At 36.7% G+C, this 71,469-nt stretch overlaps 5 protein-coding genes across 12 annotated transcripts; 1 reads left to right on the forward strand and 4 right to left on the reverse strand.

Moving 5' to 3' along the window:
- Positions 1–8,408: 8,408 nt before the first annotated feature.
- On the reverse strand, positions 8,409–9,541 carry LOC145088050 (anaerobic nitrite reductase AHB2-like). Its single transcript, XM_079026244.1, has 4 exons — positions 9,259–9,541; positions 9,038–9,152; positions 8,807–8,923; positions 8,409–8,726 (listed from the first exon to the last, which is right to left on the reverse strand). Exons 1-4 carry the CDS (start codon positions 9,351–9,353, stop codon positions 8,568–8,570), a joined length of 486 nt encoding a protein of 161 aa, XP_078882370.1. The 5' UTR covers positions 9,354–9,541; the 3' UTR covers positions 8,409–8,567.
- Positions 9,542–10,853: 1,312 nt separating this feature from the next.
- On the reverse strand, positions 10,854–14,062 carry LOC145088052 (DNA binding protein). Of its 6 annotated transcripts, none has more exons than XM_079026248.1 (5): positions 13,908–14,062; positions 13,458–13,686; positions 12,942–13,127; positions 12,070–12,763; positions 10,854–11,432 (listed from the first exon to the last, which is right to left on the reverse strand). In XM_079026248.1, the coding sequence occupies exons 3-5, from the start codon at positions 13,073–13,075 to the stop codon at positions 11,286–11,288; spliced, it is 975 nt and encodes a 324-aa protein (XP_078882374.1). In that variant the 5' UTR covers positions 13,076–13,127; positions 13,458–13,686; positions 13,908–14,062; the 3' UTR covers positions 10,854–11,285. The 6 variants fall into 6 exon arrangements, with proteins under 6 accessions (XP_078882374.1, XP_078882373.1, XP_078882372.1 ...); XM_079026247.1 differs by having other exon boundaries at positions 13,598–13,756; XM_079026246.1 differs by having other exon boundaries at positions 13,458–13,756.
- A 2,137-nt stretch (positions 14,063–16,199) lies between these two features.
- Positions 16,200–19,704, reverse strand: LOC145088053 (phosphoglucan phosphatase DSP4, amyloplastic-like). 2 transcript variants are annotated; one of them, XM_079026252.1, is made up of 14 exons: positions 19,552–19,704; positions 19,394–19,466; positions 19,252–19,296; positions 18,420–18,519; positions 18,224–18,300; positions 18,073–18,149; positions 17,900–17,980; positions 17,468–17,598; positions 17,295–17,356; positions 17,161–17,217; positions 16,916–17,011; positions 16,736–16,795; positions 16,561–16,668; positions 16,200–16,467 (listed from the first exon to the last, which is right to left on the reverse strand). In XM_079026252.1, exons 1-14 carry the CDS (start codon positions 19,575–19,577, stop codon positions 16,342–16,344), a joined length of 1,119 nt encoding a protein of 372 aa, XP_078882378.1. In that variant the 5' UTR covers positions 19,578–19,704; the 3' UTR covers positions 16,200–16,341. The 2 variants fall into 2 exon arrangements, with proteins under 2 accessions (XP_078882378.1, XP_078882379.1); XM_079026253.1 differs by lacking the exons at positions 19,394–19,466; positions 19,552–19,704 and having other exon boundaries at positions 18,403–18,519.
- Positions 19,705–31,463: 11,759 nt separating this feature from the next.
- On the reverse strand, positions 31,464–35,386 carry LOC145088054 (ATPase GET3B-like). 2 transcript variants are annotated; one of them, XR_013700955.1, is made up of 12 exons: positions 35,056–35,386; positions 34,550–34,761; positions 34,376–34,438; positions 34,176–34,286; positions 33,656–33,730; positions 33,490–33,558; positions 33,328–33,393; positions 32,497–32,571; positions 32,254–32,352; positions 32,041–32,175; positions 31,771–31,963; positions 31,464–31,682 (listed from the first exon to the last, which is right to left on the reverse strand). XR_013700955.1 is itself a non-coding variant. In XM_079026254.1 (11 exons), the coding sequence occupies exons 1-11, from the start codon at positions 35,243–35,245 to the stop codon at positions 31,826–31,828; spliced, it is 1,233 nt and encodes a 410-aa protein (XP_078882380.1). In that variant the 5' UTR covers positions 35,246–35,386; the 3' UTR covers positions 31,464–31,825. The 2 variants fall into 2 exon arrangements, 1 of the variants encoding a protein (XP_078882380.1); XM_079026254.1 differs by having other exon boundaries at positions 31,464–31,963.
- A 29,819-nt stretch (positions 35,387–65,205) lies between these two features.
- Positions 65,206–68,283, forward strand: PHF1 (phosphate transporter traffic facilitator1). The gene is made up of 10 exons (XM_079026255.1): positions 65,206–65,449; positions 65,552–65,649; positions 66,389–66,521; positions 66,607–66,698; positions 66,827–66,926; positions 67,014–67,086; positions 67,167–67,287; positions 67,466–67,585; positions 67,733–67,803; positions 67,912–68,283. The coding sequence occupies exons 1-10, from the start codon at positions 65,276–65,278 to the stop codon at positions 68,103–68,105; spliced, it is 1,176 nt and encodes a 391-aa protein (XP_078882381.1). The 5' UTR covers positions 65,206–65,275; the 3' UTR covers positions 68,106–68,283.
- The last annotated feature ends 3,186 nt before the right edge of the window (positions 68,284–71,469 follow it).

Raw genomic sequence — 71,469 nt, forward strand, 5'->3', positions numbered from 1 at the left:
GGTTTTTACAGATTTTTCAAGATCAGAAGAACTTAAATTAAACTACCAAATTACCAACTAAGCAAGCAAATAAACACAAATTTACTTCAAGAATTAAAGAGTACTTTTGTTCAGTTCTGATTTCACTTCTTTTTATGGTTGATTTCTAGTGGATAGAATATATTGACTACCAAATTATTAACCAGCTATTATGATCAAATATCTAGACATACCAATTTATGAATTACCATGCAATGATAAGCACAAGTTAAACACCGAATTGATAATAAGCACAAATTAGACAATGAATGATAATAGTTACTTTCCTATGATCAAGTTACGTAACCAAGAACAAATTAAGATTAATTATGCTCTCTAACACAGTTAAAGTTACTAGCTTTGATTACTTTATCTAGTATATGATTAATCCTATCTTTAATTATTTAATGATCATAAACAATTAGGTGACAAATTCATACAATTAGAATGATCAACTATCACACAGAACTTGATTAGTAAGCAATATAAACTATAACTAAAACATGTTAGGGTTTTAATTATCAAACTCAAGTAACACCAACATATATCATTCAATAATCGAAATCAACACATGAGGATTAGGTTCATCTTCACCAAACAGAAGTAAAAGGTTTCTAGCCTCTCATGATAGCAGAAAAACACACAAAAGGCATGCAATAAAGATTAGACATGAGTATGATTAGCAAACCAAATAGTTATGTGTAGAATTCTTTTAAATCTTCTTCAACACTTAAGATCCAATTGCTTCTCGATCTTCTTCTAAGTTTCCAAAGGTTTTTGGTCGCAATTCTCCTTAGAAAGTCGGTCAGAAGTCTCTCCATTCAACCTAATGATCATATATATATATATATATATATATATATATATATATATATATATAGTTGCCTAAAATCCAATCACCACGTCATGGTTAACTGCCACCACGTCGTGGTCCTCGTGGATATCCCGTATTCTCCAAGTAAGCTTATTGGTCGAGAATCTTCCATTCGCCACATCATGGTGAAACATCACCACGTCGTGGTCTTCTATCTTTAAGCTTTATTTGTATTCCTTTTTTCCTTTAGCCCACATTTTCCTGCTTCCATCTTTTTTATCCCAAGTATGTCTTTGCTAATTCAAAACATATTTCAAACATAATAAGTACCTTTTATCCCAAATTAAAAATAATTGTACCTAAAAATATTAAGATGGTGTATGAAATATATGGTTAAATATGCATATATCAGTAACGTCCTAAAAATTACAAAGATATTTTTGATTCATAAAATAGGTTAACCAATAAAACCCTTGTTTCAAAAACCTTCGAGTGGAATTTATTTGATTAAAACCATACATTATCAAATTCAAATTAAAAACCGCGGAAACGAATATATTTGATGCGTATGTACAGTCCCGCCGAGCTCTTCCCATGAATAACCTGCAAAACATTTAATCCACAATTGTAAGCATAAATCTTAGTAAGCTCTCCAATATGACCCATATTTCACCATACATACAGTGTATACACATAAAGTCCTCGGCTCTAGCATCGACCTATCAACAAACATACACATACATATCAGTGTAGAATGTGTGAGTGTTGTGGTCCTCCCACGGTCTTATGTAGGATTACCATGGTCTTTCATACAGGTTTCATGATCCTCGCATGGTCTTTCATGTAATTGTCAGGGGCCAAATCCTGGCCTTTCATACATTTCATAAAGTCATACGTAGTTAGGGATCAAATAGACAGTCGAATAGATGACCCGCCTGAGAGCAAACAATTAGACAAGAACATCACAATAATGCATTAGACCAAGAGTTTTCATGTTATTCAACTTAAACTACATAGAACCCAAGATATAATTACCACATAATCATGTAACATAAACCAATAACATATAATAGCATATTACAAATCTTTGGCAACTAGCCTTCCTTAGTTACTCTGTCATTAACCACTACTCAGTTAAGTCCTTCGCTGGTCAATCATACATAATCCTGATAACTGGCCTTACCCAGTTAACCTAACCAAACATAACTCCTAATAGTATCATAAAATCAATAGGCAAGACCCTACCAGTCTGGCATACCAAGTCACCAAGTGTTCTAACCGCATATGCATAACGGAGTTATCCTAGTCAACTAGCATAAATGTACTTTAACAGTACCTTTATTCTACCATGCAAAGGATATAGAATAGGATACGTAGCATAGTGAGAAACTCACATGAACTGAAGAACCGGAGAAACACAACAACACTTTAACACCTTGCACTGCTCAATCCAATGAACAGACTAACATCGAAAGAGATAATCCTCCATCAAAACCCAAATCCTCAAGTTTGACCCCAAGTAAAATGGTCAAAAGTCAACTTCAACAAAATTCAACGGTCAAACAAGTCAACAGCCACCACGGCGTGGAGACCTCCTGTCGATATCATGGGCATGAAAGGACAAAATAGATTATATGCAGGACTTCGCCACATCGTGGACCCTCCTTGGCCATGTCGTGAGAATGCCAGGACAACTCAAATGCAAATCAACATTTCACCATGTCATGGACCCTCCTTGGCCACGTCGTGGTTGCTGGATAATTTTTCTTTCTTTATTAAGAACTTAATCCTTACATATCTAAGCCCAAAACTTCAGATCTAGTCCTTCTCAAAGACTTAAGTGATAAAATTTCCAACTTTATCCATTAGGAACTCACCACTAGCATACTTGTACTCTAAAGGTACCTCTATCCTACCATGCAAAGGATATAGAATGGGATACATGTCATAGTGAGAAACTCGCATGAACTGAAGAACTGGAGAAACAGATCAACACTCTAACACCTTGTAGTAATCAATTTAGAAAATAGACTAACATCAAAAGAGATAAATCCTCCATCAAAACCCAAATCCTCCAAGCTTGACCCCAAGTCAAACTTGTCAAAAGTCAATGGTCAACAATCAACAAAAGTCAACGGACAACCAAGTCAACAGCCACTACAATGTGGAGACCTCTTGGCCATATCGTGGGCATGAAAAGACAAAATAGACTACATGCATGACTTCGTTACATCGTGGACCCTCCTTGGACACGTCGTAGGAACACCAGGACAGCTCAAACATGAATCAACATTTCACCACATCATGGACCCTCCTTGGCCACGTCGTGGTTGCTGGTAAAACTTTCCTTTCTTTATTAAGAGCTTAATCCTTACAAATATAAGCCCAAAACTTTAGATATAGTCCTTCTCAAAGACTTAATAGATAAAGTTTCCAACTTTATCCATTAGGACCTCACCACAAGACAAAATCGATCTTAAACCCTAAGCCCATAAAGTCCTTAATATGACCTCAACTTGTGCATGGAGCGAAGGGGACCAAGACTTAACATTTTTTCCATTACCTAGGACCAAAAGATGTTCACCAAACAAGCCTAAGGTTCTGGAGTTATCCAAAATTCCAAGATCACTTCTTCAAGGGACTCATGGCTTAAAAGAAAAAAGAGAACAATAAAGGTGGAAGCTTTATACCTTCCGAAGATCCACAAGATGCGGGAGATGCAAGGTCTGAGGTAGATACACTCTTCTAACTAGCAAGCACACCTTCTTCATCTTCTAGTGTAAATTAAGACTTCAAACCTCAAGAACACCAAGAGTACAACAAGAATCATAAAAGAAAGGGAGGTTATGGTTGCGTTTAGGAAGTTTGGAGGCTGAAGAGGATGCCCTAATCTTGAAGTTAAAGGATTTAAATATGGAAGAATCCATAAAAGATCATGGGCTTGGGCGCGAAAACCTATATCATTTGACTCCTTCAGGTCACCAATTGGTCCATTCTGTAAAACTGGTGTTAGAGTCAAAGTAACCCAACTGGTTTGGTGCATCTTGTCCTGAACCGAAATACACTTTTTTAACTCCAAAAAATAAACATGTGGGCACCTATCTTTTAAAAGAACATACCTACCCATATATCATCCCAAAACAAAGATAAAGACCCTTTTTCTAACTCTTTTTTTTGCAAAAAGATAAAAGATCAATACATTTCTCCATAAGTTTTTGACCACTTTTAAAATATTCAATTGAGTCATTTTAGAATTAATAGAAACCACTAGACCTATACTGCTAGAATCGCAATCCTACACTGCCTTCCTAAGTACCTCATGTGTCACATCCAAGGTTCTAAACGGAGTGAAGCAGCTTGGCGGCAATGTTAAGCCTCAAATCATGGCGAGACATGGTGTTTTTCAAGGTGTGACAGTTTTATATACATTAAAAAAGATAAATCACATGATTATAGAATTTTTATAAAATATATCAAATTTTAAGAGTGTTATATTAACACTTAATATGAAAAGGTTAACAAAAACTTAATTACTTTAGGCCCGACCAAAAAAACTCGCACCTTGAAAAAGAACTCGTGTCATAACGCACTAAGGCACACCTTGACACGTTATTTGAGCGCTACACTTAACAAAGCCGTCTTGGACGTTTTCGTAATGGCTACATCATGTATCATGTCATGACACACATTGGCGTGCGCCTTGGCACGCCTTTTAGAACCATTGTCACATCACATTCAAGATCAACAAACTCACAAGGGAACTCCAACAACATAGCAGACTGTGGCTGATGTTTGAGCTAAAACGACTATAAGTACATAAAAAATTAATGTTTAATTATATTCAGAGATGAAATCCAAACCCCACCAACCAAGATGCCACAAATATCAAGATGACGTCTTTTTTTATTAAATACCGTAAAAATATCCAATATTTTCTTCCCCTTCAGTCGACTAATGAACTTTGGACTTTTATGCCAAATCCAAAGCATCAACAGGATCAAGATCTAAGATGGCTTTTAAAACTGTAACACAATATCAACTTCGAACTATTGGCCTATTCTGCATCAACTTCACTTTTAACATCGGCCAAGGATCTAAAAAGGTCCGACTTTTTTACTTTGATGCATGGTTCTTTGTTTATACTCCAAGCTCAAATATTACTTTTCAAAGCCTTTAAATTATATTTAAACGCAATCATGACATTTCTATCATCAACCATCAGACCTCCATGAGTCTTCCACAAGTTTACTAAAATCTGCATCAAGAAACCAGAAATGAAACACACGAAAAAGCATTGGACAGTAATCCACCTTAAGTTCATGACGATGATTGGATAACTTTCGATCAAGCACCATACCTAACAGATTTGGGATCGCCTCCAAAAGAAACTCAAAAGAACATGTCAAGTTTTCTAATTTTGGAAGCCCATTTGTTAGTCCAAAAAGTAGTTCTCAAGAACGTGTCAAGTTTTCTAATTTTGGAAGCCCATTTGTTAGTCCAACTATATAACCACCATGAGGAATGTCAACAGACCCCTCAACCTTCCTAATAAATAAAAATAATTTTGCATTTTCTTATTAACTTGGACACATGTGATCTTTTTGTATTTTTGAATAAATATTTTTTTCATTTGTCATTTTCTCATTTTTTTTTATCTTTTCTTAATTAACCCACCATATTTACATCTCAATTAATAATTGTCTTAATTGAAAATAACCAATAATTACAATATTACTCATATAGTAGTTAATATGTATCATTTAAAATCCAAATTTTAAAATTTAAATTTCAAATTTAAATAAATTTTTATTTAAACATTTATATTTAATTCTTTTTGTTTATCTAACCCGTATAAGATACGGGTCTTACAACTAGTTACTAATAAATTCATTAAAAGGATTGACAAGTTGAGGTTGGAACACCGAGCCAAAATGTTCAAATATGCCTATCATGAATATGTTGGATTAACCAAAACTCACCAAACATGCCTCTAATGACTATCATTATAGTTGTACTATTATGGGTATAAATTCAATAAAAGTATCCACCAAAACTCACCAAAGAGGCAAAGATACCTATCATGAGTGTCCTGGATCCTATCATTATACCCTTCTGGGCCTAACTATAATACTCATTGACTATATCCTTGGTCCACTTAACGTATTAGCATCACCTCTTGAAAGAGACTATAAAAGTCTCAGTAGTGACGATCAAGTCTAGAAACAACATGACTCCATAAATTAACACCAAGATCTTATCATATTTGAACATAATATGTAAGAACTTCCGACAAATAAAATATAAGGTTACGATGTTATGTCTCTCATCGATGCTTCCAATATCCCAAAGCCCATATCTACTTATTTCTTTTGTTGCTACAACTATCCGGTAGCTTCCAAGGTTTCTTATCTTTTTAAAAAAACATAGTATTATGTTTCAAATAGTACAAGTTATGTGTCCAATACTCTCTACATGGTAATAACCATCTCTACATAGACTAAAAAACTTGAAAATTCTTAATGAATTCCACCATAGTACATGGACATTGTGTACATTGATTTATCGTGTGGTTGAAGTCCCCCCACCCACCCACACACACACGTCCCCTTCAACCAACCAAAATGATTCGTTTTCTATTGTTCTTAACTATAAGCCTATCAACTCATAGGACCATATAACAATATTCATATGAATTCCCGAATAATAAACATGTCCGGTTTATAACAAATTAGGTGTGAGACCCGTGTATTACACGGGTTTATTAAAAATAAAAATTTAATATTAATATATAAATATGAAATATTTTATAATGTAATACTTTATATAACAAAACGTAATCTTTTGAAAATTTGCAAAATAAATTAATTTATTTGAAGTATTTATGAAAATTTATTACCAAACTAATAGGATGATTTTATTTCCTTATAAAACTCATTACAATTTTATGGGATTTTATTTTAAGAAAATAGAAATTCCTAAAAAATGACAAGTGGAAAATAAAATTTCTAAAATTCTTACAAAATGACAAGCGTCAAAATGAAGGAGAAGATGACATGTGGCAAAAAAACTTTCATTTATTAAAGAGGATTTAATCAACACCTTACTTGTATGAAAATTTTAAATACCACGATATATTGCAATTTATATTATGACAAGTAGAAGGTAACATTTAATTAATATGGACTAATTCAAAAAAAAAGCTGATTTTTCCAATGAATGTTTTGATATTTCCAAGGAATAATTAAGGTGTGGACTACTTTACCCTTTAACTGTTATATTTTATAATAATGAAGAGAGAGAGAAATATCTTTTAAAACTTACCCGTTTTTTACATGAGCTTTTTCAAAAAAAAAAACACCGCCTCCATCTAACACTGAAAATTCAAAACCAAGAGCTTCAATCTTCTTCTTCTAGTTTCGCGTCAAAATTCAAAACTTTGTTGAATCAACACATTATGATTTTATCCAATACAAACTCTACAAACATGAATCAAATTAACAAGAAATTAGCTACTAACTCTATTGGGATCTGGGTAAAATAATTTAACAGCATGCACTTGTTTATGGGTAGATGCCAAGAACTCCAAGTCAAAACAACCCAAAAAGCATCTTTGCAAAACAACAAAATCCAAAACACTCCACAATCAAAAAAATCCTAAGAACCGAAGAAAAAAAAAACAAAAGCATCGTCTTTGTTTCATCCTGGAATTAAAAGAACCCCAATTCCATATTGGTTAAATAATTCCTTTCGAGCTCCTCCGGCTCTGGTGACGTTTCTGTAATGTCGGGTGTTTCTCATTGTGGTCAGATGGCATGCAGTTGATGTTAACATCACCAACGAGGCAACGACTGAGGGAACGAGACTTCAGAAACTGCCATACAAGGCATGATCGGAAGGAACTGCAATGTGACCAACTGTTTTGAATACTTAAACATCATTTGTCCATCGGCATGGCGGTTGATGAGTAGGGTGGTGATGAACAGATGAATCATCTGCTTTAAAAAACTTCAATTCTAATAATGGTGATTATTTCTCAGATGAATCATCTGCTTTAAAAAACTTCAATTCTAATAATGGTGATTATTTCTCTCTCTGACGTGGTTTGGAGTTTCCAAATGTAGGATTTTCTTCACTTAATTAAAAAAAAATGGAGGGTATATTTGTCAATAAACTCTTTTTTCTGTGGATGAATTAAAAAGTATCGTGGATAAATCAGCACCCATTCAAAAAATTTAGAATTTTGACAATTAACTTTAGGTGTCTAAAAATATATTAATTGAGATCTTGATCAGATTCCACCGATATGCAAACTAAAATTATAATAATATTCCAATATTTAAATTTATGTCTAAAGAGACAAAAAAAGCGGGCATACCCCATTGCGATCTGGGCCATATGGTTGCAATCATTCTGGCCTTCAGCCAACTCCTCCGTTATTTTGTTAGACAACTAAAAATCTTAAATGACATTAACCTACAAAAAAATGGGTTAACCCAAACCCGATTTGTTCATGTCCCTTACCCGAGAACATAGAGTAGGTCTTATATCATAGATGACAGATGTAAATACATATATATAGACAAGAAGAAGGATAGATATTTTTATTGATTCAAGATGAAAAAGACAGTGTACAAATCAACATTTTATAGATCTTATATCACATATACGTACGAATAGCTCCCTATATAATTTTGCACTTTATTCGAAGACCATCAATAAATATATCTCTCAGTATTCAAAGTTGAGTTTGAATTTGTGCAGCCTCTTGCTTCATTTCAGTTTTAATGGCAGCAGCCAAGTGATCATAAGCTTCACACCAGGCACTCTTCATTTCCTCACTGCATTTTTCTCCCATTGCCTTCTCCACTGTTCTTATCAAAGCCTCCTTCACCACCTTTATTCATTCATTAAAAAATAAAAAACTTGGTTTTATTTAATCAAAACTCGCACTTCTTAAAACATTTAATAAATTACCTCAAAGTGAGGATCAACTATTCCTTTCTGAAGATGAACGGATCCCAAATACTTGAGTGAAGAACCAGAAACCACGACTTCACCTTTCTCCCTCAGTTGAATTGCTGACTCACATACCTTTCATCACACATTTACATATAATAAGCAATCGTAATACATGTATGTATAGAAAACAGGGGTAACAATGGAGAAAATATACATATAGATCGATGTAGTATAAGTATAACTCACCATCTTGAAAACTTTAACAGCATGGGATTTGAGCTTGGGGTTATTCTGGGGAATTTCATTCGTGTCTTTCAGAAATGAAAACAACCCTTTTGCTTCCGGGGCTATCTCCAATATCCTGTATGTTACGATTTTATCATTTTATTTCATACATACTTATATTAAAATATTACAAAATAGGAAAATTTTGTTGATGCAGATTTCATGAAAGCAATCAAACATACATCGCGTAAAGATGGAGACTAAGAGCAGGAATGTCTTCCTTCATCACCTCCCATGATTCCTTCACCAATGCTTCTTGCTTCTCACTAAAACCCATCTCTCTCTCTCTCTCTTTTCGCTTGTTGTATCACCCTCTAACACACACTGTATATGGTATATCTATCTATGATCTATCTTATGTATGTATATATACACATATACAAGATCTTACATTGTTGAGTATATGGCAATCATATCCTTAGGGATAACGATGTAAATTGATCTCAATGTGTAAAACATCAGGCGGCATGAGTGGTTTTACCCTTGGACTTCATTAAGGGGCGCTGTGGCTTAACAAGTGGTTGCATATATATGACCATATGTCAGTATAATATTTAATAAATGCAAATGGCGCTCTTCCAATAAAAAATGGTTATCCATTATACCATATTGATATTGCTTTAATTCTATAATTTGTGCGATTGAATGTTTGATATCGTTTCATCTTAATGTCAATGAGTAACTCGGTGAGTGGGTTGTTAGGAAAATATTACTACACCAATGATAAAAATATTTATCTTTTTTAACTTATCTATTCTAATAAATAAATAAAAAATTTGCTACATATCAACACTCTTATTACTCTTATTTGTTTTGTAATATGTCATTTTATGATTATTTTAAATTAATTTTTTTTCCACATATTATTTTATTAAATTCCATATAGTATTTAAATATAATGATAAATGTATATCAATTTTATTAATGCAACTTTCTGTTTCAATAATTCAAAATTCTTTTTCATTTTTCTATTTCAAAATTTCCAAATTAAAGCTCAATTATTATTTTTTTGTTTATTTATTTAAATTATTTCTTTAAATTTAAAAGATAAATGAACATTTCAATTTCAATAATTCAATAATTTTTTCATTTTTCTGATAAATTCAAACTCTTAAATGTTTAGACTTTCATACTATTTAACTTTTTTTAGAATAAATCCGTTTAGTGCCCGAGTGTCGCAACTAATCTACCTTAATAAATAAGAATGATTTTGCCACTTGTCATTCTCACATTCAATTGACCACATGTCATTTTGTCATAATTTTGAGATATATTTATTTTCCACTTGTCATTATTTCATTTTTCATTTCCAATATATCATTAATTTAGTTTCTATAAATTAAACCTACTATAATGACTATTAATTTCAAATTTCAAATTTTAAATTTTAATTTCAATTTCAAATAAATTTAAAGTTTAAACCTTTGTGTTTAACATTTTGTTATAATTTACCCATTTGGTATACAAATCTGATAACTAAACACATAATTTTAATTTATTTACTTTTTGCATGTTTTTTTCTCATATTAGTTATTTTAAATTTCAAATTCAAATAAAATTTTCATCTAATCGTTTATATTAACATTTTGTTTTAATTAACCCGTATAATATACGGGTCTCATAACTAGTAATTAATATTTGAGTTGTTCACTAAAACTACCTTGAAAGGTAGCCGTGTTTTGTTTTTTTTTTTTTAAACGAAAAGGTGGTCATGACTGGTGCACTTGTGGAAAACTACTTCTATCCGAAATTTAATAAAATGACCATTCTGTCCATAAATAGTAAATCGTGCATACGTTTCCATTACTTTTTTTTAAATAAAGCCAAACTGCTTACATTTTCATGCTAAGGACATCATTCGCAAGCCAAATAAGGATACTCTTTCTAACAAAAAAAAATCACGCTATATCTTCGCGAGTTTTTGGCACGAACAAACGAAACATTTCCAAATATTTTCAATAATAAACGGATGATGCCAAAGCCATTACAGGTTTTTCACAAAGAAAATAAATATTACAATACATATTTATGTTTCGCCCCGCAGCCAAAAATGGAAGTTTGCCTCCTGTCTTCTATTGCTAATACGCACATTAATAACCCAACTTTGAACCTTAATGACTTTCTTTGAAAGAAACATATCAAAATTATTTTCTTCCAACCCCAATTAATTAAATCCATATTATACAGGAGCAAACCTGAAGTTGAATATTTATTCAGACCATAACTTCATGAATGCAGCAAAGAACGTTTTGGTGAATGACACAATCGGATTAGTTTCTTGCCTCTCTGATTTCTTTATTCCTGCTGCTTCCCTTGATTCATTGCTTAAAGAACCATGATTAGGGATACTGGATGCCTGTCATAGTCCATAAATGTAATTTCATTTACTCCAAATTCAGAAATCACTAGTAAGAGGGCTAAATGCAAGAAAAAACAGTGTACTTTCATTTATGGTGTAGTTTATAGCATCCTACTTACATTTCTTTCTATTATTTACAGCACTATACTTCCAAAAAACATTCATATCACTCATTAAGACGTTGTACTTTTTAATTTCTACCAAATTATACATTCTACTACTTCCAATTTTTTTCATATTAAGACTTTGGACTTTCAAAAATCTACCCAATTATAGCATTGCACTTCCAAAAAAAATTTCCTTATTAGGACATTGTACTTTGAACAAGCTACCCAATTATAGCATTCTACTTTCATTTTTTTCTTATTCTGACATTATACTTTGAAAAGTCTGACCAATTATAGCAGTCATAATTGCTTTATATTTGGATGACATTGCTATAATTAGGTAGATTTTTCAAAGTACAATGCTGTAGTAAAGGGAAATAAAAGTAGAATGCTATAATAAACAAATCCAATTAAAGTACGTTATAATTACTTGCATTTAACCTTATGTTAAACTAGGACTACAAATTTATCATTAGTTTAAGATAAACCATTGATTAAGGAAATTAAGTGGTATAAAAAGAACTCACTTTGTCTTCAGCAGGCAATGTTTCCTCAAATTTAACATCTTTGATTTCATCCTGAACAAATCTTTCATCATTACCACCATCCAATACTTCTTTCTCACTAGTTTTCTCATCAATGTTATAAACCATGCTAGAAACAGGTCTCAATGGAAAAGTCTCTACCACTACATCTTCTGACAAATGACGTATTTGACCTTGATGCACTTCAACTTCTTCTGTTTCATCTTTTTGTCCTTCCATAGCCTGTTCCATTAGTAATTCTGTATGCACTGGTTCTTCAACTCCACTATCCAAACTTCCATTATTATATCCTGGATCTTCAAATTCTTCATTTTTCATTTTTGTATGAATACTCCCATTAATCATAATATCATCATCATCATCATCATCAAGATTCCATCTTTGCAGTTCAGAGATCTTTCTTGAACTCAAAACTTTTTCCCGTCTTAGCTCATACTCTTTAAGTAGGGTTTGGTTGTCTTTTGGATCAAATGAAATGGAACCCAATTGATAGTTTTCCAAGAAGCTATCTAGATTCTCCATGTTCTCCTCACTTGGAGGCAATTTAGGTGGGGCCAGGATTCGATTCTCCTGAATTAGCTCACGAAAAACTTCACGCACTGTGTAGTAGGACCCACCAACTTCCTTGCGTGTGAGACGCAGTGATGGGAAACTTCCATTATTTGACCCCTGATATCTGTAAGTTATCATATTGAAAACAATCATGAAAAATAAGAACTACATATCTTAAACAACATTAAAGAAAGAAATAATTAATTACTTCTGAAACTTGGAAGCAGATTGTGAAAGCAATAGCTCTGATGATATTTACTTAAAGACAGGGAAAAAAGGAGAATAAAATGGAATGAAATTACCTCTTTATAAAAGCCTCCACCATTTCTTTTCTTTCCTCTTTTGAGCGTCTTCTTGATCTTTTCCCTCCTGCAGAGTCATTGGATTTTGCTAGGGCAAAGGTTTGCCCAATGAAACCTCCTTTGATAACTTGCATTCGGGTGAGGGAAGAGTTCACCAACAATTACAGCTACTCAAAAAACTCTACACTAAACATGATTAACATAGAAAGGTGTTCAATATCATCTCATATCATTATATCTAAACAAAAAGGAGCATATTATTAAGTATGGCATGTAACCCTCAAAGTCAAACAAAGGAGCAAGAAGTTAGCCATGGTTTAGGGTGTAGATGTTAATTAAGTCTGAAACAACCCTAGCAAATTTAATTTCTTTTGATAGCACTACAATAGAGATATATCTCGACTCTTGCAAGTCCATTTGCAGAAATAGAACCCAAAAAATTGGCATGTATTTATTTGATTGGTAACCTATTGCTGATGTGATGCATATATAAATACTTGTAACAACCATCCTTACAGTTTTCAAAAGGTCAATAAGTTTGTATCAGGTTTCACAGTTAGGATTTCAAACAATCCAAAATATATCTCTTCACAACTAAAGGCGTCCAATTTCACTCAAACCAACTGAAAGTGTAGTTCAATCGTCGAAAATCAGACCGCTTTTAGCCTCGGTTTTATTTTCTCTTTTGAGCCAGGTTCTTAAGACAGGGCAGGAAATCGGCTTTGCTGAATGTCTCTTTTCCCGCCTATGTTGTATGCAAAATCACCAAGCGACATTCATTTTACATCATTAAGAATAAACAAGAACAGTCCAACCTAAGCAACTCCAAAAACAAGAAAGAATTTAAACGCCTCATCCAAGAAACTTACTCCTAATTAGGAGACGTACGTATGAGATTCAATGATTCAAGCAAAAAAAATAATCATCAGATCGATGTAAAATAGGAGAATGAAAATGCAAACGGACCTATATAGAAGTTGTATGTGAGGGGTTGGAAGTCGTAGATGAAAGGGTTTAAGCAATGTCAATGCCAATGCCAAGGAGGAATTGTGAAAACCTACACACCAGTTCCGAACAGTGGACTGTCTGAATAGTGTTTTGACTTTTGACTATAAATAGAAGGAAGGGACTGTTGGTTCACGTAGTGCTTTTAAACGATGAAATTGTTGAAGATATTGAAAATAAGTGTTGGTTCTATTAATAAAATATTTTTATCGAATGCGTTGTCATTCTTTATAGAAAGATAATATAAAAAATAAAAAATAAAAAATGAAGTATAGTTCGCAAAAATCAAATAAAATTGACATACACTTTCTAGATGTAACTTTAGAAATAAAATATAAATACTAACAATTATTAAAACTAATATCGATAGATTTTTATGATATTTTTTTCGGTTAATATATATCTCTAATAATAATAATAATAATAACAATAATAATAATAATAGCAACAAAAAATAAAAATAACTATAAATATTTATAATAATAATAAAAACAATACTAAAATAGTCATAAAGCTTGAGCCTTGACATTGCTAAGGCTTGGATCAATGTTTCACAAAAGCTGGAAATTAGCAAAGATCCTAGTTATTTTGGGAGCGGATTCTTGAAAGTTCAAAAAAAAATCCGACAATAGCTCGTTCAAAATGAATTTTTTCTCATACAACGACATGAGACACTTTGAAAGATCATCTGAAATGGGCATCATCCTTCTAATGGGTGATCTTGTCCAATCATCGAAAAGGACATAGACATCGGAATCAAACACATACACAATCTTTTCTGATGCTTAATTTCCGGTCAACCTTAACGAAGATGATGAGAGCTTTCACTTTGAAAAATAGGCGCAAAATGTAGGCGTTCAAAATGTAATTTCTTAACTTAGCAATTTTAGAAGATAAGATGTCGAGGACAAAAAACTGTAACGAAAAGAAGAAAAAAAGTTGTGCGCCACGAAGGAGGCAATAAAATGCATCATTGAGGAGAAGTTTTGCATGATGCAATAGGGTGTTCATAATTAGATATCCAATGTTTTTTTATAGAACCAATCCAATCAAATCATCTATTGGATATTGGATATTGCCAACCGATCCAATACAATTAACCTTGGTCAACCGATACAATTAAACATTGGACAATATTAGTTTTATCCATTGTACATTTACTTCAGTTAAGTTATCTGGTATATCCATTAGATCCATCCAATAGATATCCAACTTTTATCAAATTTTACATCCAATTATAACCAACCAAAAGCATAATAGATATTTTTAAAAAGAACATCCGCTTTAAAATATAAATTTCAAATATTCAATGCAAACCAAAATACGATAACAATCAATAGTATTAAAAATTAGTTCCAAGTTCCAACTAAAATACAACAACAATATGAAGTTAAGACGATAATTAGATTATAAGTGGATAATAGTTACATAATAGTTGGATGATAGTTAGATATATATGTATTAATAATTGGATAATAGTTGGATGATAATTGGATATATCAAATTGAATGATAATTGGATATCCAATCGGATAACAATTGGATTGAATTGATTCGGGTTGGGATTGGATCTAGATGGTCATCCAAGAACAGGCCGATCCAAATCCAATTTGGATGTTGAAAAATTCAAATCAATCCAATCCAATTTAGCCAATGAGGTCCTGACAGAGGCACACTCCAATTTTCCCCTCTTAGGGGTTTTTGGAGGGAATGGTGTCAAGTTCTATCTGTGTCCAAAGGAGTGAAGCCTTAATAAGAAAGTGAGTTGCTAAGGATGTTGTTGTTAACTTGTTATCTCTTCAGAGAAGGATCGACCCTAGGTTCGTTGGGTGTTATGGCATACTGTCCTATCGGATGTCACTACCGTACCCTGGGTTCGTTGGGTGTTATGGCATACTTTCCTATAGGATGTCACTGCCCGGTGCACGTTCAAAAAAAATCCAATCCAATTACAATTGGATATCCAATGTATGTTGGTCGGTTTGAACTGGATCGGTTTTTATATGTAAACCCCTAGATGCAAGGAAAAATGAATAGATAAAGATATGTAGTTATTTTTGAGTTGCACGATCATTTGATTAGAACGACGTTGAATATGGTACTAGGGTGAATAATCTCAACTGATTCACAAAAGGATGTAGCTGTTAGACGGACAAAGGAGAGAGGAAGGGAAAAAATAGTACTCTCCCGTGTGGAATGCATGTATGGCCTTACGGACTCTTTTTAACGCTGTCCAACTCAGGGACCAAGGATGTAATGAAACTATTCTTTAGGGACCACCAATGCAACAAAGCAAACATATGATATCACAATCTTACATATACATGTGATTATACAAAAAACAAGTAGGCAAACCATGAAGTGATTCACAATGCTACATGTAGATATACGGTTGGTTACTCATCATCGGGATACTCATCCAAAACCCTTTTTATCGTCTCTCGCTCACTGTCTGTTAGATCAAAATCATCATCCCCTAATCTTGTCCATAAATCTACACTCTCTGGATCATTACCCACTACCTGCATCAGTAGTAAAAATAATTGAAATAGTAATGAAGCTATCAGTATTTTATTGGTCTATAAATATACATATATATTATATATAGCTAGTACCTGGATATAGTTGTTGACATGGCCATCCTTGTTAACAGGAGTAAGCGATTCGTATTTATTGGTCATCCATTCACCATCAACTATGTACTTGTACTCATAACGCCCCTCCTATTCAATCATAAGTCATTTTTAGGCATCCAAATATGTATAATAAAGAAATGAGCTAGAGAATTACAAGCAAATCTCTATGAAGGATCCATGAACCATTTTTCTCCTCATATTTTAATGGAATTCTCTGCAATGAAACGATAAATCCATCGATATATATATATATATATATATATATATATATATATATATATATATATATATATATGTTGAAAATTTTTACAATATCTGACAATTTATGACCTACCTGACCCCATCCAACATCAAGTCCAGCTAGTTCTACTGAAGAACAATTATCACCGTTCCATGTCAGCGTGACTGATTTTGTTTTTAGGCCTGTAAGCTTTAAAAAATATATATATTCTCACTTTAAGAATAATTAAAGTAAAACACATCTTTTTATTCATGTAGTTGATTTTCATCAAGGGTGGCTTCACATTTGTATATACTTATTTACGAATTCACAAAGCAAATGATTGAAGAACTTCTCACAATGTCAGCGGTTGCACTTTTTATAGCATCCACATTTGGGAAACATTTACGTTTACTCTGCACAGAAAGGAGAAGAGTGACTTGCATAAGCATAAAAGTTTACAACAAAATGAAAATTATCAGTCATAAATTACCAGGAGTAAACTGAGTGCATCATTGAGCTTATACCCTTGAACCCAGAACATGTATGCCAATTGTCATATAAGTAGAAACCACATCAATAACTTCATCATTATAATTTATACATAATGCAGAAACAGGTAAAAGGGCATAAATGTAACTTAAGATAAGATTTTTCAGCATACAGCAGTTGCAGGAGCTCTTCCAAGTCCAGCTGTGCAATGTATGTAAGTTACTCCACCATTTTGATTAACAGCTTTGTACAATTTGCTCACCACAGCAGGAAGACGCAACCGCAAATCAGTGGCATCAAAATCTCTGTGCTCCATAATATAATATTTGTGGCTAGTGGTTACCCACTTAATCTAGACAGCTATATATGGTTGTTTCCTTTTGACTTAATTTGTTTTTGTAATGCAAGGGTAAAATGGTCATTTATTTTCATTTAGACAGTTTATTTGGTCTAAAAAAATAGACCTTATGTATACAAGACTTTACATCATTATCGATTCAGCCACTTTGCCCTTACAGAACTTAATGGGGTTAAAGAAAATCCCCTAACACATTAAGCTTAGAACACATGGAAATATAAGAGGCCAAACAGATTTATAGGAGTTACCTTATTTCAGCACGTAGGTGTTGAATGTCATCGAATGTGGTGGCATATTCACGAATGGCATTGATGTCCACACTAAAATATCTAGTGAACAGGTAAGATGGAAAACAGGGAAAGTTGTTAGTTTCTTTGTTTTCGTGTTTAAAGGATTAATGATTAAATGTTTTTATGGATACTCGAGATCTGAGTCTTGCTGCAAGCAGTATACAGTTTTGACTTTAATACTCCGAAGCTTGTCAACATCTGCAGGAGTCTGAATGTGTAAAGTACAGGTCAGAATTCTGAATGTGTAAAGTACATCTGCAGGTGTCTGAATGTGTAAATTACCTGTAGACATGACCCAACAATTAAGTCTGGACGAATGAAGCTGTAATTCATTCCAAGCTCATGCCTGTAAGTCAAAACTGAAAGTAATATATTAGCAACCTAGGCATTATAGAAATCAACAGATACCACTGGACCAAAGGGAAAGGCCACTTGGTATTGAGTTTAGATATAAAACTTACATAATCACTGTACTCACCAGCACCCATTGCTTCTGTCATGTTTGTACTGTAAACATCAGATTTCTCCTCTTTTTTGGCATCATCTATGTTGGTACTAGGTGTAGGACTAGAAGTTGCCTACACAATCAAACATAGTATATGACACATGATGATCACCATGTTTTCACTAGAAAACTAAATTTGTGAATAAGTAATTAAGTTATTGTGTGTATGAAATTACTCTTATGCAATTTGGTCCATAGAAATTACAGGTCTAGGTAATTTATATGGACAATCTATGGCAGCCACCAAAAAAATATAACCGTACTAGCCACAATTAGAGCAAATGTGAATTAATGCACATTCTCTCTTATTACAACACTCTTGTTAGAAAAGGAAAACTCGTAATTTGGTGGTAACTTTGATCCAATCTTATTCATAACATCATCTTTATGTTCCTAAGAAGCATGCAGCAGGATATCTTCAACGATATCAAATTCTAGCAGATAATTGCAGCTTTGAGTGACATGATATTTCCTTAATGATCAATGCGATGGTATGACAGGGAAAACAGAATCAGTGGTTTAGAAATTCATAATCATCGAAAGCATATCACACAAAAAATTTAGCATATAGAAACATCCCTCTACAGAACAAAAATCCAACTCTGCAACAGATGTCGGATCAATGTTAGAAAGATGAGATGTTATAAGAGACTAAGAGTTCAAAATCACAATCACGTGGGAGATGTTAGTTTTTTCAAGGCGCACTAAAGCAGTCAAGTCAGAGGTGGTCCTTAACTTTCCACAAGATTCAACATAAACAATAAACGCACAAATATAACAAAAAAATACGCAATAAATTAATTACCTTTACTAAACAACTTCCTCGAAGATCAATAGCGTTCACCAATCCCTGATCATGACGAAAAACACACACACGCACTCCAAATCACACGCTTTGAAACACATATATACACACATAATGCTCGCAATTGGATCAACGAGTTTACCTTCATATTGACAAAGCTCGGATAAATTGAAGCTTTACATTTGAAGCTACGTAAAGGCAAAGCTGAATAGGATCTGATAGAATTAAAACTCAATCGATCATGGTGAATTCAACACAAATTTAGCAAAACCTCGAGGAAAATGAGAAATTGAAACGAACCTTGAAAGATTTGTAAGGCAATTCATCTTCTTATTACGTATGAATCATAAACAACTGAATGTGATGAGAGATTCTTTCAGTTCGCTTGGAGGAGAGAGAACGATACTGTTGAGTTTATGCTTTTTAGATTTTATAGAGGTTGGATTCCTGGTACCAAAAAGGGGTCGCCTTTTCAAAGATTCTCCGAAATGCCATTCACTTTCCCTCTCTTATTCACCGATACACACGCGTTTTACGTGTTATGTCAAAATCGAACTGGTCCTTCATCCAACATAATACGAAAACCTTAGGAAATTTTAGTGAAAAAAAAAAAGTCGATTCGACATAAATTAATTTGGGTTGATACAAAGTTTAACTCGTTAGATCTGAAAATACATTTTGATAATTTTGAAAGTTAAAACTTAAAACTCTAATTTATTTGGGTCGTTTTTGGTAATCATTTTCTTTCTTTCTTTTGGAAAGAAACTTTCCTAACAAAGGCTTTCCGGCTAGTTTTTGTAACAGCCCGGAATTCCAGGTATTGTTATATTTACGATTTTGGGTGTTTTAAGAGGGGACTCGGTGAGTTGGAGCCTATACTCGCCGAGTAGGATCGCGGAACTGGTCGCGGGTTCGCGACTGGACTCGACGAGTCCGGATATGGACTCGGCGAGTCTGCGCTGTTAAGCGAAAACCCTAACCGTTTAGGGTTGGGACGTATAAGAGGGATCTTATGGCCGTCATTGTTCACCCTAGTCCTCTGAGAGAAACCCTAATTCGATTGTGAGCATCTGGAGCAAGGTAGAAGACCATTGTTGATTTTGGAAGTGTTGTTTTGCAAGGAAGAGGATGCTTGGTTAAGGGAACAACAAGGGAAGCCACGTTCTGAGGATTGGGGACACAGAGAGCACGTTATTCAGGTAATATTTCGAGTTGCATCCTTCTATGTTGATGTGTATATGGATTTAGGGTTTATTGAACCCTTTTGTGGCTAGATTGAGTGTTACCTTAGTCCCCCAAACGATTGGAACCCTGTATTGGGATCTTTAGAAGTCCAGAATGTCCCATGCCTGAGCATTTCGGGAATCAATGGAGGTTTTGGATTGGAATCCTTATGCCTTAAGACAAAATGTAAATTATGAGTCATGGGGTGTGTTATGAGCACCGAAATGAGGACCTTACGTGATGAATCAGTCTAGGAAGGCCAGACCTATGAATGGTCGGAGCAGTTCTGACCTTAGAAAGCAGTTTGAGCGGTTGCATGGCATGGACTCGCCGAGTCCGATGAACAGACTCGGCGAGTAGCTTGAAGATTAACTGGGACTCGTCGAGTTGTTCTTCAGACTCGGCGAGTTGAGTCGGGGTGGCCCTGCGATTCGTCCACGAGGAACCCGTCGAGCCAAGGGGGGATACTCGACGTGTAGAAAGAGAATCTTAGAGAATCGGTGAGTCAAGGGCGAGTGGACTCAGAGTTGTTGAACTCGGCGAGTCTTGGGGTGACTCGGCGAGTTGGATCGCGGGTTGAGTGAAGTTCTGTGTATGGGGACTCGGCGAGTCATAGGGTTGACTCGGCGAGTAGGGTCAATCAGGGGTTGACTTTGACCTTGTCCTTGACCAGGGATTGACCAGTGGTTCCAAGGGTATTTTGGTAATTGTTATTTATTGTTTGAGTTCAGTGCATTGGTGGCTGTCCAGAGGTGGAGATCGTATCAGTGATCGGAGCAGCTTGAGCTATCTGTTCAGTCGGCAGTTTTGAGGTGAGTTATCCTCACTATATCGCTAGGGTTCATGGCACCAAGGCCGACCCTTTTATCGGATGGAAATCCGGGTAGTTGTCATTACATGATATGGGCCGGAAGGCATTGCTATGTGGACCGGAAGGTCATGGCCTGGAAAGGCGTATGTATGCATTTAGTATGTTGACTGATTCGTAGGATAATGTTATGCTAGTGACCGGCTAGACCGGTATCTTGTTTAGAGTAATGCTATGATATGTGATCTGTTGATCGATTGTTGTCTGTGAATTGCTATATGATTATGTGTTATGATTGCTAGATATGGGGTGTGACCCGATATGTAGGGTCGATCTATGATTGTTATGTTATGTATGCATTTTATGCTATGGGCCGGAAGGCAATATATTATGGGCCGGAAGGCGATATGTTATGGGCCGGAAGGCAATATGTTATGGGCCGGAAGGCAATATGTTGTGTTGTGGACCGGAAGGTCGGCGTGGGTAGGACCGGAAGGTTTACCCAGCAGGGACGGAAGTCCCCTGAGACACATGGACCGGAAGGTCGTGGCCTGGAAGGGCGTATGTGTGGTTGGTATTTTGGGGGTATCTCACTAAGCTTTCGGGCTTACAGTTGTGGTTTTATGTTTCAGGTTCTCAAGAGTCTGTGGCAAGGCAAAGGCATGATCGTACCGTTCCTCGCGTTGATGTTTTATGATATGAACCTGGGAGAATACTCTGTTAAATAATGTATTGAAAACCTTTTTGTAACAACTTTATTAAAATGAGTGGTTTTTGAAAAGTTTTAATTGTTTTGAAATTTTGGACGTTACAAGTTGGTATCAGAGCCTTGGATTGAGTGAATTGGGGAAACATTCGTGTGACTCCAGTCTCAAATCGAGGAAGATTTTAAAAAGAGAAATTAAAATGGTTTTCAAATTTAATAAAAGGAGGACGCGGAGGTACGATCAGCCGGAGCCAGTAAGTAACCCCAAGATACCATACATGATATTTGTTTTATTGAGCTTGATAGCACAGCATGCTAGAGTTAGGCTAGGGATCTTCAGGAATTCATGATAATGTTGCCTGATTTGTGATGCCTGTAGCCTAGGGTTCCTTATGGGGTATTCTCAGTGTTCCTCTAGAGGTGAGGGTTGATAGTTGTTATGCATGTGCTCTAGGGTTTTGTGGTAGTACTTCATACAAATATGGGTAGGTGTGGAAGGTAGTATGGGCCCGTACTACTGAAAGCACAGGACCCATACGCGTATCAGGGAAACCATGATCTCTAGGAGTTGGGTTGCGAGAGTTGGATCCCAGGATTGTGGAAAGTGTCTGAGATTGGTATGGTGTCTTCAGTATGGAGATTTCGAGGCATGATGATAGTGGATCCGGATCAGAATCGGGAGCTGGAGAGCGAGTTCCGGGTGGATCGGTGCCGTCTGAGGTTATCGATTAGACGAGCCCGAGCGAGTTGGATGCGAGGATTCTCAAGATCCTGCGTGATGGGGTTGCTGCATTGTTTCGGACTGAGTTGCCGGAATTGCTTGGGTCGATCAAAACCGCCATGATTGAGTATTTTGATGAGCGATATACGGCTCTCGCAGAGACGGCTGCCGCGGTGGCTACAGCGGCTGTAGCAGCGGCAAGGGGAGGAGCTAGTCGGAGTTTTCAGTATCGGGACTTCTATTATACGAAGCCTCCCACATTCGATGGAGTTCAGGACCTGATTGCCGCCATGAGATGGTTATCAGACGTGGAGGGGTGTTTCTTCACGAGTTTATGCACTGTTGATCAGAGGGTGAGGTGTGCTCTGGACCTATTGGGGCACGGGGCGAAGGATTGGTGGAGATTAACCATGGAGTCATATTCCGATGCGCAGAGGGCTGCGGTTTCACGGGATCAGTTCAGAGAGATGTTCAGTACTCGCTATGTTCCGCGAGATGAGAGGGAGAGATTGGTTCGGGAGTTCCTTGAGTTGAAGCAGGATTCGGAGTCGGTGACTGAGATCACCAGGATGTTTATTGAGAGGGCGATGTTTTTCCCTGAGTTCGCTTCGGAGCAGGTTCAGATGTCCCGATATTTGAGTATGCTCAAGGGGGATATCAGACAGTTCGTGTCTGCGCAGAGGTGTGAGACCTTGTTGGTGTTGCAGGAGGCCGCCATGCGGCGTGAGTTAGAGGTTGAGTTGCAGTTGCGTGAGCTGAGGCAGGCTTCGATGCAGTCGCAGCTAGCGCCGAAACGGTCCAGTACCATTGATGTTAGAGTGGGGGATCGGAGCGGCCACACTTGTGGGGAGCATGGGAGGGGTCACACCGGAGTTTGCTGGTCCGGTGGTGCATGCCGCAAATGCGAAAAGGAGGGGCACTATGCGCGGGATTGTCGGCAGTCAGTGCCGGTTCGGGATTTGAGGATTTGTTATCATTGTCGGCGGGTTGGACATTTGAGGGTCAACTGTCCACAGCTTTCGGCAGGACCGGTGCAGGCTCTAGCACCAGCCATCTTGAGGAGTTCAGGAGGAGGACAGGATGGAGCGGAGCCCCAAGGGCTCAGGGTCGTGCTTATCAGCTTGCGGCGGAGAGAGACGGAGCAGTGCCGGAGGCAGCTGCGGGTATGATGCTTTCTTGATGTCTTGATTATCTTGCGTTGATTGTGGCGTATTGTTTGTGCTGGTATCTTGCGTGGATTTCGATGCGGTATTCGTTGTTTCGCGGGTTTGGAATGGTTATGGGTTGGTGTTTCAGGTTTTCGCTTTGGCATTCGTTGTTCCCTGATGGTTTGGTTATGGGTTATTGTTTGGGAATTCCGTTGGTTATCATTCGTGAGAGTTGATAGTGGAGATGCGGCACTGGTTTGGATGTCGGGTAGCATCTACAGTCGTGGAGTGGATAATTGAAAGACCGAATTCTCTTGAGTGAATTGATCAGGGAAGAGATGTGTTTTGTTGAGGGTTGCTTATGCTTGTGGGAAGCAGTCAGTGTGTAAGTGTTCTCTTTGTGCGGGGTTGTCCTGGAAGGTCGTTAATGGCGATCGGTGGCTGTTAGTCAGTGCTTTAAGTGGGGGAGAATTGGAGAATTCTCCGGGAGATCGATGAGTATGTGAGGGTGCTTAGCTGTTGGGATTCAGCAGTGTTTTGTCAACTCAGAGTATAGGCTGACAAGAGCGAGTGTCGGGTATGCGGGGCGGGATACAGACCTAGGGCATTTGATTGTGGAGGCCTGGGAGCAGGTCGGGATCAAGTTTGAGTAGGTAACCGGGGTTATGCGATCAGAGTATTTGTATGCTTGATGTACGTGATGGGTTGTACTGCATTAATCCCACGGGATTTATGCTGTGCATGTTTCTAGAATTGGAACCGGAAGGTTCCCGGAGTTAGAACCTGAGGGTTCACAGAGTTGGGTGTACGGACCCACAGAGATATAGCCTCGAGTGGCTAGTGTGTGTTATGAGAGTCAGTCCAGTCATACTGGGGACTCTGATGGTATTGTTGGATCAATTTGAGATTTTGGATTTTGTATGTTGCAGTGTGACTACATTGGAAGGTCTGGCCCCGGATTAGTGATTTTGTTTAGTTGAGGTAGTGAGTTGGTGGAGTGGAGAGAGTGCATGGGCTTGAGAACCCCTGCAATGAGAGCCAGAGTATGTGAATAGCGATTACGCAATAAGGGTGGTGTCGCTTGGGGCGAGCACCGTGGCACCGGTTGGGGTGGCATTATGGCCAAGAGAGTTCCTTGGAAAAGGAAAAGAGAAAGGTGTGTAACTTCGAAAGGGAGTGCAAGTTCACGAAAGTGAAAGCTGCAGAGCAGAGTTATGATTAGAGTATTTCGAGTATGGTTTTGAGCGTCGTGTTCGCGGCAGTGAAGTAGGAACCCATCCGGTTTGGGATGTCTGTCGAGACTCAGAAGGGATGCAGGAGGAGAGAGAATCTCGAATTCCCAGTGTGATTCTGATTAGGGTCGGGTGATTGTTGAGATTTAGAGCAGAATTGCATCTTGGGTAATTCTCGGTTACAGAGAGTGATGGGCAGCACAAAGATCGTGCTTCAGTAGACAGAGCAGATTCAGCAGGTTAGACAGAGGTTATTTACCGCCCAGAGCCGACAGAAGAGTTATGCAAACAGACGCCGATCCGAGCTTGAGTTTCAAGTCGGTGACTTCGTCCTCCTGAAGGTCTCTCCTTGGAAAGGAGTGATTCGATTCAGGAAGAGGGGCAAGTTGGGACCCCGATATGTTGGGCCATTTCGTGTGATTGCAAGGATAGGCCGGGTAGCCTATCGTTTGGAGTGGCCATCAGAGATCGGAAGATCAAGGTTCTGAGGAACAAGGAGGTACCTCTGGTGTTGGTTCAGTGGCAACACCAGAAGGGATCGGAAATGACTTGGAAGTCGGGGCGTGAGATGCGGGAACAGCATCCGGAGCTATTTTCAGAGTGAGACTTCGAGGACGAAGTCTAGTCCTAGTGGGGGAGAGTTGTAACAGCCCGGAATTCCAGGTATTGTTATATTTACGATTTTGGGTGTTTTAAGAGGGGACTCGGCGAGTTGGAGCCTAGACTTGCCGAGTAGGATCGTGGAACTGGTCGCGGGTTCGCGACTGGACTCGACGAGTCCGGATATGGACTCGGCGAGTCTGCGCTGTTAAGCGAAAACCCTAACCGTTTAGGGTTGGGACGTATAAGAGGGATCTTATGGCCGTCATTGTTCACCCTAGTCCTCTGAGAGAAACCCTAATTCGATTGTGAGCATCTGGAGCAAGGTAGAAGACCATTGTTGATTTTGGAAGTGTTGTTTTGCAAGGAAGAGGAGGCTTGGTTAAGGGAACAACAAGGGAAGCCACGTTCTGAGGATTGGGGACACAGAGAGCACGTTATTCAGGTAATATTTCGAGTTGCATCCTTCTATGTTGATGTGTATATGGATTTAGGGTTTATTGAACCCTTTTGTGGCTAGATTGAGTGTTACCTTAGTCCCCCAAACGATTGGAACCCTGTATTTGGATCTTTAGAAGTCCAGAATGTCCCATGCCTGAGCATTTCGGGAATCAATGGAGGTTTTGGATTGGAATCCTTATGCCTTAAGACAAAATGTAAATTATGAGTCATGGGGTGTGTTATGAGCACCGAAATGAGGACCTTACATGATGAATCAGTCTAGGAAGGCCAGACCTATGAATGGTCGGAGCAGTTCTGACCTTAGAAAGCAGTTTGAGCGGTTGCATGGCATGGACTCGCCGAGTCCGATGAACAGACTCGACGAGTAGCTTGAAGATTAACTGGGACTCGTCGAGTTGTTCTTCAGACTCGGCGAGTTGAGTCGGGGTGGCCCCGCGATTCGTCCACGAGGAACCCGTCGAGCCAAGGGGGGATACTCGACGTGTAGAAAGAGAATCTTAGAGAATCGGTGAGTCAAGGGCGAGTGGACTCAGAGTTGTTGAACTCGGCGAGTCTTGGGGTGACTCGGCGAGTTGGATCGCGGGTTGAGTGAAGTTCTGTGTATGGGGACTCGGTGAGTCATAGGGTTGACTCGGCGAGTAGGGTCAGTCAGGGGTTGACTTTGACCTTGTCCTTGACCAGGGATTGACCAGTGGTTCCAAGGGTATTTTGGTAATTGTTATTTATTGTTTGAGTTCAGTGCATTGGTGGCTGTCCAGAGGTGGAGATCGTATCAGTGATCGGAGCAGCTTGAGCTATCTGTTCAGTCGGCAGTTTTGAGGTGAGTTATCCTCACTATATCGCTAGGGTTCATGGCACCAAGGCCAACCCTTTTATCGGATGGAAATCCGGGTAGTTGTCATTACATGATATGGGCCGGAAGGCATTGCTATGTGGACCGGAAGGTCATGGCTTGGAAAGGCGTATGTATGCATTTAGTATGTTGACTGATTCGTAGGATAATGTTATGCTAGTGACCGGCTAGACCGGTATCTTGTTTAGAGTAATGTTATGATATGTGATCTGTTGATCGATTGTTGTCTGTGAATTGCTATATGATTATGTGTTATGATTGCTAGATCTGGGGTGTGACCCGATATGTAGGGTCGATCTATGATTGTTATGTTATGTATGCATTTTATGCTATGGGCCGGAAGGCAATATATTATGGGCCGGAAGGCGATATGTTATGGGCCGGAAGGCAATATGTTATGGGCCGGAAGGCAATATGTTGTGTTGTGGACCGGAAGGTCGGCGTGGGTAGGACCGGAAGGTTTACCAGCAGGGACGGAAGTCCCCTGAGACACATGGAACGGAAGGTCGTGGCCTGGAAGGGCGTATGTGTGGTTGGTATTTTGGGGGTATCTCACTAAGCTTTCGGGCTTACAGTTGTGGTTTTATGTTTCAGGTTCTCAAGAGTCTGTGGCAAGGCAAAGGCATGATCGTACCGTTCCTCGCGTTGATGTTTTATGATATGAACCTGGGAGAATACTCTGTTAAATAATGCATTGAAAACCTTTTTGTAACAACTTTATTAAAATGAGTGGTTTTTGAAAAGTTTTAATTGTTTTGAAATTTTGGACGTTACAGTTTTTTTTTTAAATGAATGTTTCTGCACCATCTTTCACACACCAACTAAGGGGGTGTTTGGGATATCTTTTTGAGAGGCAAAAGAACTTTTGGGAAAAGATACAGGAAAAAAGATGTTTGGGAAAGGCTTCTTGAAAGCTTCTTTTGGATTTTTCAAAGAGGAAAAACTGACTTTTTGGAAAAGTCAGGAAAACCTGACTTTTTTGAACTTTTCCCAAAAGTTCTTTTGCCCTTGAAAAGATACCCCAAACACCCTCTAACTCCTATTGTAGCGAACTTTCATGACAACATGGAGTTGTGGTAATAACAAATAGTACCAATAATCATTTTCCTTATGATGGTATCTATTGTTTTTCTCTTGTGGATGTATATATATAATGTTATCTATAGGGAGTGTCATGAGAATGTTAGACTAGCAAACTTTTGACAGTTTAATACATAGCCTTCAGTACAGCTGTTTCTTTATGTTATGTTGGGAAAATGGTGATTTAGGATGTGTTGATGATGAAAAGAACGATTTTGCTTGGATAATTATCATATCGTGATTTCACGTTCTTTGAAAACTATTTGCACCGGTTCAACAAATATTTTCATATGATTATCTAATAACAAATTACTTTTTGTTTCTAAGGGAGGAGGGAGTCGTTCCCATTGAACCCACCGAACCCAATGAACCTACTGCCACATCAACTTTTCTCTTTGATTTTTCTTCATCTTTTCGAACTCACAACACACGGAAATCCTATCTTTCTCAACCTACTCAACTCACTTAATTAAAAAAAATATACAAAATAATCAAGATAAAATCTTAATTAGCAATAGAGTTACCGCCGGTACCACTCCCTCTTTGGCGAGTTGTTTAATTGGTTTCACGAACCCACTTCATCCTCTCTCTCTACTTTCTCTCCCTCATTTTCTCTTGTACCATATGTTTTAAGACTTGTACCTTAGTTGTTTAGTATTTTTTTTTTAATTGAGTGGGTTGAAAAAGATAAGATTTCCGTGTGTCGTGGGTTCGGAAAGATGAAGAAAAATCAAAAAGAAAAGCTGATGTGGCAGTGGGTTCAGTGGAAACGACTCCCTCCTCCTTTATGAATCGTTATTCAATCCATGAGAGCCAAAAAAAATGGAATATCACATACAACAAAATATTCACCATCAAACTCACTTTATATAAGCGTGGATTCTGTTCCACTGAACTTGCTTCAAAACACACTTTGATCCCCTTCGTATACATATAAATACCAAATACACCAAAAATGACAAATGACATTAAAATCACCCAACATGTTACCACATAGATATCGTATAACAAATTTGTTGGAGCCACACATCAGATAGCTAGAGAGTGTCTCATTCACATTTAATATATGCTTAAATGTAGACTAAAACGCACAAATGGTCCCTGTGGTTTGTCGAAAATTGTCACTTTGGTCCAAAAATGTTTGGACTAACATTAAAGGTCCAAACTTTTCATTTTGCTGCGAGTTTGGTCCAATTTGCTATAAACTTTTTCATAATGACGAATTTGCCCTTATTTTTTTCATTTTCAGTTTTTTTATTATTATTTAATGATATTTCTGATTAAAAGAAAATTTTCCTTTTATATTTTAGTTTTATAATTTTTTATAACTAAAAAAAATGAAAATGTTCTCTCTCTCTCTCTCTCTCTCTCTCTCTCTCTCTCTCTCTCTCTCTTATCTAACCCGATCTATTAAAGAACGGTGGTGGATCTTCATAGCATAGATGGTTTCACAGTGGATCATCACAACCTCGACGGCGAGGGATTTCAGATTGAAGCTCCCACAACAAAAACCTAACCCTAAAGTTTCAGGCGGCGACACATTGATCGAAGTTAGGATTTGTAGCGGTGGCAGCGACAACTTTGTCAATCTCCTTTTCGTTCTCTCTCTCACACACAAATCTAAGGTGGAACACCACCTCTCTCGCTATCTCTTTTACAGAATGGGTTTCAGATTAATTAAAGAACCTATGCAATGATTTTTCGTTTTGATTTTGGGGATTTTGCTTCAATTGAATGTGGACTCACGGATTTGGTTTGACCCCTTTTCACTTCTGTCACCGACCCTTTCATTTTTGGTGTATCATCTGGCTTAGATGTCGATAAATGGAATAATATTGGAATTTTGGTGTCTGAACAAGACAAGGGTGAGGATTGAAAGCAAGGTTTCGTCGATGATAGGGGTTGGGGACCAGGTGGCCTGAATGATAGCAGCCTTTGAGGCAAAGTTTTCGGACTTATGGTTTCAGCAGGTAGTGATGACAATGGCAGTGTTGGGGCGGTGGTGGTGCCATTGAAATGGTGAAGACGTTTACTGTGGTAGGGCTCTCCTGGTGGTCGAAATGGCAGCTTTGGAGTAGAGGTTTTCATCGTGGTAGAGGAATTCACGATGGTACGTGGTGGTAGTTGCAGGTTTGAAAGATAAAGACTAAAGGAGAAAAACATATCCTCCTTCAGATTAAAACCCATCTCATTTTTCTGTTTGTAGGTATAAGAACATGGGATGAAGAGGATGAAGTTTGTTTAACAAAGATCCAATCAATACATTTTCTAGATTGGGATTCACTGTAGAAAAATCAAGAAATGATAGGAAAGACAATGGCAGGAGAGAGAGAGAGAGAGAGAGAGAGAGAGAGAGAGAGAGAGAGAGAGAGAGAGAGTATGTATGTGTGTTTGTGTGTGTGAGAGTTTGCATTTTCATTTTCTATTTCTTCTGTTATAAAAAATTATAAAATTAAATATAAAAAGGAATTTTTTTAATTTTTATGTTAATCAGAAAAATCTTTAGATAATAAAAAAAGTGAAAAAGAAAAAGTATGGGCAAATTAGTCATTATGAAAAAGTTTATAGCAAATTGGACCAAACTCGTAACAAAATGAAAAGTTTGGACTTCTGGTGCTAATCCAAACATTTTTGGACTAAAGTGACAATTTTCGACAAACCACGGAGACCATTTGTGTAGTTTAGTCTTAAATGTACCGTCTCCCCTCAACAACTCTTTTAGAAACAAAATCTAGAATTTCACATTTCTTATACCAGTCTATTTTACCGATTTAACTAACAAAAAAGCTCGATATCGCACATATGGTAACATAGTAACATGTGTAAAAAAAGCTATCGTCTTATCTTTTCAAGGTTTTTTTTTTGCCACTTGTCAAGTTCTCAAGAGTTTTGTCACATGTAATTTTGTGGAAGTTTTAAAATTATTATTTTCCACTTGTCATTTTTTGGGAATTTCTATTTTTTAAAAATAAAATTTCATATAAAAAAGAGAATCATTCTATTAATTTGAAAATAAAATCTCATAAATGCTCTAAAGAATATTTGATTTCTTTTATAAATGTTCCAAAAGATTAAATTATGTTATATAAAAAGTATTATTTTATAAAATATTTAATGTTTAAATATTTATATTAAATTTTTATTTTTAATAAACCCGTGTATTTTTATAACAAAATTGATTGATTTAATATTCCATATTCCAAAGGTTTCTTGCATAGTGATATTAACATGCACCCTTTGGGGTAACTTTAGACCATTATCTCCACAAAAAGGCTATCCGGCCAACAGGTTGAACTAATCAAAGCAAGCCGGGTTAAGTACATGGAAGGAAGATGAAATTGGTCAATACTACTTGGTGCATACTAAAGAGCCTAAATGTGAGTACAAAAATAAATATACATCAACTAAGTAACAACAGCAATTTAATAGAGTAAATTTCAGTCTAAATATACTATTTACCACCGTTGCAGTGTATTTAATACTTTGAAAAAAAAAACGCCATAGTCACTAATTCTTCCTTTTCTATATATGTGTCTTGCCTTGTAACCAAAAATGTGACTTAAAACTCATCTTCCACAAGACTCACCAAAAGGGTCTCTGATATATCTTGTAGCAGTCAGTTGTTGCCATGAGTTACAATTTACATGATATGATAAGAAATGAGGATGGGACCCACCAAATTTACCTTATCATGCTGATGAGGCTTGATGATAGATAGATATATATAGATATATGTAGTTTCATTTCCAAATCATGTCCCCTAAGAATTGAAGAGCTGGGACACCTCTAATTTCAACATCAACAAGAGGCGCCTGTACCAGAAGCAAACTAGACAGCTCTGGATCACTTCTGATCATGTCAATTGCACGTGTCTGGTCCTGAAATATCAAATATATATTTACAAAATGAAATTATAATATTCACACGAAAAGAGAATATGAAAAAAATATCTTACCTTCCTTTTCATAGCACAAAACTTGCAGTCAGAAGCAGATGGGGGAAGAATTTGATTAACAATAAGTCTTTTAACAGGAACATTTTCCTTTGTAAGTGAAGCACGCAGTCTCGATGACTCATTGATTGCCATCACCTTAAATAAATAAAATATATATCTTGTATTAAAATTTAAAGAAAAACAAAATTTGTAGATGTTTCTAGAAGGTATTACCGTTGGAATCGTGACTATAACAAATTCTGTTGAGTTGGTGTCACGAAAAAGCTCGCGTACTTTAACCATTCTTTCACGTAGTTTCTCCAGTTTATCAGACTACATGAGAGAGAGAGAGAGAGAGAGAGAGAGAGAGAGAGAGAGAGAAAAACAGAAAAATGGCTGTTTATCAACGCTCTAGTCTAATTAAATACACATTTCATTACAAATCTTATTATATTATTTAATATTTATAGTGCTTACAGCATCTTGACGAGTTTCTTCTTGCCCAAATACATTTTTGATGGCTGAAGTAGCTGATGATATTTTTTGTCTAAGCTGCAAGTAACATGGAAAATTAAACATAAAAGTTATTGCCAGGTTATACTATATGAAAGTATAAAAGCTACAGATTTTGAAGTAAAGAAGTGGATAAAATTGCAACAATTTCCTTTTTCAGGATGGGCTAAAAAGTTGCAACTACTTTCTTGAAATTTTGAGAGTTAAAAGAGCAACAATATTGTTTTATTTTGTTGATTTTTAACGAATATATTGTGCAAATGGTTTAGTATTGGTCTATTAAACTAAAATGTTGACAAGACTGACTGAAGAAAGTGAAAATGCTTTTAACTTAGATGACTTAAGAGGGATACTTTTTTAAACTATAGCAACTAGTCTAGGTATCTTTTAAATAAGTTAATATAATGATTTGGCTACATTGGGTTTCTTTATTCAAATAATCAAACTATTGCCTTTATATAACAAGTCAAAAGTTGCATCATTTGATTGAATACATAGTTTTAGGAGGGTGGTTTGACTATTTATCAAATGTCAACAATACGCATTATTATATGGAGAAAACAGAATCTTGTAAAATGAAGTCAATGGCATGGATCCTTTCAGTGATGAGAAAGAGTAAATATAATCCATACTTGTAACTTGAGAAAATTTCAGTAATGGAAATCAATGCAGTTTTCATGACATAATCTTTTAAATTGTCCGATTCTTGGTTAAAAGATCTCATAATTACTAAACATAAAAGTTCCTTGCAATGATATAATAGAAAATCCAAATTTTCCAAGTTAAGAACTTTACCTTCAATATCTTCCCAATTGATGCATCCAAAAAATCAGGCAATGACAAAAGCCGAAGAGTATGACCCTGTTACCACATCTTATTATGTTCAGAAAATTACCCTCAACACAAAAAATAATAATAATAATTAAAAAAATTAAAAAGTACAATTGTCTTCCTTACCGTGGGTGCAGTATCAAAAACTATACGTGTAAACATGTTATATTCTTGTGATTCAAGAAACTGAATAACCTGCCAAAAAATTTACACAATCAACAAGACATTTTAAAAAAGGGAGAATATATTTGCTACAAAGTAAAAATATACAAACCCTAATATTAATTATTACCTTGGAAATAGCAATAGCTTCATCTAAACCAGGAGGAGGTGTATCCAATAGCTCCCCTAGCTTCAGCTCTCCTAACTTTGTTGATCAACAATCATAAAATATATAACACAAATAATCAAATACTTTGAAAAAATAAGTACTCCAAAACAAAGTATGCACAAAAAGAGGCTCAAAACAAACGACAGGGACAATGTAACTCAAAAATAGAGATGACAATTCAAACTATTTATGTGAAAATGTGTCAATTTGTTGCTAATGGCTCTAATGGGTAAACTTTCAAAGTATAGTGTCCTGAATCCTGATATGAAAAAAAAAATGAAAGTACAATAATAACTAGATAGATTTTCGAAGGCATAATGCTTTAGTAAGAAAAAAAAATACATTGTTGTAAATTTGTAATAGAAAGAAGTGTAAGTAAGATGATATAATAGAAAAAGAAAAGAAAGTGGGTTGCTATTTCTTGCAATTGAACCTTAACTAAACAATGGAAGCTTAAAAAAGATTTGGTTAGGTGTTTTACTTGGTCAGCAAGCATTCCAAGACCCATGCCATCCATGAAGTCTTTGACTCCAGTTCCACCATTCTTCTTGCTTACATCACGAAACTCTTCTCTTGCTTTTTCAGGATTTATCTGCCACAAGTTTACAACTATCAATAAAAGGCATAAAAATCAATATGAAATAAGAAGAAATGTCAAAGCAAATGACTTTCTCATCAAACCTCAAGGGCAAAGAGAGGAGAAAGGGGTCCTTCAACAGGTACAAGTGTCCCACCAGTCAGATCCTATAAACCACATATAATTAGAAAATCAAAATGTGTTGTTTTACTTTTACCATAAGAGAAAACAGATTGTTTTAGTTAAACAATTGGAAACAGAAGAAGACAAAGGATTGCCTGAGCGAAGGAATCACTTAAAGAATGTGCAGGATCTGTTGAAACTACGAGGGTTGGATGACCATTATTTGCGAATTTTACTGCAAGTGAAGCAGCACAACTCGTTTTACCAACACCACCTTTCCCGCCTAACATGTAATACTTTCTTTGAGTCCCAGAAACCATTTCATCAAACTCGGCTGTGGTTTCAACAGGAGCTACAGCTGATTTAACTGCAATGAATCAAAGATGTTCGCATTTTTAACTTTAGTAACTAGCCCGAAACCACTCCGATTCACATATAAATTCTAGACTACAAAGATTCATCCAGGTTCAAGAGGATCGAAAACCCTCATAAGAGAGAGTGAGGAGATAATCTTAAAATTGACACAAATGCGAAACCATCGAAACACAATACCCGAAAAAAATAATCAAAATTACCCTCGAATTGGAAAACCAAACCAAAATTAACGAAGGAACAGATGAAATTGGCAAGACAAACGCATATGGTCTCAACTAAAACGCACCTTTCAGTTTTCTTGGTTGTCTTCGTTTCGAAGAAAGGGAGAGAAGACTAGAACTGAAGATTGCGTCGAGTTTATATGGATTGAAAGGGGTTGGATAAGAGATAACCCCGGTTCTTGATACCGATGCAAAGCGGTTCGTTGAAGGATAAGAAGACATTGAAGTAGTCGCAAAATAAGATGTTGCTGCCATTTTTGCTTCGTTTCTTGTGGGAAATCTTGAAGGGAGTTGAAGTAGGTATGGTTTTTATACGAGAATTTGGCAGAGTGAATGCACTGCTAGATAATTTGCAGCCTTGCAGGGTTGGACGCTTGGAGCCTTGGAAGTAACCCAATAGGTATTTTGGTCAGTCCGGTTGACAGATGTAATAAAAGAAATCTTTTAAGATTTGTAGCTCATAATTAAAATGATGTTATAAAAAAGTATTAAGATTCCTAGAAAATGTCGGTTTTATTTTTTGACAAATTTTTGGTTCGTTTATATCGCAAACTTGTCATTTTTTTTATTGGTTTTGTCATTTTATCTGTAATAGCAGGTTTCCAAGTTACCATAAATTATTTTTTGCGAAAAAACCTTTAAGTTTACAAATATTTTATAAAATAACTCTTAAGATTATAAAAATATAAAATATAAATATATATTCAAAATTTGATTAAACTAAATGGTTTTTAAAAATTTAATTGTCAAAAGTTTATATCAAACTAATATAAGTTTTATTTTATTTATATTATGAAACCAAAACTGTAACATATTTTTAGATTTACACACAGTAAATTTTACTTTGGTTCGATATAAACTTTTTATATTTAAATTTTAAAAAAGTTACCTAGTTTTATCAAAATTTAAATATATTTATTAATTAATACTTAAACTTTTCAAAGCAAAATTAAAAAACGTCTGTTAGCTAATAATTAATTATGCTAAAATAGTTAAACATATCCATATGTCATTAATTAAATTCAATTAATTTTTTTAAAAGGAAAAATAAAAATATTTTATATGTTTAAAATGTTTGTATTTCATAAATAATAATGTATCATATTATTCATATGTTTAACTATTTAGCATAATTAATTATTAGCTAACAGACGTTTTTTAATTTTGCTTTGAAAAGTTTAAGTATTAATTAAGGAATATATCGAACCAAGCTAGAATTTATTGTACGTAAAGCTAAAAATATGTTTCAATTTTGGTTTCATAATATAAGTAAAATAAAACTTATATTAATTCGATATAAACTTTTGGCAAAAATTTCTAAAAACCATTTAGTTTTATCAAATTTTAAATATATATTTATATTTTATACTTTTATAATCTTAAGGTTTTTTTGCAAAATATTTGTAAACTTAAGGGTTTTTTCACAAAAAAATATTTTATGGCAACCTGGAACCCTACTATTACAGGTAAAAATGGCAAAATCAACAAAAAAAATGACAAGTTTGCGATATAAACGAACCAAAAATCTGTCGAATGGGTAAAACCGACTTTTTCTGCCAAACTTAAGGTTTTTTATGACATTATACCATCATAATTATATCAATTATTATCATCCATAAATAAATAACTTAATGTAACATAATAGTTGACAATAACAGTTGAAGTAAAAATATTTCTATATCATAAGAAAAATAAAAAATTTAAATAATATGTTGTAACTTACTTAAATGTCTTCACCATCTTGTAAAGTAGAGATAGAGAGATGCATGTTACAAATATAATCTTTAGTATTATCATGACCAATCTATTTGTAAATATTGATCACAATAATAAGAAACATACCAAAAAATATAATCTAACTTTATAGAAATAATATAAATTAACCCATACATTCTAGGTTGTTATCGGAAGTTGGTATTGCATTGGATTCTGCTTGGGTGGGTAAGTTATATCTCGGGTTGATTCTCTACTATTTTGTGGGTTATTGAGGGTCCTTACATGCCTTTTTGCATGTCGAAAGTCTTCAGTAAATCTTCAAAGGGTTGTAACTTGTTGAGTGGTTTCAGCGTGCTCCGTTGTTGTTTCGGGTGCTTGTCGGGATCAATTCGGGAATATTGTTTGGAGTACCTTTGTTCAAGGCTAACAGGCTGGCTATCCAGTGAAGTTAATATTCAGTGGTTTTATCATCTGTTTGGGCATGATTGGCGGTTGCCCATGGAAGAACTTTTGAGTTCCAGCACCATCGTTGCTCAGAGAGGAACGGTAGCAGGAAGATGGTGGTGTCAACTGCATGAATTGTTTAATCATTGGATGTGTCAAGGGAATTGTATATTCACATGGACTGAAGTCGGTTAGAGTTCAGTGATTCCTTGAGGATAGAAATTAGAATGGAGGTTCATCAGTGTATGGCAAGGGTTATGGTTCTTAGTCGCAGGCATAAGATCTCAAGGAATTGGTATGATATCATGGGAGGTGATTTGGATCATCAGACTGGTTAAGGTCTCAAGGGTATTCTTCCGGATTCCACGAATTGGGCAAATCGTTGAGATTGGTTGGTAATGGAAGCTAGTTTTGGCAAGCGCAAGTCATAGGCATTTCATGTTATATGAGGTTGATGGGTTGGGAACCCATCAGATTTAAGGGATGAGAGCTTTGTCGAATCCAAGTGGGGGAGAATCGATCGGGTTTTACGGAAGGCGGTAAGGGTGTGAACTGGGGCAAGTTTCACATCCTGGCCAGGAGGAGATACGAATCGAGTGGTCATTTATATTGAGGTGGTGTAAGCGAGAGTTCAGGAAACTTCTAACCGTTGTTCGGCGTCTTCCTTATTATGTGTAACGCCCGCAGATCCGGTCTAGTCAAATTAGAGGCAATAAGTGTCGAAAATGACTTTTCGGCAAAATATTGTTTAGAATAAATAATCTTAACCAAGTTGAAGTATATGTTACAAGGTTTCCGTACATATAAAGAACGCTGAAATCTGAGTTATAACGAAGAAGTTATGACCCGTCGAAGTTTCGCGACGGAATCGACACGATACCGGGAAACGTAAATAGTGAATTTACGATAGAGCAAGATTTAGCCTTAGCAATCTAAACGAAAGTCGTATAATACATTAAACCAAGAGCTTCCATAAAAAGAACACCCAAATCTGACTTCGTATGAGGAAGTTATGATTTTTCGAAGTTTCGGATTAGCAGTGTACAGACCGAAAATCGAATAATAGATCGAGCGGTTTTTAGCCGACACGACCTAAACGAGAATCGAATATCTCGTTAAGATTAGCGTAATGAGAAAAAGATGGGCGAAAACGGACGTCGGATGAAGAAGTTATGAGGATTTAACGGACCAATCCTGTCCCGGCCTGTTAATAATGTAACTTTTAAAATAAAGTCAAAATTAGCCAACAGAGTCTAAACGAAAGTTGTAGAGTACATTCCCGTCTTCGCGTGGATATAAAGAACGTCGAAAACGGAGCTCGTATGTGAAAGTTACGAATTTTTAAAGTTTAAACTCGAATTTGCGAAGCTGTTGCTAGATGCGATGACGTGGCCAAGTCTCAACCGTCGCTTGCTGATCACACCTCGCTTCGGATGGGTGACACCTATACTCGCATACGCCCCGCATAATCTGAAGATGCCCAGCGTCCGAGTACACCTCGCGTGCGAAGTCCCTACGCTCCGCGTTCTAGCCTTCCTCGGTCCACATGCAGCCACGTCGCACCAAGCCTGTTCGGACACGAGCCTTACGCCCAGCGTACCTCAGCTACACCCAGCGTAGTCCGAGGCCTCGTAGGGTATAAAAAGGGGGCGAGGGTCTCCAACTTTTTCACACCATTTTCCTTCTCTCTCTAGATTTCTTTCTCTCTCTAAGGGTTTTAACCCTCCCCTAAGCCTAGGTGATCCCCTAACACCCTAAGGAAGCCCCGAGGCTCCTGGAGTCCCGAGAAAAAGGGGTCTTTCGGTTTCGGAAACGCTGCTCCGAGCAAAGCCAGATTTTCTTTAAAATCCTCTGTAAGTGAGCTACGCTTACGCAATTTTTAATATAGCTTCCAAATGATTATAGTAATGTTATTAGGTCCTTAAAATAATTACTTGGGCTATTATTATGAGTTATATTGAGTGTTATTTAACGCTTATATAATAATAATAATAGTCAGACTATTAATTTGTCGCGGTTATCGTTAGACTAAACCCTAGTGGTATTGATACTAGGTTTTATCGAAGGAAATTGTTTTGAGAGTATCGAAGCGTTGCCCGAGTGCTGAGTCACCACCTTTCAGGTGAGTGCATGGTCCCTTTCATCTTACACATAGATATGAAGTATTCTATATAAATTATGTGTTATGTGTGCATATTATCTGAGTACTTGTTGTTTATGCTAGTTGAATGATTTTATACACATTTTAAAGGATTTAAACTGTATATGTATTTTATATCTACAAAAATGTTGGGGTAAAACATGGGTATATGTAATAGATGGAAAATAAGTTGGACGATGAGATGAGAGGTGTTATAGACCACGAGGTAAGGGTGAAAGGTGAACGATGTGAGAAGCCTTTTCCCAAACGATGGCCCCGTCATTTAGCAGAGTATGGATGACAACCACGGACTATTCTAGACAGTCTTGTGGAACACTAGCAGACTCGCAACCTGTAAGTGTTGTGAACGATGTGTTCACTCGGTGTACTCTAAACCCTGGTGATCATGCAGACTTAGTGCCAAAACCCTGGCGACTATGCAGACTTAGTGCCTGATGTATAAATTTTGGCAACTATGCAGACTTAGTGCCTAAACCCCAGTGATGATGGACTTCGTGCCGATTCCTTAGGATGATCCTTAGGAATGTATGAACGAGGAACAATTGATTCTTAGGGTAGATGTAACATCTCGGAATAGCAAGAGTATAGTTGAAGGGCTAAAAGAGTAAAATGGGAAAGAGCGACTCGGCGAGTCCACGAGTGGACTCGGCAAGTAGGGTCGCGACTTTGGTCGCGTGTTAAGTGGCCGACTCGGCGAGTAGGCGCTGAGTGGAGAAAACCCTAAATCCGGAGGATGAGCCCTATATAAAGAACATTATGCCCTCTCCCCAGCCTCCTTACCCTCTGTTAAAGTCCAAATAGCCCTAAGACGTGATTGTGAGGGATTAGAATGCAATTGGAGCTTGGAGAAGTGGTTGTTGAAGAAATCTTGAAGGAGAAGAGACTTGGATCAAAGGGCTTTGCAAGGATCCGGATTAATCTTCTCTTGGAGCTTCCTTTTGAGGTATTATTTCATTGTTTGAGCTGCTATTATCTTGATTCATCATTTTGGAGGTGTTAGAGATCATATCTTTTTATGTATTGGAGTTTGGAGGTTAGATCTGCGGTTGCTACCTCAGATCTGGAATGGAAAAGGGTTAGAATGCATAAAAGTCCCTGTTTATGAGTGATTGAAGGAACTATCTTGTCCTAAACCCAAACCCTAGAGTGAACATGCCTAGATCTCCTTGGATTCACGTAAAGTTTGTCACTTTACGTGATGGATGGCCTTAGGAAGGGTAGATCTATGGTTTGAATCATCTGCATGGCTTGGAAAGCCTCTGTATGGATTCAGACCCGGAGGTACTCGGCGAGTCACATGGGTGGACTCGGCGAGTTGCTTGAAGATAGGTTGGAACTCGACGAGTTGGAAGAACAACTCGGCGAGTTGGATGAAGATGGCATGGAACTCGACGAGTTGGAATAACAACTTGGCGAGTAGGTTGAAGATAGCCTTAGACTCGACGAGTCTGTTCTTGGACTCGGCGAGTCTTGTCGAAGAGTCCCAATCTTTTCTAGTTGAGCCGTGAATCGGTGAGTCAAGGGATGACTCGGTGAGTTGTGTGTGAGTGGACTCAGAGATGTTGGACTCGGCGAGTCTCAGGGTGACTCGACGAGTTGAGTCGCGGATTGGGGAATTTCTGAGCATGGGGACTCGGCGAGTCATCGGGTTGACTCGGCGACTAGAGTCAGTCAGGGGTTGACTTTGACCTCGTCTTTGACCAAGGGTTAACCAATGATTTCCAGGGGCATTTTGGTAATTGTTGGATATTAATTTGAGTTCAGTGCTTTGGTGGTTGTCCAGTGGTGGAGACCGTATCAGTGATCGGAGCAGCTTGGAATATCTGCTCAGTCGTCAGTTTCGAGGTGAGTTATCCTCACTATATCAACAGGGTCTAAGGCACCAAGTCCGGCCCTTTATCGGATTGAGATCCGGATACTTGTTGTATGTTATTGCTTTGATATGTTGCATCCTGATAGCTAGGATGGTATATGTTAGAGACTTGGTTGAGATCGGTATCCTGAGATGTAGGGTGATGCTATGCTAGTGACCTGTTAGGTCGGTATCCTGGTTAGGATGGTGATATGCTATGTGATCTGTTTGATCGGTTTGTTGACTATGAATGCTTATATGATTGTATGTTTATGTGCACATGGCTGTTTGGACTGGAGTTGGGTTGAGGTGGGCCCTGCTTTGTGTTGTAGGCCAAGATACCCAGGGCGGACCGGTTGTCCCGAAGGCCCAGCGAGCAGTCCGGATAGGTTGTAGGCCCCAAGAGGGCGGACCAGACGTGCCGAGGCTCGGATAGTGGACCAGGCTGACTGAAGGCCCGGTGCGGGCGGACTAGTCATACTGTAGACTCAGAGAGTGGACCAGGTGGATTGAAGGCCCAGTGCGGGCGGACCAATCACACTGCAGACTCGATGTATGTGGCTAGATTCGGAGAGTGGACCAGGTGGATTGAAGGCCCGGTGCGGGCGGACCAATCACACTGCAGACTCGATGTGTATGGCTAGACTCGGAGGGTGGACCAGGTGGACTGTTTGTGACATCCCCAAAATCTCGGCCAGAAAAGACCGATTTTCATTTATGCTTTTAAAATAATTTCAGATTAAATCCTTTTGATTTGAAAGAGTTGCGGAATTTGTTCCCAAAAACAAAACATGATAAAACAATGTTTACCAAAACATTTCATAAAAGAAATGTATTTTCATTATATAATCAAAACTCGGGGTGTCATGTTCCGATACAGACCAATAAGCATAAACGATAACATTACAAGTCATTCAACAAATATATACATATACAGACTTGTAAACAAAACAACTTGATGGTTCATCCATCTTATTCCCTCGCGCCACTTCCTGTAATACAAATAAAACTGAGTGGGTCAGGCTTGGGAGCCTGGTGAGCATATAGGGTTTTCAACCCACAATAAATAATCATATTTAATTTCCACCAACCAACAATAACCCAATTACCCATTCCCGTTATTCTCACTTTATGTCCCTAAAAAAACTAACATAAGGGACCTAGTCTAAGAATATTTCATTGGGGCGACAACACATGCTTCGGGGGTTCCTCAACAATATAAGTCAAATAAGGCAACCATGAGGGGGATGGAGTACAACGAATGAACACCCAAGTTCATTAACACCTACAGGTGGCGAACCTGCTAATGTTTCCACAAGACTATCTAGAAAAGTCTGTGGTCGTCATCTAAACTCCGCTAGATGACTAAATCAAACAACAACGAGGTCTCTCATCTGTTTTATTACACACTAACTATCTACCCATGTTCTACCCAACATATTAGTAGATAAAATATACATTTTTATACATAGTTTTGAAAACCTGTATAGCATGCTTTAATCAATACATATTCCACATAACAGATGAGGCACACACACACATAACACGTATTTCATAGAGAATAAATCATATCTATGAGATAGAAGAAAGTGAATACACATTCACACATATAAACAACAATATACTTAATACACTCAAACCATACTTGTATTATTATCGTGTTTATGAAAGGTAGTATACACTCACTTGATCAGAAGATGATCCGACAGCACTACGACTTGCAGAAGTAGTAATCCTCAACAGATCTGGAAGATCTTCACAAAAATCGAACTTCTCGCGGGCAGAGCTTCGGCTCGGGAACCGCACTTCTCGGGATCTTCGGGATCTCGGGACTTGCCTCGGGGCTCGAGAATAATACCGGGGCTTCAGAGTATTTCTAGCACGCAAATCGATGCAAAACGGGAGAGAGAAGAGAGAAAATAACAAAAGAACTCGGCTGCCCTCGCATCCTATTTATAGGAGGCTGGAGCCTCGGAGTACGCGGGGCGTACTGGTCTGAATTCGTCACTGCGTTCGTCATCCGAAGCCACTTGCTGCGAGTTTCGACATCTTCGGTGTACGCGGGGCGTACTTCGGATCGGATCGCTGACTCCCCTTCGGATAATGCCGGATTTTCCAATTAAAATTAAATACAAATTATTTAATAAACTTCGGAAATTCATATCTTCTTCATACGGACTCCGTTTCGACGTTCTTTATATCCACGCGAAGGTGAGACTACGCTCTACAACTTTCGTTTAGACTCCGTCGGCTAATTTTAACTTTATTTTTATTATTTATTTTTAATAGGCCGGGACAGAAAAACTTCGTTATAAATTCATAACTTCTTCGTTTGACGTCCGTTCTCGCCTAACTTTTCATCGCTTCGATACCAACAACGAGACCTTCGATCCTCGTTTAGATTGTTTCGACTAAAAACCGCTCGATCTCAAATCGAGTATTTCAAGCTGCACACCGCTAAGTCGAAACTTCAATAAATCATAACTTCCTCATACGAAGTCAGATTTGGGCGTTCTATATATATTCGGAAACCTCGTTTCAACTACTACAACATTAACCAAAGATATCAAGTTTATTTTACACTTAAATTTTGACGCTTATTTTTATTTTTAATTAATCAAACCACATAATTAAGCAATTAAGCACAAAACACATAATACTCAAATAATACACTTCTATTATTTCAAAACGGGTTACAAAGGTTAACCTAGACTATTACATTGCTAAAAATGGCAAGCCCGGAAACACAGACGTTACAATTCTCTCCACCTTAGAATGATTCCGTCCCCGGAATCACACATCAACAAACAAATGCGGATAGCGACCCATCATGTCACTCTCCGTCTCCCAGGTGAGATTCGGCCCATTCGTGTGTTTCCATCGGACAAGCACTAACCCAACCATTTTGCGTCGCAACTTCTTAGTCTTTCGGTCAACAATTGCCTCATGTTCTTCAATCAACCTTTTGTTCTCATCAATTCTCAATTCAGAAATTGGAATTATGTCGGGAACTTCTCCCGTGAACTTCCTCAAATAACACACATGAAAAGTGTTGTGAATTCCATTCAGTTCTTCGGGTAATTCGAGCTTGTAAGCTTGGTTCCCAATTCTCTGAAGAACTTTAAACGGTCCAATAAACCTTGGACTCAACTTTCCCCTTTTACCAAATCTTATAAGTCCCTTCCACGACGAGACTTTAACCAAAACCGAATCTCCAATTTCAAAAGTCATCGGTCTTCGCTTCTTTTCAGCATAGCTCTTTTGACGATCTTGAGCTGCTAACATTCTTTCTCTAATTATTTTCAACTTTTCAGCAGTTTGATGAACCATTTCCGGTCCTATAAACTGCTTTTCCCCAGCCTCAAGCCAACAAGACGGTGTACGACACTTCTGTCCGTACAAAGCTTGATAAGGTGCCATCTTAATGCTTGAGTGAAAACTATTATTATAGGAAAATTCTACCAAAGGTAAATGTTCATCCCAATTACCTAGGAATTCCAGAGTACATGCTCTCAGCATATCTTCAAGTGTTTGTATTGTTCTTTCACTCTGACCATCAGTCTGCGGATGGTAAGTTGTACTTAAACATAACTTGGTACCCATTTCCTCTTGTAGACTTTTCCAAAACCTTGAGGTGAAACGGCTATCACGATCCGATACAATCGTTAACGTAACACCGTGAAGCCTCACAATTTCCTTCACGTAAGAATTCACAAGCTTCTCCATAGACTATTTCTCCTTGGCTGCTATGAAATGCGCACTCTTAGTGAATCGATCAACGACCACCCAAATCATGTCGTGACCATTCTTTGTTCGGGGTAGTTTAGTGACAAAATCCATAGCAATGTCTTCCCACTTACCCATAGGCACAAGCAATGGTTCTAAACTCCCGTACGGTTTCTGATGTTGTGTCTTGACTCTCGCACAAGTCACACACTCGGCCACATACTTTGCAACATCAAGCTTCATCGTCGGCCACCAGTAGTAGGGTTTCAGGTCCCTATACATTTTAGTGCTACCGGGATGAATCGAGTACATGGTCTTGTGAGCTTCTTCCATCAGAAGATCTCTGACTCCTCTTGTCTTAGGTATCCAAATCCGATCTTGGAACACCTTCAGTCCATGACTGTTTACACCGAACACCAACGTTTTGCCCAAACGTTCCTCCTTTCGGTCATTCTTTTCAGAAGCTTCGCTTTGAGCTTTCTTTATACTTTCCAAAATAGTCGAGACAACTTCAATTCTCAACGCTCTTGGCCTTTTCCTTTCAAGATTGACTTTCTGACTGAGAGCATCAGCAACAACATTAGCTTTACCGGGGTGGTAAAGTATCTCGCAGACGTAGTCTTTAAGTAACTCTAGCCAGCGTCGTTGCCTCATATTCAATTCTTTCTGATTAAAGAGATATTGGAGACTCTTATTATCAGTGAAAAGTTTGCACTTCGTGCCATAGAGGTAATGCCTCCATATTTTCAGAGCGAAAACTACCGCTGCCAACTCCAAATCATGAGTCGGGTAATTCTTTTCATGCTCCTTCAGTTGTCGAGACGCATATGCTATCACCTTTTCTCTTTGGGTCAAAACACAACCCAATCCAACCCCAGACGCATCGCTATAAACAGCGAAGTCTTCAACTCCATCGGGTAAAGAAAGTATCGGTGCCTCGCATAGCTTCTTCTTTAGCTTCTCGAATGCCTCTTTATGCTTATCACTCCAAGCATAAGTAGCTCCTTTGTGGGTCAAAGCTGTTAATGGAGTAGCAATCGAAGAAAAGCCTTGGATAAACCTTCGGTAATATCCGGCTAATCCTAAAAAGCTTCGAATCTCCGTGGGACTTTTCGGTTGTTCCCATTTCATCACAGCTTCGATCTTCGCTGGATCAACCATTATCCCTTCTTGGTTGACCACGTGACCCAAGAATTGGACTTCACAAATCCAAAAATCACATTTGGAGAACTTTGCATACAACTTCTCCTGCTTCAAAACTTCTAACACTTCTCGCAAGTGTCTGCCATGCTCCTCCTGGCTTTTCGAGTAAATCAGAATGTCGTCTATGAACACTATCACGGATTTATCAAGGAATGGATTACAAACCCTATTCATTAAATCCATGAATGCTGCTGGAGCATTGGTTAGTCCAAACGACATAACCAAGAACTCGTAGTGTCCATATCTAGTTCTGAATGCAGTCTTCTCGATATCTTGCTCTCTTACTTTTAGCTGATGATATCCTGACCTTAGATCGATCTTCGAGAAATAGCTCGAACCTTGCAATTGATCAAATAGGTCATCAATCCTCGGCAATGGATATCTATTCTTTATTGTTGCCTTGTTCAGCTCTCTGTAATCGATGCACATTCTCATACTTCCATCTTTCTTCTTCACAAATAACACCGGAGCTCCCCAGGGTGATGAACTAGGTCTAATGAAACCTTTGTCCAATAACTCCTGAAGTTGCATCATCAGCTCCTTCATCTCCGTCGGTGCTAATCGATAAGGTGCTTTTGCTATTGGCGTGGTTCCTGGTAACAAGTCTATTCTGAACTCCACTTGTCTATCAAGTGGTAATCCAGGAAGATCTTCGGGAAATACTTCCGGATAATCACACACCACTGGAATACTCTGCATCACCTTCTTTTCCTTCTTAGCATCGATCATGAATGCTAAATATGATGTACATCCCTTGGTCAAACACTTTCTGGCTTTCATTAGAGAAATGATTCCAAAATTTACTCTGCGTTTGTCCCCATACACCATAAATGAATCCTTCCCAGGCGGGTTTACTTTAACTATCTTCTTCTTGCACAAAATTTCGGCATCATTGGCGCTAAGCCAATCCATTCCCAACACGATGTCGAAACCATTAAGCTCGATAAGCAATAATTCTTCGTGAAACTTATTCCCATTAAGGTCGATTAAGATGTCTTTCATACGATGGCTAACAGGTACAAACTTGCCACTAGCAACTTCGACTAATAAAACATTATCTAGTCTATCAACAGGCAAAGCTAGCTTTCTACCAAACTCATGCGAAATAAAGGAGTAGTTGGCTCCAGAATCAAACAAAATTTGAGCAGGTAATTCGTTAACAAGAAAGGTACCTGAAGCGACATCAGCTTCATCTTTCACAGCCTCAAGTGTCATCTGGAAGGCTCTCGCATTCGGCTTTGGTGGAATGTTGGGCCTAGCTGCCTCCTTCTTCTTCGGACAGTCTTTCAAAATATGCCCCTCTTCATTGCAACCAAAACACATCCTTTTGTTGTTCGTACACTCATTGGCAAAATGTCCAACCTTTCCACACTTGTAGCAGGTTACATCCTCGCTACATTTCCCAAAGTGCTTCTTCTTACACTTATCACACCACTTCGCTTCGCCTCCCTTTCCTCCAAACTTTTTCGAATCAGATTTCGAAAATTTGCCCTTCTTACCGGAACCAGATGTTCCCTCAAACTTTCTTTTCTCACCAACCTCAACCTTGTCGGTGGTTCTCCCATTAATCATGTTCTCAACAAACTTGGCAGCCCAGATAGCTGCCTCTAGAGTATGTGCCTGACGTACTGGCACCTCATACTCCCATGGGAGTCCCTTCGCATACCGGTCCACCTTTGTCAGCTCATCTGGAACGATACGCAAGGCAAACTCCATCTTATCGGTGAAGTTATTGGTGTATTCATCAACTGACATGATGCCCTTCGTCAATGTCAGAAACTTGTTCTCCAATTCCAATAAATTTTGAGTCGAACAGAACTTGCGCTTGAACTGCACCAAGAACTTTGCCCATGTCAATTGTAGTGGCTCATTAGGGTTTAACGTCTTCCCTAGAGTGTTCCACCAACGAACGGCTCCACCTCGAAACTGACGCACTGCATAGATAGTCTGCAACTTGCCTCTGCAGCCACATGTCATGAAGGCTAACTCCATTTCGGAGATCTAATCCATAACTCCAATCGGATCCTCCTTTCCATTGAAGGTCGATGGTTTGCAAGTTAGAAAGTCCTTGTACTTGCATCCCATTCCATCATTCCTTCCATCACGGTTATTTTGCCTAACTATCGGTGGGTTGGCTTGACCAACAGACCCACTGAAGTTTCCACCTTCCGAGTGCCCTTCATTTAATTCAGGCTCCTCCACACGAATTGACAGTTCTTCACGATTCTGTTGAAGCAACCATCTAGTTTCATCCATCTAACAATCCAACATCGTCTGAATCATCATTTGCACACCAACCATGGTTATTGGCTCAGGTGCTGCTGCTACGACAGGTACTTGTTCAATCACTGGTGGTTGATTCTTGTTTTCGTCAGCATTTCCAACTCCACTTCTTGTTCTCACCATTTTGATCTACACACCGAATAAGGTGAAATTAGATCCTCAATCACGATAGATATTCAAATCATCCTTATCACTCCGAAACGTTTACATGCTAGTTCTAATATCGTAGACGTACGCTTAGAATCCTACACACATAAGGTTTCTAGATCCGGTCGGCAACAGACCATAGATCCGAACAAATAATATCATATATGGCAACATATAACATTTAGCACATAAAGCATTTTAGGCAACTTTCCAAAAATAAACTAGTGCTCGTGTCTAAAACATAACAGACACACATCTTAAAATTTCACTTAGCATTTTAAGTTTAAGTCTAGAAATCCTACAAATTCCTAGTTCGCTTAAACTAATGCTCTGATACCAACTGTGACATCCCTAAAATCTCGGCCAGAAAAGACCGATTTTCATTTATGCTTTTAAAATAATTTCAGATTAAATCCTTTTGATTTGAAAGAGTTGCGGAATTTGTTCCCAAAAACAAAACATGATAAAACAATGTTTACCAAAACATTTCATAAAAGAAATGTATTTTCATTATATAATCAAAACTCGGGGTGTCATGTTCCGATACAGACCAATAAGCATAAACGATAACATTACAAGTCATTCAACAAATATATACATATACAGACTTGTAAACAAAACAACTTGATGGTTCATCCATCTTATTCCCTCGCGCCACTTCCTGTAATACAAATAAAACTGAGTGGGTCAGGCTTGGGAGCCTGGTGAGCATATAGGGTTTTCAACCCACAATAAATAATCATATTTAATTTCCACCAACCAACAATAACCCAATTACCCATTCCCGTTATTCTCACTTTATGTCCCTAAAAAAACTAACATAAGGGACCTAGTCTAAGAATATTTCATTGGGGCGACAACACATGCTTCGGGGGTTCCTCAACAATATAAGTCAAATAAGGCAACCATGAGGGGGATGGAGTACAACGAATGAACACCCAAGTTCATTAACACCTACAGGTGGCGAACCTGCTAATGTTTCCACAAGACTATCTAGAAAAGTCTGTGGTCGTCATCTAAACTCCGCTAGATGACTAAATCAAACAACAACGAGGTCTCTCATCTGTTTTATTACACACTAACTATCTACCCATGTTCTACCCAACATATTAGTAGATAAAATATACATTTTTATACATAGTTTTGAAAACCTGTATAGCATGCTTTAATCAATACATATTCCACATAACAGATGAGGCACACACACACATAACACGTATTTCATAGAGAATAAATCATATCTATGAGATAGAAGAAAGTGAATACACATTCACACATATAAACAACAATATACTTAATACACTCAAACCATACTTGTATTATTATCGTGTTTATGAAAGGTAGTATACACTCACTTGATCAGAAGATGATCCGACAGCACTACGACTTGCAGAAGTAGTAATCCTCAACAGATCTGGAAGATCTTCACAAAAATCGAACTTCTCGCGGGCAGAGCTTCGGCTCGGGAACCGCACTTCTCGGGATCTTCGGGATCTCGGGACTTGCCTCGGGGCTCGAGAATAATACCGGGGCTTCAGAGTATTTCTAGCACGCAAATCGATGCAAAACGGGAGAGAGAAGAGAGAAAATAACAAAAGAACTCGGCTGCCCTCGCATCCTATTTATAGGAGGCTGGAGCCTCGGAGTACGCGGGGCGTACTGGTCTGAATTCGTCACTGCGTTCGTCATCCGAAGCCACTTGCTGCGAGTTTCGACATCTTCGGTGTACGCGGGGCGTACTTCGGATCGGATCGCTGACTCCCCTTCGGATAATGCCGGATTTTCCAATTAAAATTAAATACAAATTATTTAATAAACTTCGGAAATTCATATCTTCTTCATACGGACTCCGTTTCGACGTTCTTTATATCCACGCGAAGGTGAGACTACGCTCTACAACTTTCGTTTAGACTCCGTCGGCTAATTTTAACTTTATTTTTATTATTTATTTTTAATAGGCCGGGACAGAAAAACTTCGTTATAAATTCATAACTTCTTCGTTTGACGTCCGTTCTCGCCTAACTTTTCATCGCTTCGATACCAACAACGAGACCTTCGATCCTCGTTTAGATTGTTTCGACTAAAAACCGCTCGATCTCAAATCGAGTATTTCAAGCTGCACACCGCTAAGTCGAAACTTCAATAAATCATAACTTCCTCATACGAAGTCAGATTTAGGCGTTCTATATATATTCGGAAACCTCGTTTCAACTACTACAACATTAACCAAAGATATCAAGTTTATTTTACACTTAAATTTTGACGCTTATTTTTATTTTTAATTAATCAAACCACATAATTAAGCAATTAAGCACAAAACACATAATACTCAAATAATACACTTCTATTATTTCAAAACGGGTTACAAAGGTTAACCTAGACTATTACATTGCTAAAAATGGCAAGCCCGGAAACACAGGTGTTACACTGTTGGCCGGTGCGGCGGACCAGTCACACAGTAGACCCGAAGTGCATGGCTGTTCTGTGATCGGATATGTTATGGCATGTTATGCGTGTATGGTTTATGTGGTTGGTATTTTGGGGTTATCTCACTAAGCTTTCGGGCTTACAGTTGTGGTTTAATGTTTTTTCAGGTTCTTCGGGAGACCGTGGCAAGGCGAAGGCGTGATCGTACCGCTCCTCGTGTTTATGTTGTGATGAGATTCTGGGAATACTTTAAATAAATTATATTGAAAACCTTTTTGTAATAACTTTAATGGAATCGGGTTGTTTTTAAAATTTTAAATTGGTTGAAATTTTTGGTCGTTATAAGTTGGTATTAGAGCCTTGGTTTGAGTGAATTGGAGGAACACTCGTGTGACTCCAGTCTCAAATCGAGGAGAGTTTTCAAAAGAGAATTTAAAATGGTTTTCAAAATGAGTAAAGGAGGACGCGGAGGTACGATCAGCCGGAGCCAGTAAGTAACCCCAAAATACCATACATGATGTTTGTTTTTGAGCTTTGATAGAACAACATGCTAGTGCTAGGCTAGGGATCTTCAGGATTTCATGATAATGTTGCCTGATTTGTGATGCCTATAGCCTAGGGTTTCCTTGTGAGAGATTTCCAGTGTTCCTCTAGTAGTGAGGGTTGAGCGTTGCTATGCATGTTTTTGTTGGATTAGTGTCTAAGTCCATAACTATTTTGGTATGTACTTGACCCGATGGTGCATGGTCCTTTTGGGTTGCCTTCACCAAAGCAACTTGATTGGAGAAATAAATAGAAATAGAGGTTATTATGATTTATTAATATGTTATAAGGATAATATATTAAAGGAGAAATCATATTTGTTTAATTAATATTGGTCAATAATTAATTAAGAATTAATTTTGTGATCAAGTGTAATTAATTAAACTAGAGGGGCTAATTTGTAATTATGTGATAGTTACAAAATAAGGTAAGGATTATCTTATAAGTATGGTGGACGAATTGAAGGTTGGAAAGCCTTAGAATTCAAGTATGATAAGGATTCAAGGATTATCTTATTGGTTGCTTAATGGATAATCAACTAGATAAGGATAATGACTTAAACCCTATCTTTACACCTATATAAACACCCCTAAGGCCATGAATTCGGATATCCCTTCCCAAGAAGTCCCAAATACGAATTCTAACCTCCCTCCTCTATCTTTATACCTTCTCCACTTGCTTATGGTGTTTGTAAGCCATTAGAGGAGTGACACTTGTGACTCTCTGCTTTCCAAGGTCAATTCAAGGAGGAATTGGATTGTTATTGCTATATAACAATCAAGGTATGTTCTTAAACCTATTTACATGTGAATTCTGATTTCCATATGCTAGAATTAGGGTTTATAGTCTTGGATTCAAAGTATGTACAATAGAGAAACCTAGATCCAAGCTTTAGGGTTTGTATGAGCACATAGGATGTCTTATGCCCAAAACCCATCAGTGGTATCAGAGCCATGATTGGTTTCTATTGTATTGATGCTTGATGTAACTGAAAATCGTGTTTTGGCCTCACTGTTTGACCTGACTCGACGAGTCACTCTTGGACTCGGCGAGTTAGCCCTACTCGGCGAGTTCCAGAGGGTGACTCGGCGAGTCGGTGCGTCAGACAGTGCTTATCTCGGGATTTCTTGCTGTTTTTGCATTGGGATAATTACCTTATCATGTTAGATTAATATTAATCCGATTATATGATATATTTGACTATAATTTTAATCTAATTGAAGATATTTATCAATTAATAGGATAATTGTTTCCTTATAAGATAATTGATTAATTATTTTAAGTAAATTGATAAATTGTTTTGCAAGAAATCATCAAATATGGATAATTATGTGATTAAATGTTAATTTGAATTATTTGTTATTTGATCCTTGTTGTTGTGAAAAGTTTCATATTTAGCCCTTTAGGTTTTATAGTTTAAATTTGAACCCCAAAAGTTTTGTTGTTTTGAAATTTAAATAGTTGAAACCCTAATGTTTTGAAAAAGGTTTCAAAACTTGCCCTCAAGTTTTGGAATTTAAATTTTGATTAAATAGTTTAATTTTGATGCATATTTAAATTCTAAACCCTAATGTGTTGAAATGTTTCAAAACTTGCCCTCAAGTTTTGGAATTTAAAAGTTGATTAAAAGTTTAATTAGGAATGTTAAATTCTAAAACTCAAGTATAGTTTTGAAAAAGCTCAAATCACACCCTTATGGTTTTATTAACTAATTAAGGTGTTTAATTAAAGAGGTTTAATAAATCCATAAAAGTTTAGGTTTACAATTTAAGTAAATTAAAAGTATAATTGTTAAATTGAAGCACCTAATATTTTAAAAGTGTAAAATACACCCTATACTATATATAACATTAAAAGTCTAACATTATATATATGTATGAGTAAAAGTCAGTCTTACCGTTAGTAGGCCTCATTCACGAAGCTGGTCTATAAGGGGTGTTTAAGGAAATTGCCTATAAAATGGCGATTGAATGGGTATCCACTCTTACCCACCGCACTCTTGACTAGTGGAGGGTCGTTAGCCGAACGGGTAGGATAGGACGAAACCTTCCATTATAAGTATAATGAATTACTAAAGTAACTAAATGTTTTCATAAAATTCCCAATCTTAGTTACTTAGGCAAAAGTGAATTGATGCAATTCCATGAAATTACACTTTGTGCCCTTGCGAAGACGTTAGTGGAGCGTGTGTGGTTAACCGGCACACTAAATGGGTCTAAGCAAAGGTAGCAAAGGGTGACTCGATGTTTGTCATAGTTCGGTGGAGCGTGTGTGGTTTACCGGCACATCGAATAGGTGACTGTAACATGTGAGGGCACCATGTAGTTTGCATGGTTATTCACACCCGCTTTGTGATCCTCGGCATCCCAGTCACAAACAAGAGGGGCATATCGAGATATAAACATGCCATTGAAAGTTCAATGAATCTCAAAGGATCTAGGAGTTTTCATAGATTTAAAAATTAAATTTAATTTTCGTTTTTCATGGTGGAAATTAGTGAATCGTCATTCACTTACCTTCAAATGTTCTGCAATTTGGGTTACGGCATCCCTCTCCCGAGTTGTAGAATATTGTGTTGGGTCCTAGCCTTGGAATTTCATTTGGGTGATTTACCAAGGACTCAATCAATCAACTAACTTGAATTCGTTTTCTCCCGTTTTGTAGATGTCAAAGTTCGACAACTATGGTATTCCCAAATCCCGTGGAACAAGCATTCCACATGAAGATGATATTCCACGATTCGATCGAGGATCAAGAAATCATGCTTCACTTCCTCCTCCTCCTCCAATTATTCTCCCTAACCCACAAGATTGTAAAATTGAAAGGTTCAATATCACTCAAGCCCTTTTGGCAAGTAAACATAAAGAAGGAAAGTCGGTGTGTGCACACGTCCTAGGGATGAAGTCGCGCATTGATAGACTAAGAATGATGGGATCCGTTGTTAGTGAAGAGATGGCTGTTGATTGGGTTCTTCAGTCACTTCCCAACTCATATAGTGAGTTCGTAAGAGAGTACTATATGACGAACCACAACGTGACCCTTATAGATCTCACCTATATGCTTATTGCTGCCGAATCAGCAATGGTTTGGCGCAATAGAAAAGCAAAGTTCATTGGTGAATCTGCCTTCAAGACCTCTATGGATATAGACAATGGCAATGAAAGACATGCAATGATCGAAAAGTTTGATCATAAGGGAAAGGCGATGTCTGAAGTAGTTCCATGTGTTATTCCAAAAGAGTCAATTTGCTTTTATTGCCAAGAGAAGGGGCATTGGAGACGAAGTTGCCCTAATTACCTAAGAGATCTAAGAGATGGGAGAGTCAAAGGTATGACTACGCTTTAGGTAAAAATCCACTATCAAACTCCATTAAGTTCCTATTCATTGATTCTTAATACATGATGTAATAAGATTACATTTGAGTGCTTTGTAGGGTCGGTGAAAAGAAAGGAAGCTTGATAAGAGAGCAAGATGAATCTAATCACAAGAGATGGATCTCGATCGCATGGACTTGAAGACTAGAGCTTAGAAAGTTATGATAGAGTTGTTAGAAATTTTCTTTTGTACATAGTTTTCAATGGATTTTGCATTGTAAGGACAAATTTTTCCGCTGCTTTTATAAATAAAATAAATTTTGTTTGACTTATTTATTTATTTGTTTATTTCCTTACAATGAAATCGTTATGAAAATTGATGTTCGAATATTTCTACAACGAATGGATATGATTCTTAGTTATGTTATGGAAATGTCACGAATTTACCAAATAGGGAGAGTTTCTCATCGCCCAAAGTTTCAATTGGATAGAAATTTGGAATCAGACAACTTGGTTGCATGATGAATGAGAAATTCATATTTGGAAATTAGACCAATTCGTTGACAAAGTGTCAAGTGAAGGACTAGGAGATCGAGTACACAAAGTTGTGTATTGATCAAGTTCACCATAAGAATAACAAAGATATTCGTCATGATTTACTAAAAGGCTTAGTAAATATGATTATACTTACAAGATTAAGTGTAATTCTAAATTGATTAAAGGGTTTAGATCAATAGTAGAACGAATAAGAAGAATCATATAGGTAGAAAGATAAAAGTTTCTCCATTCTAAGAAGATGGGAGAGTAGCTTTTATGCTTTATGATAGGTCTTTATGATTAAGAACAATATCTTAATTGATCCTCTAAGTGAGTCTTAGTACAGTTGTATGTATAAGAAGAGGATTCAAGGATTGAAGAAATGGTTAAATCAAGAAGTCTATCATACTTCGTTCCAATAACAAGTCTTAAAGTTAAGATTGTGACAATGAGTGAAAAGTATTAAAGGTTTATAACATTCATCAAATGTGGGAAGTTGTGATGTCTTGAATAAGACAAAGGCCAACTAGTACCAATTTATGAAGTGTTTTGATAAAAGCTACACTAACTCTTGAATATTTGTTTGTCAAGAAATGGTTATTGACAAAAGAATCGTATATGTCAAGGAGTCAGTGGGAGTCTTAATGGTCTTGAATAGTTTCAAGAACAAATCAAATAAACCTTACCAATCATCACTAGCACACGAGTTGAGGTTGACAACCTATCGTATTGACATTATTTTGATTATGTGCTGTTCCAATTGAGTTAATTATGCATATGAGTTCTATGAGTTCTCATCTTGAATGCATAAAAGGCAAGGCACCTTAATCAATGAAAGGTACATTGATAAGAAAGGGTGAGATGCTTAACTACTTGGAAGACGTGGTGGGCAGCTGTGCTACCATGAGGCAAGAAATCAAGATTAAGAAAGTTCGATCCATATGAGTTTCAATTTGTCGTAAACGTTGGTTTTGACAAATTCACATGGATAGGAACATTTACACCGTTTAAAATCTAAGTGTCATAAGATTTCCTCCTTCATGAAAATGATTGTGAGGAAATGCTTTCACTAAGAAAGATTTTAAGAAGATAGTGATTGTAAAATTGCATTCTCGAATTCAATTATGGTTACGGCATCCCTTTCCATAATTTGAATTGTGAGGTTTGGCAATTAGTCTTAATTGTCTAGACACACATATGAACTATCGAAGGCAAAGGTGTATAAAGAATCCTTGATAAAAGATTATCAAAGCACTAAGTATTAGAAACATGAACTTAAGAAATTCAATAAGCATTGTTTTTCTGAAAGTTAAGATGTTTATGAATACATGTCGAAGCTAGTGGGAGCATAAGTGTTATGTTTTATAATAATCATCAAGATAGTGGGAGCATAAAAGTTATGATTGTATAATTATTAAGGAAAGTATTGCAAGATTAGCAATATTAATTATAGAAAACAAGAGTCATACTTTGCAAAGTCGCAATAGTTGAAGAGTTGTTTTGCTATAATTAAGGGAGAGAATATTATGCTTCATTTTAAATCTAAAGGTTTAGGTTGAGAAATGTTAATAAAATTTAGTCAAAGGTACAAAGTGTGTTCTTAAAATTTCGATTATGATTACGGCATCCCTCTTCACAATTCGAATTTTGAGAACATAGCAAATAAAACATTATGCGTCGTGTCCCATACGCTTCGGGTATAGGATCAATTGCAAATGCTTTAATGTTTGACCATTCTAAAAATTTCCAAATGTCGAGCACATTTAGAGGGAAAAAGGACTAGAATCGGTTTGGACTAAAATAATTAAACAACTATCAAAGGACAATCCAAGTTCGACGAGGATTGGTCGCTTGTGAGTAGTTGGAAGTATAGTATTGGAAAATATGGAAATGTTTCCATATTGGATGGACCATATCGACATCATTACGAACAGATAAGATTCTATTAAGAATGAGTTGTCATATGGAACATATGGAAGTGTGTCCATATTGGGAATTGAATATTGAGAAATCTATGACTAGATTAGAAACTTCTATGCAAAAGGATGTTCAAAGAAAGTACTTTAAGTGAGAGACATCACATCTATGGAATTGTCTTGTAACAATCTCCGATAGAAGAATTTGTAATATCATTGGCAACAGTCTTTGTGACTTTGGTGTAGTAACATTACAAAAGAGATCATTGCATAAAATGTTAGAATCTAGCATATTCTATAAGTAGCAAGAATTTGATATTCTTGCACTTATGAAAAACGGATTTGGAGTTGTGAAATGAGAATGATTGGAAATGTGTTCAATGTGATCTATTTCACAAAGTAAGAACCATAGGTAAACATTGTGTGCATGCTAGGAGCATGAGACAAGTGTTGGAATTCAAGTAAGAAGTTGATTACCCGAAACGACAAATAATGAGCAATCAATATGGTGATAAATAAAAGGTGTTTTATTTATACTCAAAGGTTTGAGGCCATATGAGATTAGTATTATTCTTGTGTTTCACATTTGCATGTTTTGACTTCCAGAATAATTGAGTTTATTAAGAATAATCGAATTATTCAAACGGGCCACAGTCGTTCATATGTTGGAAGTAGATATGAATGAAGACTGTCGTGAATTGGTGTGTGGAATGTCTAGAAAAGTATTAGACATAAGAAAATGTTTGCTGCAACGTTCATGAGTGCTTATGAATGTGATTTGAGCATTGGATTAGACCCACGCTCACTTGGATCACTCCATGGATTGTATCACGAGTGATTGGTGAGACGATAACATCTTATATTCTTGAAACCGAGATGTGTGAGTTGTATCTTGCGAATCGGTTGCACATTGATAATATGTAAACGCACCAGTAAATTGGTGTTATAAAACATATTGTTGTGTGTGATTCGGTGCGTGAGTACAAGCAAGCATTGTATCAATGTTTATCCGTTCCTTTTATCCAAAGTAGGATAAAAGCAATATCTTTGGGCCCCTCGATGGTTTAGTGATGACAAACGTAAATGCTCGGCCGGGCTAGGGCTAATTTGATTTGTTCAATTAGTCAGTCGTCATAAATCGGGAATCGAGATATAGTACAAAGAGAATGATTTGAAATCATATCTCATATGATATCTAGAATGGAGGAATATATGATCCCTTATCTAAGGACACGCGTATTTGATATGATCAGAGTTGACAGCGGCTTTGGAAAGCTACGATTGCAGATAAAGATCTGAAGTCATACGCATAATAGTTATTAGACTTATCCAAGTGGGAGACTGTTGGATTAGTGTCTAAGTCCATAACTATTTTGGTATGTACTTGACCCGATGGTGCATGGTCCTTTTGGGTTGCCTTCACCAAAGCAACTTGATTGGAGAAATAAATAGAAATAGAGGTTATTATGATTTATTAATATGTTATAAGGATAATATATTAAAGGAGAAATCATATTTGTTTAATTAATATTGGTCAATAATTAATTAAGAATTAATTTTGTGATCAAGTGTAATTAATTAAACTAGAGGGGCTAATTTGTAATTATGTGATAGTTACAAAATAAGGTAAGGATTATCTTATAAGTATGGTGGACGAATTTAAGGTTGGAAAGCCTTAGAATTCAAGTATGATAAGGATTCAAGGATTATCTTATTGGTTGCTTAATGGATAATCAACTAGATAAGGATAATGACTTAAACCCTATCTTTACACCTATATAAACACCCCTAAGGCCATGAATTCGGATATCCCTTCCCAAGAAGTCCCAAATACGAATTCTAACCTCCCTCCTCTATCTTTATACCTTCTCCACTTGCTTATGGTGTTTGTAAGCCATTAGAGGAGTGACACTTGTGACTCTCTGCTTTCCAAGGTCAATTCAAGGAGGAATTGGATTGTTATTGCTATATAACAATCAAGGTATGTTCTTAAACCTATTTACATGTGAATTCTGATTTCCATATGCTAGAATTAGGGTTTATAGTCTTGGATTCAAAGTATGTACAATAGAGAAACCTAGATCCAAGCTTTAGGGTTTGTATGAGCACATAGGATGTCTTATGCCCAAAACCCATCAGTTTTCACTAGGGTGTTGTGGTAGTACTTCATACAAATATGGGTAGGTGTGGAAGGTAGTATGGGCCCGTACTACTGAAAGCACAGGACCCATACGCGTATCAGGGAAACCATGACCTATAGGGTTGGGTTGAGAGAGTTAGTTCCCGGATTAGTGGGAAGTGTCTGAGATTTTGTGGTGTTTTTCAGTATGGAGATTCCGAGGCATGCTGGGAGTGGAAAGGATCTTGAGTCGTGAGTGAAATGCAAGTGTAGATCTGTGGATCTCGGGCTATGAGTTGAGCATCAAGTTGGTTTCTGGAAAGGATCTCGAGTCGGGTATTGCAAGAGTTTTGTGCGGGATTTTCATATCAGTGGAATAAGGATTGGGGTATCAATATTTCGAGGCCATCAGTCGAAGGGTTCAAGGGTAATGAATGGATTCATTTTTTATGATGGATCTAGCTCTCGTGATTGTGTTTTGGATTGGTTTTAGTGGTGAAGGCATCCAGATAAGTCAGGGCAGTCATATTGATTTTGAGCTTGTGTGTGGAGTAATTTGTTATTTGGAGGAGATGTTAGGTCACTTATATTTAGGATTAGATAATCCTAGAGTAGATGATTTGATCCTGCTACACAGTTCTCGTCTGAGTCTAACTATTGCAAGTATGAGTCTCTTACTCGAAGGATTATCTGAGTCTTTGTCAAGTAAAAGTGTTATGCATGGATAATTGGTCTGTGATCATGATTTCTAATGGGAATCTCAAGTATCAGAAGTTAAGTAGTCAGTTGGGAAATTGAGTGGGATGGATTCAACAATAGTTCAGTATGGGCGGTCTGTCAGGGAGTTAGACCTTCTCGAGACTTTAGATTTTAGTTTGAGCAGTCGCAATTAATTCGCAAGGGATTATTGTCGAATTATGAAGGAGATTCGTTCATTTGCAGGTTGGAGAGCCCTGCAAGGGATTGGTTTTGGTCGATTTAGGAAGGTTGTGGTATGCTCGGGGACTTGGGATTGTGGTCATGTGGCTCAGGTTGTTTCACTTGCCAGGATTGATAAGAATAATTTCGAGGACGAAATCTAATTTAAGTGCGGGAGAGTTGTAACGCCCTATTTCAGATCGTTTCCATTTCGGCCAGATGAAACCTTAAGAAGAGCAACCGAAAATTGAAGTTTCCTCCTCCTTTTCATATCTCATTCTCTTGATAAGTGTGTTTTTGATTCATTATAGGTGTTACACTTGTGACACTTGCTCTCAAGCTTCAACATCTTCAAGGTTTTTGGAATTGTTATTACTACATACAATCAAAGGTGTGTATTATAACCCTCATTGTGTGATTTTCGATTATTTACTAGAGATCTAGGGTTGTTCATATTATATGTTCAGTTAGAAAAGACGTAGATCTTATTAAGGTTACATGCACACATAGGATTGTATGTTATGTTGAAAACTAATCAACAACAACTTGATATAATTAATTATTTATTAAAAATTGGTTTTAATAAACATTCAATAAACTCTTATAATTAAATTGGAAATTGTTTATTTCTAGGAAATAATAATTTTCATTAGCAAGTAAGATTACATAATTCATATGGTATGAATTAATAAGCCATGTACATCATTTTGGACTAGATGAATTCTTTTGTCTTTTACCAAAAAGTTAAAGTTTATATTTTATAAACTTGGTTTATAAAATATAAAAGTTTTGTCTTCTTTTGCTTTCTTATGTTTGAAATTATGAAAGAAAAGGAATGCATGGGCCTGTGATCAGTTTAATAAAAAACATGGCTTGTCTTAAAGGTATGAGAGACAAGCTAGCTTTTAGGGACATAAATGCTTAACTAGTTAAGGACTTGTGTGTAATATATGTGCTTTTAAGAAAGGCTTTCACCCCTTTTTGTTCTCTAGCTAGAAAAAAACAAACTTTGCATTGTAGTATGTATTCTCTCTTAGTTTTGGTCATTTCTTGTAGATATTACTTGCTTTTATACTCTCTTGAAGTTCATACTTTGGTCATGAACTTCGAGCTTAAGAGTTAAGAGTTTTAGACTAGCATGTAACATTTCGTTTAAAATCAATTAAATAAATAATAAACTCAAAAGCCCCGAGATGTAATCTTATTATTATTTTATATAATGGTAGCCAAAATCAATAATATTTAGCGGGGTGTTGGTTTCGGGGAGCCAATTGGTATAATTTTGGATTTTGGGCTTAAAAGTGTAAGTTATGGATTTAATTTGAAAAGGATTTCAGAAGTCAGGGTGTGTTTGGTAATTAATGGACTTAAATTGAAAGGATTTGAAGGCTTAGAGGGTTGAATGGTAAATATTGGATTTATATTGAGAAGTTTTTGGTGGAGTAGGGACCAAACTTGTAAAAACGGATTGAAGTTTGTAAAGAACACAGGTTTAGACCTGATGCTAATTTCCTTCCCGCTTCATGATGCGACGTCGGGTAACTCGTCACCCTTTATGTTTCGTAATCCTAAACCTAAGAGACATGTTTCAGCTGTTATCACCGAGAAGTCCAGCCGCGCACCCTTGTGCCCTCGTACTCCATCCATCGCCACCTCCTTGTCGCATGGCCGTCGAACACCACCGTTGTCGCTCCTGTCGCCAGCGAAGTCAAAGGTGAAGCGGTAACCGTCGTGAGCTGCTAAGAGAACCGCCAATGACCGAGTATTGAAGTTGTGATTCATCGTTGTGTTGGGCGTGAGCGAAATGGAAGTTGTCGGTAAGTCTAAACGCCACCCACATCCTCTCTCTTTCATTCTTTGCTGTGAATATGACGTCGTGAGCTTCGTTTGTGGTCACTGGTGGCTAGGGATGAGCGTGGGACGGAACCGGTACCGTTCCCGATTTCCCAAAACCCGAATTTGATCAAAAATCAATCCCGAGTATCGAACCGAATTAACATCATCGGTACCGGTACCGACAATGGTACCGGTTTTCGGTACTAGTATCGGTACCAGCGGTACCGATTCCCGAATTTCATGTATTTTGAGGACCAAGTACCGTCCCATATTTTTAAATTCGGTACGGTTCGGTACCAGTTCTGGTACGGGATCGAGATTTGGGAAAAACTGCTCATCCCTACCGGTGGCCTTAGGTCGCCGTTCCTATGCTTCCGGTCGTCGCTTGCCACCCAAGGTGGTTGAGTTGGATGTGTTTACGTGTCAAGATCATATTTGTGAGTGTGTGTGTGGGTTTGATCGGTTGGAAACCAAGGAAGGCCCGCGCACCACCACCCACTGTCGTCATTCTGCCACCGTTAGCCACCATCTCTGATGGCGGTTTGCTTTTGGGTGCGTTTGGACTATTAGTTGGAGTACTTTTAGTATTGTCTTGGCCTAAAAACACAACCACCATCACCACAAGGTGGTGGTTGCCGCCACGGACCGCCATTGACCACCACTACCCGGGGTGGTAGTGGGTGGTGCCCAGTTTATGTAACACAAACTGATGGTCTAACGACACACGATTGGGTTGAAAACCCTAATTATGGTTTAGAAAACCCTAATTTTGGAAATGTGCATTTTGGATTAGTCGGGACCCGTGTTTGGATAGTTGGATTTGGAATTTTGAATCACACCCGACCACATTGTATGTTTGGACTAGTGGAGTGATGGACTTAATGGATTAAGTCTTTATTGGGTTAAGTTGAAACACTTAACCTTAATCGTCATTTTATTTGAAAACCCTAATTGGATTTGGGTTCTTATTGGGACATTTCTTGGACTAACTTGCTGAGGACCTTCCAAATCCTCAAACATAATAATAAATTACACGAAAGTTAGGATTATTCCAAATCCTTTTCGTTAAAGTTTGAGTGTTTAAGCCAGGTAAAGAATTTGTCGTATTTGGTGACAAATTTACCAAAAATCTGAACATGTAACATTTGTTATGAATTTATCATGTAGTATAAAGTTTATGAACTCAACTACATTGTGTTATGAATATTATTTATACCTAATAATATATAATTGAATTATCGAATTTTTACGCTAATAACCCCAATTAGGCTTTATATTCAATACTTGGTAACAAGAGAGGTACCCTGTCTTATAACTTGCTAATAGTACATTAGAAACATTAGGGAATATCACATTTATCCTAAAATTCAAATACGAGTTGAGTTGACATGGTTGACTTTTGTTGACTTTGTTTAACCAAAATTGACGATTGTCGCAATGACCAAGCAACCCACATCTCTCCATCCAAGAGTCTTTAGACGGAATTTTTAGGCCCTTCCTAGAAGATTTTTTCCAACCTCTCATAAGGAGGTTCTAGAGCCTTTTCCTCAATTAAATTGCCAAAGAGCCCGTACACTGTAGATTAATCCAATTAAACCCAAAATTAGTTCCAATTAATTTATGATCAATTATTAATCAAATATCATAATTTCTAATTAATATATTATTCTCATAACATATTAACAAACTATACATTCAAATTTATTAATCAAATAATAAATTATTTTTTCTCTCTCTAAAATAATCCTATCCAATTGTTAGCTTTGAGGGAAATCCAAAAGAAATGTGCTACTATCAATTCAAGTTTATACCAATTATAGTTATGAGCTTAGACACATAATCCAACAGTCTCCCACATGGATAAGTCCAATAACTATAACTGCTGGTATAATCTTCCAAATTGATCAGCAAATTGTAGCCACCAAAAGCTGTTGTCGAACTCTGACCCACTCAGTTACATGTATTAAGATAAGTGATTATATAATCACCCTTTCCGCAAGATATCATTCAGACATGAGACATGGAACAAAATCAATCTCATTGTCCAATACTTTGTTTTCCGGTTTCTGATTTGTAATGACATGGAACTTTAAATCGAACACATCAATCAATTTCTGGTCGGGCCCGACACTGTAAGTCAACACCAAATGACTGAGGAGCCCAAAGATATCGTTTTTCTCGTTAAGACAAAAGGATTGACTTATATGCTTGCACTATTTACTCATTTATATGCTTGCACTATTTACTCATCAAATCATACACATCAATACGTTTTATAACATCAAGTTACTGATGCGTTTTTGTATCATCAATGCACAACCAATTTGTAAACTACAACTCATATATATCTGTTTAAAGATTATAAAATCATTTGGATAACCCATAACACTTGGATGTTAGACCATGGCCGGCCCATGACATTTGGTCGTAAGACCTGTCTACCCTAATAAATGAAAATGATTTTGCCACATGTCCTCTTCTCATTCATTTGGACACATGACATTTTCTAGAAATTTTAAAATTTTCTATTTTCCACTTGTCATTTTATTGTATTTTTGATTTTATTAAATTAAAATCCACATTTAATATATAAGGTAATATATATGTAAGGTATTTATTAGAAAATGGTTTATATATGTAATGTATCTAATACATTAAAGTCTCATTAATTTTAATAATTCAAAAAATTTCTTATTTTTCTTATAAATTTAAAGTTTTCAAATTGTTAAAATTTTATATTTAATTTTTTTTAAATAAACCCATGTAATACATGGGTCTCACACCTAGTATAGTAATATAAAGCCTTAAGGAAAAAAAAGAAACAATTTAATCTAGACCGTTCACAAAAGTAGTATTTAACGATATTTTAAGCGTATTATAAGGATAAGAAACTGGAGGGTCCCACACTTCTACGTAGTTATCAACGATAAAGCGCCGGCCCACGCATTCACAATGTCGCCTCGCGGTATAATTCGGACCGGATATTCGGTTCGATCCGATACCCTAACAGTTGACCCGCGTTCATGATCTGTTTTATACAGTTGACCTTTGATTCTCATCTACTACTTAAGTACAACGAACAAAAAAACGTAATTAAAACTCGTTGAACTTCCCCCAAAACCCTCCATCATTCTGCAAAAAAAATGGAAGGCGGCGTCGCAGCGGAGCAAGGAACGGTGACTTGTGCGTCATGGATCAGGCGGCCGGAGGAAGCGCATCTAGTTGCCTTAGGGAAGTCGAAGCACGGAAATTTCCCTGCCTCTTTTCAAATTTTCACTTTCGACCGTCTCACCACATCTCTCTCGTCATCTCCTTCGGTCTCTCCCCTTGCTCTCTCTCTGTATGAATTTACAGTAGACACTCGTATACGTTGACTTGTTTGATTAAGTGCGTTTTCTTGTTTTTGTTTGGAATAACAGGCCACATTCGAGTTTGAAGACGGATGTGATCCAGTAAGCCTAGCGGTGCATCCAAGCGGTGATGATATTATCTGCTCTACTACCAAGGGCGGCTGCAGGTAGATTTACTCAAACTCAAAAATGCTTAATGTCTTTCTCTAGTAAGAATTTATTATAGTTCCCGTTCAAGAAAAAGAAAACAATTGAATGCAATGTAACTGTAATTTTATGATATGATAGCAAATTGTGTTTACTCAAATAGGGTAGGAAAATAGAATATGGTACTCAAGAATCTGGAGGTCATTTTCCTTATTGATATTTGTCCCCTATGCCTATGCCTGGGTTATGAAATTCAATACCTCATAATCCATGAGGAACTTGTATTATATACAAGTGTGTATTTTTGCACCACCTAACTTGTGTTAGATCACAATTTAAATTCCCATTTGGCACTGTAATTAATTTCAATCACATAAAATGACCGGTGACACTAATATCACCAACAAAAAATGCCTATTTGATTATTTTCTTTTCTTCTTCTTGGGTATATCTGGTTTTGTCCTTTCTTTTTTCTTTTGTAGTTTTCTATGTATATTCAAAATTTCTATATTATCTGCCATTAGGGTTGTTGTGGATCTTTGAGTAGTGATGATTGTAATAAACTTATCATTACCCAAGTTACTTACCAAACATCCTCTTAGAACAATTTGTTGAAAAATTGCAACTACTTATGAACCCACGATCTACTACTTTAGATACATTTATCAGATAAGAAATGCCTTTTGGGATTTGTGAAAGGGAGTTGACTTTAGAGATGCATGTATAACTTATATTGATGGCCTTTTATATTATGTGCAGGGTGTTTGAATTGCATGATCAAGAGAAAAATTTGAAGTTGTTGGCGAAAGAGCTAAAACCCCTCCAAAATGTGGGCCCACAGAAGTGCCTAGCATTTAGTACGGATGGATCTAGATTTGCTGCTGGAGGTGTGGTAAGAATATTAAACACTTTGTTATGTTATAATTTATAAATTTGGTCACAGGCTTATATATATTATATCGGCCAATTAATTGAAGGATGGGCATCTAAGAATATATGAGTGGCCAAGCATGCGTGTCATAGTAGATCAACCAAAAGCTCACCAGGGATTCAACGATATGGATTTCAGGTCTGTAGATTTTTTTTAACTTTCATCATCATTATTCATAATTATATGTAAACGAATTGTAAAACTAAAATTTAATATACTATAATTTTTTTCTACAAAATTTGGCTTTCTGATTGTTGTACTCTCAGCCTAGACTCAGAGTTCTTAGCTTCAACATCCACGGATGGGTCCGCTCGGATTTGGAATGCGAATGATGGTGTTCCAGTCAACTCTTTGACTCGAACTTCAGTAAGATCTAATTAATATTACAAAAAATGTGGTACTGTTGGTTTCTTTGTCATAATTATGTGTTTTTTTTTTTTTTATTCATTGCAGGATGAGAAAATTGAACTATGTCGATTTTCTAAGGATGGAACAAAACCGTTTTTGTTTTGCACTGTCCAAAAAGGTATTTTTTTTATTCCTTTGTATAAAGGATATTTTGATCCCATTTTTTTTGCTAATATGGATGTTATATTATACACGCAGGAAATAGATCAATCACAGTTGTCTGGGATATTTCTACATGGGACAAAATTGGGTTCAAAAGGCTTCTTAGAAAGCCTGCTTGTGTAATGTCCATCAGCTTGGATGGCAAATATTTAGCCCAGTAAGTGTTACGCCTTTTTTTTTTTTTTTTTTTTTTTCAATAATTAATGAATCAAAGATGATTACGAAAACTCTGCTGTTAAAATAGTGATATATATTTTTGTAAGCATTTAAATATCTGAAGGTTTAGATTAGGTTCTTTGTCATTGTAAGTTAAGTCCAATAATGTTACATTACAGGGGAAGTAAAGATGGTGATGTATGTGTAGTATCAGTGAAGAAGATGGAAGTTTGTCACTGGAGTAAGAGGCTTCACTTGGGCTATCCCGTCTCCTCCCTGGATTTCTGTCCCAGTGAAAGGTATGTGCTGTTTGATTTGCATAATTTTTTTTCAAGGAATGGAATCTATCATTGGAATTGGAATCGGAATCTGTCACAAAACCGAATTACACAATGAGGGTATTTTTGTCTTTTAATAAAAAGAATGGTATCGAATTCCTTCTGCAGGGTTGTTCTTTCCACCTCTAATGAATGGGGAGCTATGGTGACCAAGTTAAACGTTCCTGCAGATTGGAAAGGTCTCTCTCTCTCTCTCTCTCTCTCTCACACACACACACACACCTGTAATGAATTGGCTGTGTTATGGGTTGGGTATAACTAACATTAATCTTTGATGTGTGGTACAGAATGGCAACTATATATGTTGCTTATAGGACTTTTTTTGGCATCTGCGGTGTTGTTCTACATATTCTTTGAGAATTCTGATTTATTTTGGAATTTACCAATGGCGAAAGACCAACCTGCACGACCTAAACTTGGTTCTTACGTAGGAGACCATCAATCTGATGATAAAAACATGTGGGGCCCCGTGGACATGTAAACATACATCACTTGCTCTCTCTCATAAAATGATTTGTAGAGATCACGGAGCTAATTTTCAACCGGATGTTGACAACTAAAAATTTGGTTCTTCTTACTTGCAATTTGTAATAGAGATGACACCCTACAATTATTTATGTTCTGTCTTGTTTGTAATATTAATTCTTTTTTCCTCTAAATTTGTTTCGGATCCTTTTCCCATCCAGTTGATTTAAGCAACCGGGTCATGTATATCTAAACCTAATTATAACTATTCCACTAATGATGTTTAAAAATGGAGGCTAAAGGCTGGTATTTGTAGTTGCTGGAAATGTGTCGTAAAACCAGCAGATTGAAGATTCAAGTTTCTTTGGAGGAAGGTCTATATTTAGAGTAGATTAGGTGGTGTTTGAGTTTGCTGTTTGGTGTGTGTTGGGTATCGAGCTTTTAGCTTATAAGAACAAAAGAAAAAAAAAATCAAAATATAGAAAAAACTTTGTTTGATAGTGCAAGCTTTTAACTTTTATTTAAAACCAACAACTCTTCGTAACTTTTAGAAACTTTTAACTTTTGATATTATGTAACTTTATACATTTAAAAAACGTATAACACCAAAAGGCCTTTGACCTAACGGTAAGAATTGACTCTCAAATGAGAGCTCATGGGTTTAAGTCTTATTATGAGATATATGTGGTGTTTAAAATTAGATTAGGTAAGTTTGTCGTTTCAAAATAATAATAATAATAATAATAAATAATAAATAAAAAAATACGACGTACAAATATTTTTGTCGAACAATTATAAATAAAAACTACAACTATCAAACATGTACTAAACATAGAATTTCAAATTATTACATTTACACCTTATAAGGCTCCAATGTTTTGCAAGTTGGATCGATGTTCGAGTGGTTAATGGGGACAGGTAAATTGGTTGACAATAGTTCAAATCCAATCCAGTTTGGCCCAAAATTTTGCCAACCTATTCCATTTAAAAAAAAAAACATGTGCAAAAATATAAAATGAAGCATTTCTCACACAATGTCATTTCCTTAATATTTCGATTCTACTATACTGTTTTTATTCCATCAGGGAGTATTTGTTTTTGTTATTTAAAAAATGGAATGATATAGTATTATAAATCAATTTGGTTTGTATACTCTTCAATGATACCAACCTTTTGGAAATATTTCAAACATGGTTGTCAAGATCGGGATCCTATCTAGGATCGTTTTTAGGTTTGCAAAATCGGGATTGTAAGATCGGGATCGAGATCCTAACATCCTACAAAATAAAATATAAATTTAATTTATAATAACTAATCATGAAAAATATTACAAACATTTAATTTTTCGTTCAAAAATTATAAAAACTTCAAAATATTAGTCATAAGTCACAATAAAAAATGATAAATGATAGATTGGTCAAGGGAAGGTAGGATCGGATCGGATCTCGATCCTACCTACGATCTTACGATCTTATCTGCGATCCTACCTTAAATACAATTTTTTACGATCTATATAGTTTTTCATACCTAGAATCGTATAGGATCGCGATTTTGACAACCATGATTTTAAAGTTTCATTTAATCTTTTTCATTTTTCAAACAAAAAAAATATAAATCTTATTTTTAGTCTATGTTGTGATTTTTTTAAATAAAAGCCCATTTTTTTTTTCAATTTTAACTCTGACTATTGGGTAGATTTTATTTTGGTTTTACATCCTAACGTTACAAAATTGACTAAATTGCCATTAATTTTTTTACTTTTCTTTTTATTTTAATTATTACCTATTTACGCCTTTTTTTTTGGATACGGTCCAAAGAACTTCAACTTGCGTCGAAAAAATGGGTATCTTTTTTTAGATTTGTTCGCTATCAAACTTAAAATGATGATATATCCTTTTAATTTATTTGTATTAGTTTTTTAAATATTCAAACTTAAGAAGAGTCCAATTTCACCCAACCCCACCACCTCTCTCTCACACACAACACATGTCCCATTTCTCTTCACACCTCTCTATTTCATGAGGCCCCTCTGCACTTCTTTCTTCCTTGTCCTTTTCCTAAAAAAAAAAAAAAAACTCAATTTTATCATGAAGGAAAACATTGAATCAATTTGAATTGATACAAAGTGCTAGTTACAACCGATTTTTTTTTTTTACCTAACCCGAAAATAGAGAGAATGGAAAATTATATTTTGGAGACTAGACAATTATATTTAGTGTAAGGGTTAAGATAAGTTTTACTTTTTGGTTGAGACAGGTTAAATATGAGGAGATGTAATATTTATAGAACATGTATTTATTTTTTATGTTTTGATCATATGAGCTTTACTGATTTAGTGAATGAGGAAACGAAGTCTATGATCAGACTATTTCAAACGTAATGACATTGCAAAGATTGGTATTGGTTTTCGAGTTGGCATTCAGTTGAAACTTTACCTACGAATCATGTCCCTATAACATTTTAATGATATTTAAATTACAATTTATCTACTATAAGTATAACCTATTTCAATGCGATATGAATACTATAAGTATATTTGTACATGAAATGAAATGTGATTGTGTGTGACAACTCCTCACCAAAAACTATATTTTATTGCTTTTACATAAAATATCGGCTGTACTGACATTTCATTTATAAATATGTTTCATAATTTAACAAAAATATAATTAATTATTAATCATAGAAATATTAAAAAACAAAAATATATAATGTAAACAAAATTACATAACGGTTCCTATGTTTACAAAAAGTTATAGATTTGGCCCCTAACTTTTGTCCTTGATAAAGATTGTCTATATGGTTTTAATATGTTGCATGGTTGGTCCTTATGGCTTTACTTTGTTAAATATTTGATCTAAAATTACTACTTTATCCTTGTAGGATTTTTTTAAACATTTAATTTTTTTTAAATCATTAATATTATATAAAGATGGTCCCAATACCACTAACCATCATTGAACTCCATCTTCTTCTTTCCCTTCTCCTTAAAACCTGGATCTGGAAGCTATGAAGTCATTATAGACCCTAAATTTCACCATGCCCTTACAACCGAGTCCTTTACACGAACAATCCGGTCAATGAACCTTTTATGGTGTGTGCGCGTGCACACACACACACACTTTAGACTGTGTTTATGTTAGTTATTCTATAAATTATATACACATGCTAGACCTTCGAAGAAAATCAAAAGCTCTAAAAATCAAGTGTCATCCTCCGTTTCCGTTTGTTGAATTTTGTGGTGCGAAGAAAATTGTAACATCTTCGTTATGGGGTTAAAACTTTCGACCTTTAGTAAATTAAAAATCAAATTTAAAAATAATAATCAAATAATCAAACCAATAAAAAATAACAAGTCAATCCAAATGAGATATGTATAT

The sequence above is a fragment of the Lactuca serriola genome, chromosome 2 (assembly GCF_051521515.1).
Source record: "Lactuca serriola cultivar US96UC23 chromosome 2, Lser_US96UC23_V15, whole genome shotgun sequence".
NCBI classification, from domain to species: Eukaryota; Viridiplantae; Streptophyta; class Magnoliopsida; order Asterales; family Asteraceae; genus Lactuca; species Lactuca serriola.

Coding starts and splice junctions, on each gene's coding strand:
- LOC145088050 (XM_079026244.1), bottom strand. CDS start 9,353: ATGGGTTTTAGTGAGAAGCAAGAAGCATTGGTGAAGGAATCATGGGAG. Junction 9,153..9,258: donor AGTCTCCATCTTTACGCGAT/GTATGTTTGATT, acceptor CGTAACATACAG/GATATTGGAGATAGCCCCGG. Junction 8,727..8,806: donor TAGTTGATCCTCACTTTGAG/GTAATTTATTAA, acceptor GAATGAATAAAG/GTGGTGAAGGAGGCTTTGAT.
- LOC145088053 (XM_079026252.1), bottom strand. CDS start 19,577: ATGAATTGCCTTACAAATCTTTCAAG. Junction 16,796..16,915: donor TTGATGTTGGATGGGGTCAG/GTAGGTCATAAA, acceptor GTTTCATTGCAG/AGAATTCCATTAAAATATGA. Junction 16,669..16,735: donor TCCTTCATAGAGATTTGCTT/GTAATTCTCTAG, acceptor ATGATTGAATAG/GAGGGGCGTTATGAGTACAA.
- LOC145088052 (XM_079026251.1), bottom strand. CDS start 13,075: ATGCAAGTTATCAAAGGAGGTTTCATTGGGCAAACCTTTGCCCTAGCA. Junction 12,764..12,941: donor GTGGAGGCTTTTATAAAGAG/GTAATTTCATTC, acceptor GATAACTTACAG/ATATCAGGGGTCAAATAATG. Junction 11,433..12,069: donor CATTGCCTGCTGAAGACAAA/GTGAGTTCTTTT, acceptor GGACTATGACAG/GCATCCAGTATCCCTAATCA.
- PHF1 (XM_079026255.1), top strand. CDS start 65,276: ATGGAAGGCGGCGTCGCAGCGGAGCAAGGAACGGTGACTTGTGCGTCA. Junction 65,450..65,551: donor CTCTCTCGTCATCTCCTTCG/GTCTCTCCCCTT, acceptor TTGGAATAACAG/GCCACATTCGAGTTTGAAGA. Junction 66,927..67,013: donor ACTCTTTGACTCGAACTTCA/GTAAGATCTAAT, acceptor TATTCATTGCAG/GATGAGAAAATTGAACTATG.
- LOC145088054 (XM_079026254.1), bottom strand. CDS start 35,245: ATGGCAGCAACATCTTATTTTGCGACTACTTCAATGTCTTCTTATCCT. Junction 34,439..34,549: donor TAAGTGATTCCTTCGCTCAG/GCAATCCTTTGT, acceptor TGTGGTTTATAG/GATCTGACTGGTGGGACACT. Junction 32,353..32,496: donor AAGAAACTCGTCAAGATGCT/GTAAGCACTATA, acceptor TCTCTCATGTAG/TCTGATAAACTGGAGAAACT.